This window comes from Eucyclogobius newberryi, unplaced genomic scaffold, assembly GCF_026437365.1.
Source record: "Eucyclogobius newberryi isolate DKJ021-1_F unplaced genomic scaffold, fEucNew1.0.hap1 SCAF_5, whole genome shotgun sequence".
Lineage (NCBI taxonomy): Eukaryota > Metazoa > Chordata > Actinopteri > Gobiiformes > Gobiidae > Eucyclogobius > Eucyclogobius newberryi.
This window is the reverse complement of record NW_027316167.1, coordinates 42,390,747-42,457,655: the sequence shown is the minus strand read 5'-3', so window position 1 is coordinate 42,457,655 and position 66,909 is coordinate 42,390,747. Positions and strand designations below refer to the sequence as shown.

At 45.6% G+C, this 66,909-nt stretch overlaps 1 protein-coding gene across 1 annotated transcript; it reads right to left on the bottom strand.

Annotated features, from left to right (window-relative positions):
* Nucleotides 1–15,373: 15,373 nt before the first annotated feature.
* LOC140380757 (uncharacterized) lies at nucleotides 15,374–65,899 on the bottom strand. Its single transcript, XM_072464657.1, has 10 exons — nucleotides 65,676–65,899; nucleotides 62,366–62,470; nucleotides 58,916–59,054; nucleotides 55,694–55,844; nucleotides 49,369–49,501; nucleotides 23,464–23,616; nucleotides 23,346–23,383; nucleotides 20,061–20,090; nucleotides 19,817–19,983; nucleotides 15,374–15,892 (listed from the first exon to the last, which is right to left on the bottom strand). Exons 1-10 carry the CDS (start codon nucleotides 65,897–65,899, stop codon nucleotides 15,374–15,376), a joined length of 1,659 nt encoding a protein of 552 aa, XP_072320758.1.
* Between the last annotated feature and the right edge of the window lie 1,010 nt (nucleotides 65,900–66,909).

The window sequence follows — 66,909 nt, the reverse complement described above, 5'->3', positions numbered from 1 at the left end:
GAAAGAGCAGAGGAGGTAGAGTATGCAAAGTGTACTTATGATAGGCCTACAACACTCACAAGTGAAAGAGCACCAGAGGTAGAGTATGCAAAGTGTACTTATGATAGGCCTACAACACTCACAAGTGAAAGACCAGCAGAGGTAGAGTATGCAAAGTGTACTTATGATAGGCCTACAACACTCACAAGTGAAAGAGCAGCAGAGGTAGAGTATGCAAAGTGTACTTATGATAGGCCTACAACACTCACAAGTGAAAGAGCACCAGAGGTAGAGTATGCAAAGTGTACTTATGATAGGCCTACAACACTCACAAGTGAAAGACCAGCAGAGGTAGAGTATGCAAAGAGTACTTATGATAGGCCTACAACACTCACAAGTGAAAGAGCAGCAGAGGTAGAGTATGCAAAGTGTACTTATGATAGGCCTACAACACTCACAAGTGAAAGAGCAGCAGAGGTAGAGTATGCAAAGTGTACTTATGATAGGCCTACAACACTCACAAGTGAAAGACCAGCAGAGGTAGAGTATGCAAAGTGTACTTATGATAGGCCTACAACACTCACAAGTGAAAGACCAGCAGAGGTAGAGTATGCAAAGTGTACTTATGATAGGCCTACAACACTCACAAGTGAAAGAGCACCAGAGGTAGAGTATGCAAAGTGTACTTATGATAGGCCTACAACACTCACAAGTGAAAGAGCACCAGAGGTAGAGTATGCAAAGTGTACTTATGATAGGCCTACAACACTCACAAGTGAAAGAGCACAGAGGTAGAGTATGCAAAGTGTACTTATGATAGGCCTACAACACTCACAAGTGAAAGAGCACCAGAGGTAGAGTATGCAAAGTGTACTTATGATAGGCCTACAACACTCACAAGTGAAAGAGCAGCAGAGGTAGAGTATGCAAAGTGTACTTATGATAGGCCTACAACACTCACAAGTGAAAGAGCACCAGAGGTAGAGTATGCAAAGTGTACTTATGATAGGCCTACAACACTCACAAGTGAAAGAGCCAGCAGAGGTAGAGTATGCAAAGTGTACTTATGATAGGCCTACAACACTCACAAGTGAAAGAGCAGCAGAGGTAGAGTATGCAAAGTGTACTTATGATAGGCCTACAACACTCACAAGTGAAAGAGCACCAGAGGTAGAGTATGCAAAGTGTACTTATGATAGGCCTACAACACTCACAAGTGAAAGAGCCAGCAGAGGTAGAGTATGCAAAGTGTACTTATGATAGGCCTACAACACTCACAAGTGAAAGAGCAGCAGAGGTAGAGTATGCAAAGTGTACTTATGATAGGCCTACAACACTCACAAGTGAAAGAGCAGCGGAGGTAGAGTATGCAAAGTGTACTTATGATAGGCCTACAAAACACTCACAAGTGAAAGAGCAGCGGAGGTAGAGTATGCAAAGTGTACTTATGATAGGCCTACAACACTCACAAGTGAAAGACCAGCGGAGGTAGAGTATGCAAAGTGTACTTATGATAGGCCTACAAACACTCACAAGTGAAAGAGCAGCAGAGGTAGAGTATGCAAAGTGTACTTATGATAGGCCTACAACACTCACAAGTGAAAGAGCAGCGGAGGTAGAGTATGCAAAGTGTACTTATGATAGGCCTACAACACTCACAAGTGAAAGAGCAGCGGAGGTAGAGTATGCAAAGTGTACTTATGATAGGCCTACAACACTCACAAGTGAAAGACCAGCGGAGGTAGAGTATGCAAAGTGTACTTATGATAGGCCTACAACACTCACAAGTGAAAGAGCACCAGAGGTAGAGTATGCAAAGTGCATATGAGGGGTTCTCATGTTTAAGATAAGATAATATTTTGCTTTATTGTCCCACATGGGGAAATTACATTGTTGCAACGCAGTAGATACAGAGGAAAAGGACGGATCACTTAAGGAAGTTTGAAAAACACTTTCAGTAGAAGATCTCCTATAAACAAAACCTCCCATTTCCCAACAAAGGGTGGAGGGGAAAATAATAAAGATTAAATAAATAAATAAATGAAAACTTAGTTTGGTGGGGATACGTCTTGTAGTAAATATATATAAACGTTTTAAATCAGTCGAGTGGCAGTTTGACAAGTAAATGAAAAATACAAGTTGAAAAAGACAGGAAGTACTTATGTCAACAATAAGAGACATTTGGTCCAAAATGGACAGATTACATGCAACTGATGCTTTATTCTGAAGTTCAAACATGAATTAAGTTTATCAAGTATTTTTATGAGTCTAATCATAACTATTGTGTTAGTTGAAATGGAATCATAACTATTGTGTTAGTTGAAATGGAATCATAACTATTGTGTTAGTTGAAATGGAATCATAACTATTGTGTTAGTTGAAATGGAATCATAACTATTGTGTTAGTTGAAATGGAATCATAACTATTGTGTTAGTTGAAATGGAATCATAACTATTGTGTTAGTTAAAATGGAATCATAACTATTGTGTTAGTTGAAATGGAATCATAACTATTGTGTTAGTTAAAATGGAATCATAACTATTGTGTTAGTTGAAATGGAATCATAACTATTGTGTTAGTTGAAATGGAATCATAACTATTGTGTTAGTTGAAATGGAATCATAACTATTGTGTTAGTTAAAATGGAATCATAACTATTGTGTTAGTTAAAATGGAATCATAACTATTATGTTAGTTGAAATGGAATCATAACTATTGTGTTAGTTAAAATGAATCATAACTATTATGTTAGTTGAAATGGAATCATAACTATTGTGTTAGTGAAAGTGAATCATAACTATTGTGTTAGTTAAACATGGAATCATAACTATTGTGTTAGTTGGAAATGGAATCATAACTATTGTGTTAGTTGAAATGGAATCATAACTATTGTGTTAGTTGAAATGGAATCATAACTATTGTGTTAGTTAAAATGAATCATAACTATTGTGTTAGTTGAAATGGAATCATAACTATTGTGTTAGTTGAAATGGAATCATAACTATTGTGTTAGTTGAAATGGAATCATAACTATTGTGTTAGTTGAAATGGAATCATAACTATTGTGTTAGTTAAAATGGAATCATAACTATTGTGTTAGTTGAAATGGAATCATAACTATTGTGTTAGTTAAAATGGAATCATAACTATTGTGTTAGTTGAAATGGAATCATAACTATTGTGTTAGTTGAAATGGAATCATAACTATTGTGTTAGTTGAAATGGAATCATAACTATTGTGTTAGTTGAAATGGAATCATAACTATTGTGTTAGTTGAAATGGAATCATAACTATTGTGTTAGTTGAAATGGAATCATAACTATTGTGTTAGTTAAAATGGAATCATAACTATTGTGTTAGTTGAAATGGAATCATAACTATTGTGTTAGTTGAAATGGAATCATAACTATTGTGTTAGTTGAAATGGAATCATAACTATTGTGTTAGTTAAATGGAATCATAACTATTGTGTTAGTTGAAATGGAATCATAACTATTGTGTTAGTTGAAATGGAATCATAACTATTGTGTTAGTTGAAATGGAATCATAACTATTGTGTTAGTTGAAATGGAATCATAACTATTGTGTTAGTTGAAATGGAATCATAACTATTGTGTTAGTTGAAATGGAATCATAACTATTGTGTTAGTTGAAATGGAATCATAACTATTGTGTTAGTTGAAATGGAATCATAACTATTGTGTTAGTTGAAATGGAATCATAACTATTGTGTTAGTTAAAAATGAATCATAACTATATGTTAGTTGAAATGGAATCATAACTATTGTGTTAGTTGAAATGGAATCATAACTATTGTGTTAGTTGAAATGGAATCATAACTATTGTGTTAGTTGAAATGGAATCATAACTATTGTGTTAGTTGAAATGGAATCATAACTATTGTGTTAGTTGAAATGGAATCATAACTATTGTGTTAGTTAAAATGGAATCATAACTATTGTGTTAGTTAAAATGGAATCATAACTATTATGTTAGTTGAAATGGAATCATAACTATTGTGTTAGTTAAAATGGAATCATAACTATTATGTTAGTTGAAATGGAATCATAACTATTGTGTTAGTTGAAATGGAATCATAACTATTGTGTTAGTTAAAATGGAATCATAACTATTGTGTTAGTTGAAATGGAATCATAACTATTGTGTTAGTTGAAATGGAATCATAACTATTGTGTTAGTTGAAATGGAATCATAACTATTGTGTTAGTTAAAATGGAATCATAACTATTGTGTTAGTTGAAATGGAATCATAACTATTGTGTTAGTTGAAATGGAATCATAACTATTGTGTTAGTTGAAATGGAATCATAACTATTGTGTTAGTTGAAATGGAATCATAACTATTGTGTTAGTTAAAATGGAATCATAACTATTGTGTTAGTTGAAATGGAATCATAACTATTGTGTTAGTTGAAATGGAATCATAACTATTGTGTTAGTTGAAATGGAATCATAAATATTGTGTTAGTTAAAATGGAATCATAACTATTGTGTTAGTTGAAATGGAATCATAACTATTGTGTTAGTTGAAATGGAATCATAACTATTGTGTTAGTTGAAATGGAATCATAACTATTGTGTTAGTTGAAATGGAATCATAACTATTGTGTTAGTTGAAATGGAATCATAACTATTGTGTTAGTTAAAATGGAATCATAACTATTGTGTTAGTTGAAATGGAATCATAACTATTGTGTTAGTTGAAATGGAATCATAACTATTGTGTTAGTTGAAATGGAATCATAACTATTGTGTTAGTTGAAATGGAATCATAACTATTGTGTTAGTTGAAATGGAATCATAACTATTGTGTTAGTTGAAATGGACTTTGACCCTTGTTTACAATGGTTGCTAGGTAACAGTTGTGGAAATACCTTTATGTTTGTCCATTCTGCTGTCCATGTCCAACATTATAAACTTCACCAAAATTGTCAAATTGGAAAAATAGACAAAACTTTGAAGTAAAATATTATACATATGTCACATGATGTCTCAGTGTAGTCCAAACTGTCAAATGTACTTCTAAGAGCTAAGTATTATTACTCAAGTCGAAGTAAAAGTAGTGGCCTCGAGTAAAAAAGCATTTGGAGAAACGAGTAACAGTTTGGACGTTTGGATGTAAAATGTGATTTATAATTAGAGTTCATGTTTTCAGAATATAAATGTATACAATGCACATATTCTGGTATTTACTAAGAAAAGACACATCTTACTTTCAGATACCATTGTTTGGTCCCAACAAGTACTCACAGAATGACCAGAACTCAAGTAAGAGTACTGAGAACCAGTTACTCCAGTAAAAGTAACTGAGAACATGTAATTCATCTCTGTAAAAGACTTTATGATACAAGAGTAAAAAGTAAGAGTTCTCTTTTCAAATATTTGTCTCTTTTTCTAAAATGTGGACATCATTTACAAAAACTAAAATAAATAAAAGGAGTAATTCAAACTACTTAACTCAAGAGAGGGATACTTAAATAAAAAGTACTACTCCAACGGCTTGTGCGACGATGACTTATGTACATATACTTTATAAAGAGTAACAGAGGTTAATAGTTTACTTTGCTCCTTTTATTTATCTAGTTCTAAAAGAACATGTGTGATAAACGTAATGTTATCACACAAGGCCATTAGTACTGAGGTACTATTACTCAAGTACATTTGGGTATTTTCTTACTTTACTGCAGTCGTACTTTTTAGCCTCTCTCTTGAGTTAAAGTGTTGCTTCCTCTTCCTGTGAGTTTAACTCTCAGCTTCACATATGATTTAGTTCTTTTTTGTGGAGTGAAATAGCAGATGTTAGGTCCAGACTTATACTCCAGAGCGACTATGTGATATTATGAACTCGTTAGTTTCACAGACAGCCACAAGAGGGCGCTCTAGGCTCTAAGTGACGCAGAAGAAGAATCTGCACTTCCTCTTCCTCTGGAGTTTGTGGAGTTGTTTAGAAGTGACACAGAGGAAGAAGAATTCAATGGATTTAGTGATTTGGGGTAAAACTGATGCTTTGCTAAACTTGTTAGCATGTTCTCTATGCTATAGTTATCTGAATAACTGTTCATATGTTACGTTAACATACCAGACACTTACCACAGTTCTGTCTGTGCGTCATGTAGCTGAAGGTGTTAGCGTTAGCATACGTCATGTAGCTGAAGGTGTTAGCGTTAGCATACGTCATGTAGCTGAAGGTGTTAGCGTTAGCATACGTCATGTAGCTGAAGGTGTTAGCGTTAGCATACGTCATGTAGCTGAAGGTGTTAGCGTTAGCATACGTCATGTAGCTGAAGGTGTTAGCGTTAGCATACGTCATGTAGCTGAAGGTGTTAGCGTTAGCATACGTCATGTAGCTGAAGGTGTTAGCGTTAGCATACGTCATGTAGCTGAAGGTGTTAGCGTTAGCATACGTCATGTAGCTGAAGGTGTTAGCGTTAGCATACGTACACCTATTCACCATGTTCTAGTCATTATTTTAAACTGCATTTCTCGGATTTTATCAAATAAATTTCCCCAAAATGCGACTTATACTCCAGTAAATGCGGTACATGTGCAAAGCACTAGGCCTCTGAACCTTCATTATTGAGCAAGAAATGTCCAAGACATGTTTAATGTACTTTATTTTCCCAAACATATAAAGCCTTTGAAGTAAAGTTATATTTGCCTTCATGTGACCAACATGTCATCTGAAAGGAGTTTGCCCAGAAAAAAAGTTCTACACATTTATTTGTCATTAACATTTAAAATGTGTATTTTGAAGAAAATATATTTAAATGATTTTATATTAGTCATTAGGCAATTCATACAGTAGTATTCAAAGGGTGAAGACAGTTCCTTATATTCAGATGAAGCGCTGCACAATGACACACACAAGAGCCACGACTTCTCCCACTGCCACGCCCGAGTCTGGAGCTGAGGGACAAACAGCAGGTGTCAGGGACAACAAGACAACAACAACAGCAGCAAGGGTTATAAGAGCCTGTGGATGAACACACACGACACGACCACGGCAGACAGAGACACACACACACACACACACACACACACACACAGCAGTAGCGCCCCCTGTGGGCCCCCGCTCGGGCCTCAGCTCTGATGAGTCTGACACGCTGGTGTGACATACTTGGACATACCAGCGGGGGGCAGTAGTAGCTTTCAAACACACTGGTCTATACTTCTCTATCCAGAAGTCTTCAGTCAACAAATTTCAAGCTGTATTTGGATAAAAATGTACTTAAAAGTTGTTTTGACTAGTCAACAAAACAAAATATGAATAGTTCTTTGCATTGTTGGTTTTTGAAGTCTTAAAGTAAAATATGGGGCGTGACATGTTCAGGACCCTTTTAGAACACACGATGAAGAATCCCTCTTACCGTGTGAGGCTGTGGTGGGTGGAGCGCTGGTAGTGGTGGGGGCGGTGGTGGTGGGGGCGGTGGTGGTGGTGGTGGTGGTGGTGGGGGGGGCGGTGGTGGTGGTAATGGTTGTGGGCGCGGCAGTAGTAGTGAAGATGAGGCTGACCGCAGGAGAAGTGATGGTGTAGGAGCTGCTGAACACGCTGTTGACCATGTTGGAGCGGGTGAGCTTGGTCGTGCACAGGTCAGGACACTTTGAGGAGGGCAGCGTGGTGATGCACAGGTTCACAGTGCACCTCACGTACATCTGCACAGGAAACAACACCCTTTAAACACTGTCACCCTAACACACACACCGTCCAACAACACCCTTTCAACACTGTCACCCTAACACACACACCGTCCAACAACACCCTTTCAACACTGTCACCTTAACACACACACCGTCCAACAACACCCTTTCAACACTGTCACCCTAATACACACACCGTCCAACAACACCCTTTCAACACTGTCACCCTAACACACACACCGTCCAACAACACCCTTTCAACACTGTCACCCTAACACACACACCGTCCAACAACACCCTTTCAACACTGTCACCCTAATACACACACCGTCCAACAACACCCTTTCAACACTGTCACCCTAACACACACACCGTCCAACAACACCCTTTCAACACTGTCACCCTAACACACACACCGTCCAACAACACCCTTTCAACACTGTCACCCTAATACACACACCGTCCAACAACACCCTTTCAACACTGTCACCTTAACACACACACCGTCCAACAACACCCTTTCAACACTGTCACCCTAATACACACACCGTCCAACAACACCCTTTCAACACTGTCACCCTAACACACACACCGTCCAACAACACCCTTTCAACACTGTCACCCTAACACACACACCGTCCAACAACACCCTTTCAACACTGTCACCCTAATACACACACCGTCCAACAACACCCTTTCAACACTGTCACCTTAACACACACACCGTCCAACAACACCCTTTCAACACTGTCACCCTAATACACACACCGTCCAACAACACCCTTTCAACACTGTCACCCTAACACACACACCGTCCAACAACACCCTTTCAACACTGTCACCTTAACACACACACCGTCCAACAACACCCTTTCAACACTGTCACCCTAACACACACACCGTCCAACAACACCCTTTCAACACTGTCACCCTAACACACACACCGTCCAACAACACCCTTTCAACACTGTCACCCTAACACACACACCGTCCAACAACACCCTTTCAACACTGTCACCCTAATACACACACCGTCCAACAACACCCTTTCAACACTGTCACCTTAACACACACACCGTCCAACAACACCCTTTCAACACTGTCACCCTAACACACACACCGTCCAACAACACCCTTTCAACACTGTCACCTTAACACACACACCGTCCAACAACACCCTTTCAACACTGTCACCCTAACACACACACCGTCCAACAACACCCTTTCAACACTGTCACCTTAACACACACACCGTCCAACAACACCCTTTCAACACTGTCACCCTAACACACACACCGTCCAACAACACCCTTTCAACACTGTCACCCTAATACACACACCGTCCAACAACACCCTTTCAACACTGTCACCCTAACACACACACCGTCCAACAACACCCTTTCAACACTGTCACCCTAACACACACACCGTCCAACAACACCCTTTCAACACTGTCACCCTAACACACACACCGTCCAACAACACCCTTTCAACACTGTCACCCTAATACACACACCGTCCAACAACACCCTTTCAACACTGTCACCTTAACACACACACCGTCCAACAACACCCTTTCAACACTGTCACCCTAATACACACACCGTCCAACAACACCCTTTCAACACTGTCACCCTAACACACACACCGTCCAACAACACCCTTTCAACACTGTCACCTTAACACACACACCGTCCAACAACACCCTTTCAACACTGTCACCCTAACACACACACCGTCCAACAACACCCTTTCAACACTGTCACCTTAACACACACACCGTCCAACAACACCCTTTCAACACTGTCACCCTAACACACACACCGTCCAACAACACCCTTTCAACACTGTCACCTTAACACACACACCGTCCAACAACACCCTTTAAACACTGTCACCTTAACACACACCGTCCAACAACACCCTTTCAACACTGTCACCCTAACACACACACCGTCCAACAACACCCTTTCAACACTGTCACCCTAACACACACACCGTCCAACAACACCCTTTCAACACTGTCACCTTAACACACACACCGTCCAACAACACCCTTTCAACACTGTCACCCTAACACACACACCGTCCAACAACACCCTTTCAACACTGTCACCCTAACACACACACCGTCCAACAACACCCTTTCAACACTGTCACCCTAATACACACACCGTCCAACAACACCCTTTCAACACTGTCACCCTAACACACACACCGTCCAACAACACCCTTTCAACACTGTCACCCTAACACACACACCGTCCAACAACACCCTTTCAACACTGTCACCCTAATACACACACCGTCCAACAACACCCTTTCAACACTGTCACCTTAACACACACACCGTCCAACAACACCCTTTCAACACTGTCACCCTAATACACACACCGTCCAACAACACCCTTTCAACACTGTCACCCTAACACACACACCGTCCAACAACACCCTTTCAACACTGTCACCCTAACACACACACCGTCCAACAACACCCTTTCAACACTGTCACCTTAACACACACACCGTCCAACAACACCCTTTCAACACTGTCACCCTAATACACACACCGTCCAACAACACCCTTTCAACACTGTCACCCTAATACACACACCGTCCAACAACACCCTTTCAACACTGTCACCCTAACACACACACCGTCCAACAACACCCTTTCAACACTGTCACCTTAACACACACACCGTCCAACAACACCCTTTCAACACTGTCACCCTAATACACACACCGTCCAACAACACCCTTTCAACACTGTCACCCTAACACACACACCGTCCAACAACACCCTTTCAACACTGTCACCTTAACACACACACCGTCCAACAACACCCTTTCAACACTGTCACCCTAACACACACACCGTCCAACAACACCCTTTCAACACTGTCACCCTAACACACACACCGTCCAACAACACCCTTTCAACACTGTCACCCTAACACACACACCGTCCAACAACACCCTTTCAACACTGTCACCCTAACACACACACCGTCCAACAACACCCTTTCAACACTGTCACCCTAATACACACACCGTCCAACAACACCCTTTCAACACTGTCACCTTAACACACACACCGTCCAACAACACCCTTTCAACACTGTCACCCTAATACACACACCGTCCAACAACACCCTTTCAACACTGTCACCCTAACACACACACCGTCCAACAACACCCTTTCAACACTGTCACCTTAACACACACACCGTCCAACAACACCCTTTCAACACTGTCACCCTAACACACACACCGTCCAACAACACCCTTTCAACACTGTCACCCTAACACACACACCGTCCAACAACACCCTTTCAACACTGTCACCCTAACACACACACCGTCCAACAACACCCTTTCAACACTGTCACCCTAATACACACACCGTCCAACAACACCCTTTAAACACTGTCACCTTAACACACACACCGTCCAACAACACCCTTTAAACACTGTCACCTTAACACACACACCGTCCAACAACACCCTTTCAACACTGTCACCTTAACACACACCGTCCAATAAATCCGAGGGTCTTTTGATGGTCTGTAGTTTACTCAAATGTATTTGAAGTGTAGATAAGAAGTCCTCTCGGACTCTTTTATGGTCGTCAAAGTATCACAATCAGATGAACTTGATACAAATGAGCTTTATTTGGCTATTTTTTAATCGCAGCTGATTTTAACAATATTGTTGTATATTATATAAGACTTTAGTTGTATCCTGCTGTAATATATGACAGTAATATATAACAGTAATATATAACAGTAATATATAACAGTAATATATGACAGTAATATATAACAGTAATATATGACAGTAATATATGACAGTAATATATAACAGTAATATATAACAGTAATATATGACAGTAATATATGACAGTAATATATAACAGTAATATATAACAGTAATATATAACAGTAATATATAACAGTAATATATAACAGTAATATATGACAGTAATATATAACAGTAATATATAACAGTAATATATGACAGTAATATATAACAGTAATATATAACAGTAATATATAACAGTAATATATAACAGTAATATATAACAGTAATATATAACAGTAATATATGACAGTAATATATGACAGTAATATATAACAGTAATATATAACAGTAATATATAACAGTAATATATAACAGTAATATATAACAGTAATATATAACAGTAATATATAACAGTAATATATAACAGTAATATATAACAGTAATATATAACAGTAATATATGACAGTAATATATGACAGTAATATATAACAGTAATATATAACAGTAATATATAACAGTAATATATAACAGTAATATATAACAGTAATATATAACAGTAATATATGACAGTAATATATAACAGTAATATATAACAGTAATATATAACAGTAATATATAACAGTAATATATAACAGTAATATATAACAGTAATATATGACAGTAATATATGACAGTAATATATAACAGTAATATATAACAGTAATATATAACAGTAATATATAACAGTAATATATAACAGTAATATATGACAGTAATATATAACAGTAATATATAACAGTAATATATGACAGTAATATATAACAGTAATATATAACAGTAATATATGACAGTAATATATGACAGTAATATATAACAGTAATATATAACAGTAATATATAACAGTAATATATAACAGTAATATATAACAGTAATATATAACAGTAATATATAACAGTAATATATGACAGTAATATATAACAGTAATATATAACAGTAATATATAACAGTAATATATAACAGTAATATATAACAGTAATATATAACAGTAATATATGACAGTAATATATAACAGTAATATATGACAGTAATATATGACAGTAATATATAACAGTAATATATAACAGTAATATATAACAGTAATATATGACAGTAATATATAACAGTAATATATGACAGTAATATATAACAGTAATATATGACAGTAATATATGACAGTAATATATAACAGTAATATATAACAGTAATATATAACAGTAATATATAACAGTAATATATGACAGTAATATATAACAGTAATATATAACAGTAATATATAACAGTAATATATAACAGTAATATATAACAGTAATATATAACAGTAATATATAACAGTAATATATGACAGTAATATATGACAGTAATATATAACAGTAATATATAACAGTAATATATAACAGTAATATATAACAGTAATATATAACAGTAATATATAACAGTAATATATGACAGTAATATATAACAGTAATATATAACAACAGATGACAGGCCTGTTTCAGTCACAAAACGTCTTGTAGACGAAGTCAAAGTCTAAGGTTTTCAAAATATCCTATATATATATATATATATAATATATAAATATACTAAATGAAATGACGCAATGGAATGTCACACAGGGAATGTACAATTTAGAATCAAACCTAGACTATCCTGAGTCAGTTACTTTTACTTCTACAGTTCTATACATTGGATAGTACTGTACAAAAAACACTTAGTAACTGTAACTGTCCAGCTGAAAAACACTGAGCTACTCTTCCATCAACACTGAGCCATCAAATGAGTGGTAACTATGTGGTAACTATGTGGTAACTCTGTGTGGTAACTGTGTGCTAACTATGGTAACTGCGTGGTAACTGTGGTGAGGCCGTGTCAGCAGCAGCGGTCACTGGGACTGACCGTGGAGCCCTTGTCGTTCAGGCTGCTCAGGTCCAGACGATACACTCTGGTTCCAGTGGACGTAGTGATCATCTCGATGGCACTTTTGGAGCTCGCGCACCTGGAAAACAAAGTGGAATTGTCTTCGTCTTGAACTGGGACATAAACACATCATTTCACACGCAACTCCAACATTGATCTAAAACAACTGAAAAAACATCAGAACTGATAGGCCCCTCCTCTTCACAGAGATAAGCTCCGCCTCTTCCTGGGGACTTTTCACTGCAGCAGATTGTCATTTACATTTTGGAAAAGTGGCTCTGACATTTTAGAAAGAATCCAGACTAAGGACAGGGAAGTGGGCGGGGACAGGGGGTAGGTGAACAGTCTCAGCTGCAAGACGACACATATAGACACAACTGTGAGAAGTCTAATGATACGGAAACACTCTTGTAAAGGGGATAAGCTTGATTGTGTAAGATAGTTTCCTTTTACAACGTCTTTAGAACTTAAAGACAAACAATGTGATGTATTAACAGACACTGGTTCTCAAACTATTGTAAAGGATGTTTAGCTCTGTATTTTCTTCTCCCATTTTTGAACAAAGGTTGGGACCATGAGTGAAGAAGCAACAGGAAGTGAAGAAGCAACAGGAAGTGAAGAAGCAACAGGAAGTGAAGAAGCAACAGGAAATGGAGGAGAAAAGTGCATTTACCGCCACCTACTGGAGTCTTCAAACTGTGTGTCTATGCCCACATGCCCGCACGCCCGCAAGCCCACACACCCACGCCCACATGCCCACACGCCCACAGGCCCACACGCCCACACGCCCGCAAGCCCACACACCCACGCCCACGCCCGCACGCCCACATGCCCACACGCCCGCATGCCCGCACGCCCACACGCCCACACGCCCACATGCCCGCACGCCCACATGCCCGCACGCCCGCACGCCCACACGCCCACACACCCACGCCCACATGCCCGCACGCCCACACACCCACGCCCACATGCCCACACGCCCACACGCCCATATGCCCGCACGCCCACACACCCACGCCCACATGCCCACACGCCCACACGCCCATATGCCCGCACGCCCGCCCGCAAGCCCACACACCCACGCCCGCACGCCAACATGCCCACACGCCCACATGCCCACGCCTGCACGCCCACACGCCCACATGCCCACGCCTGCACGCCTGCACGCCCACACGCCCACACGCCCACACGCCCACGCCCACATGCCCGCACGCCCACACGCCCACACGTCAACACGCCCACATGCCCACACGCCCGCATGCCCGCACGCCCGCACGCCCACACGCCCACACGCCCACACGCCCGCACGCCCACATGCCCGCACGCCCACACGCCCACACGCCCACACACCCACGCCCACATGCCCGCACGCCCACACACCCACGCCCACATGCCCACACGCCCACACGCCCATATGCCCGCACGCCCGCCCGCAAGCCCACACACCCACGCCCGCACGCCAACATGCCCACACGCCCACATGCCCACGCCTGCACGCCCACACGCCCACATGCCCACGCCTGCACGCCTGCACGCCCACACGCCCACACGCCCGCACGCCCACACGCCCACATGTCAACACGCCCACATGCCCACACGCCCGCATGCCCGCACGCCCGCACGCCCACACGCCCACACGCCCACATGCCCGCACGCCCACATGCCCGCACGCCCACACGCCCACACGCCCACACACCCACGCCCACATGCCCGCACGCCCACACACCCACGCCCACATGCCCACACGCCCATATGCCCGCACGGCCGCCCGCAAGCCCACACACCCACGCCCGCACGCCAACATGCCCACACGCCCACATGCCCACGCCTGCACGCCTGCACGCCCACACGCCCACATGCCCACGCCTGCACGCCCACACGCCCACACGCCCACGCCCACATGCCCGCACGCCCACACGCCCACATGTCAACACGCCCACATGCCCACATGCCAACACGCCCACACGCCCCAGCGCAGCATTAACGTTGACTCGGACTCACCCTTGGTCCAGGAGGGTGGAGCTGTTGGTGAAGTCCTCAGTCTCAGACTGGATGCAGCTGCTCACGAGCATCTCGGCCCGGGACACGGTGCAGTTGGACGTCACGTACAGGTCCAGGGTGTCGATCTTTGATCCGAGTTGTGGGATGTAGGACGTGGTCGCCGAGGCGTTGTTTGAGGCACTCGGGGTCGTGGAAGCGCTGGAGGAAGTACCGTCTGAGGCGGCGGCAGAGAGATCGTCCTCTTGGAGCTCTCGCCGCACTCTTCGGAACACGGGGCGGCGGGTGAATTTGCCCAACGGTCCCTGTCCTGGGAAGTGGAATTCCAGCTTGAACTCGACTTCACCAAACACTTCTTTCTCTTTCGGGATTCCAACTTCGTATTTGGGGCCTTTGGCCTGGATGCCCGGGATGCGGCAGGCCAAGGGTAGGACGAGGACGGGCTGCCGACGGATGACCTTCGAGTAGGTGCGCACGGTCTGCAACGTGTTGGTGTAGATCAGCTCGTCACCGGAGTGCTACGGAAAGGAGTGAGAGCCTACATGAGGGTGGATGAATGAGTGAGCTTTACCACAGCCTACATGAGGGTGGATGAATGAGTGAGCTTTACCACAGCCTACATGAGGGTGTGGATGAATGAGTGAGCTTTACTACAGCCTACATGAGGGTGGATGAATGAGTGAGCTTTACCACAGCCTACATGAGTATGTGGATGAATGAGTGAGCTTTACCACAGCCTACATGAGTATGTGGATGAATGAGTGAGCTTTACCACAGCCTACATGAGGGTGGATGAATGAGTGAGCTTTACCACAGCCTACATGAGGGTGGCTGAATGAGTGAGCTTTACCACAGCCTACATGAGTATGTGGATGAATGAGTGAGCTTTACCACAGCCTACATGAGTGTGGATGAATGAGTGAGCTTTACCACAGCCTACATGAGTATGTGGATGAATGAGTGAGCTTTACCACAGCCTACATGAGGGTGTGGATGAATGAGTGAGCTTTACCACAGCCTACATGAGGGTGGATGAATGAGTGAGCTTTACCACAGCCTACATGAGTATGTGGATGAATGAGTGAGCTTTACCACAGCCTACATGAGTATGTGGATGAATGAGTGAGCTTTACCACAGCCTACATGAGGGTGGATGAATGAGTGAGCTTTACCACAGCCTACATGAGGGTGGCTGAATGAGTGAGCTTTACCACAGCCTACATGAGTGTGTGGATGAATGAGTGAGCTTTACCACAGCCTACATGAGTGTGTGGATGAATGAGTGAGCTTTACCACAGCCTACATGAGTATGTGGATGAATGAGTGAGCTTTACCACAGCCTACATGAGTATGTGGATGAATGAGTGAGCTTTACCACAGCCTACATGAGTATGTGGATGAATGAGTGAGCTTTACCACAGCCTACATGAGGGTGGATGAATGAGTGAGCTTTACCACAGCCTACATGAGTGTGTGGATGAATGAGTGAGCTTTACCACAGCCTACATGAGTGTGTGGATGAATGAGTGAGCTTTACCACAGCCTACATGAGTGTGTGGATGAATGAGTGAGCTTTACTACAGCCTACATGAGGGTGGATGAATGAGTGAGCTTTACCACAGCCTACATGAGTGTGTGGATGAATGAGTGAGCTTTACTACAGCCTACATGAGGGTGGATAATTGAGTGAGCTTTACCACAGCCTACATGAGTGTGTGGATGAATGAGTGAGCTTTACCACAGCCTAAATGAGTGTGTGGATGAATGAGTGAGCTTTACCACAGCCTACATGAGGGAGGATGAATGAGTGAGCTTTACCACAGCCTACATGAGGGTGGATGAATGAGTGAGCTTTACCACAGCCTACATGAGGGTGGATGAATGAGTGAGCTTTACCACAGCCTACATGAGGGTGGATGAATGAGTGAGCTTTACCACAGCCTACATGAGGGTGGATGAATGAGTGAGCTTTACCACAGCCTACATGAGTGTGTGGATGAATGAGTGAGCTTTACCACAGCCTACATGAGGGTGGATGAATGAGTGAGCTTTACCACAGCCTACATGAGGGTGGATGAATGAGTGAGCTTTACCACAGCCTACATGAGGGTGGATGAATGAGTGAGCTTTACCACAGCCTACATGAGGGTGGATGAATGAGTGAGCTTTACCACAGCCTACATGAGGGTGGATGAATGAGTGAGCTTTACCACAGCCTACATGAGGGAGGATGAATGAGTGAGCTTTACCACAGCCTACAAGATCGTGTGGATGAATGAGTGAGATTTACCACAGCCTACATGAGTGTGTGGATGAATGAGTGAGCTTTACCACAGCCTACATGAGTGTGTGGATGAATGAGTGAGCTTTACCACAGCCTACATGAGTGTGTGGATGAATGAGTGAGCTTTACCACAGCCTACATGAGGGTGGATGAATGAGTGAGCTTTACCACAGCCTACATGAGGGTGGATGAATGAGTGAGCTTTACCACAGCCTACATGAGTGTGTGGATGAATGAGTGAGCTTTACCACAGCCTACATGAGGGTGGATGAATGAGTGAGCTTTACCACAGCCTACATGAGTGTGTGGATGAATGAGTGAGCTTTACCACAGCCTACATGAGTGTGTGGATGAATGAGTGAGCTTTACCACAGCCTACATGAGGGTGGATGAATGAGTGAGCTTTACCACAGCCCACATGAGGGTGGATGAATGAGTGAGCTTTACCACAGCCCACATGAGGGTGGATGAATGAGTGAGCTTTACCACAGCCTACAAGATCGTGTGGATGAATGAGTGAGCTTTACCACAGCCTACATGAGGGAGGATGAATGAGTGAGCTTTACCACAGCCTACATGAGGGTGGATGAATGAGTGAGCTTTACCACAGCCTACATGAGGGTGGATGAATGAGTGAGCTTTACCACAGCCTACATGAGGGTGGATGAATGAGTGAGCTTTACCACAGCCTACATGAGGGTGGATGAATGAGTGAGCTTTACCACAGCCTACATGAGTGTGTGGATGAATGAGTGAGCTTTACCACAGCCTACATGAGGGTGGATGAATGAGTGAGCTTTACCACAGCCTACATGAGGGTGGATGAATGAGTGAGCTTTACCACAGCCTACAAGATCGTGTGGATGAATGAGTGAGATTTACCACAGCCTACATGAGTGTGTGGATGAATGAGTGAGCTTTACCACAGCCTACATGAGTGTGTGGATGAATGAGTGAGCTTTACCACAGCCTACATGAGTGTGTGGATGAATGAGTGAGCTTTACCACAGCCTACATGAGGGTGGATGAATGAGTGAGCTTTACCACAGCCTACATGAGGGTGGATGAATGAGTGAGCTTTACCACAGCCTACATGAGTGTGTGGATGAATGAGTGAGCTTTACCACAGCCTACATGAGGGTGGATGAATGAGTGAGCTTTACCACAGCCTACATGAGTGTGTGGATGAATGAGTGAGCTTTACCACAGCCTACATGAGTGTGTGGATGAATGAGTGAGCTTTACCACAGCCTACATGAGGGTGGATGAATGAGTGAGCTTTACCACAGCCCACATGAGGGTGGATGAATGAGTGAGCTTTACCACAGCCCACATGAGGGTGGATGAATGAGTGAGCTTTACCACAGCCTACAAGATCGTGTGGATGAATGAGTGAGCTTTACCACAGCCTACATGAGGGAGGATGAATGAGTGAGCTTTACCACAGCCTACATGAGGGTGGATGAATGAGTGAGCTTTACCACAGCCTACATGAGGGTGGATGAATGAGTGAGCTTTACCACAGCCTACATGAGGGTGGATGAATGAGTGAGCTTTACCACAGCCTACATGAGGGTGGATGAATGAGTGAGCTTTACCACAGCCTACATGAGTGTGTGGATGAATGAGTGAGCTTTACCACAGCCTACATGAGGGTGGATGAATGAGTGAGCTTTACCACAGCCTACATGAGGGTGGATGAATGAGTGAGCTTTACCACAGCCTACATGAGGGTGGATGAATGAGTGAGCTTTACCACAGCCTACATGAGGGTGGATGAATGAGTGAGCTTTACCACAGCCTACAAGATCGTGTGGATGAATGAGTGAGATTTACCACAGCCTACATGAGTGTGTGGATGAATGAGTGAGCTTTACCACAGCCTACATGAGTGTGTGGATGAATGAGTGAGCTTTACCACAGCCTACATGAGTGTGTGGATGAATGAGTGAGCTTTACCACAGCCTACATGAGGGTGGATGAATGAGTGAGCTTTACCACAGCCTACATGAGGGTGGATGAATGAGTGAGCTTTACCACAGCCTACATGAGTGTGTGGATGAATGAGTGAGCTTTACCACAGCCTACATGAGGGTGGATGAATGAGTGAGCTTTACCACAGCCTACATGAGTGTGTGGATGAATGAGTGAGCTTTACCACAGTCTTGGTGCCACAGCCCTCCAGGGGGATCCTTGCCGTCAGGTAGGTGGCGTTGTAGGTGATGGGGCAGGTCGGGCTGTTGAGTTGCAGCTCGGAGATGTCAATGTTGGAGAAGGAGCTGATGGGCAGTGCCAGGGACATCTCGGCCTTCCCACAATTCAGCTCTTCCGGCACAAGAGAGGACAATTTCATCAAAGAACAATATTCCCTTTGTCAATTTGACTTTGTTTCATGATCTTACCTGTTCCAGTAGGAAGGGCCATCATTTCACCTGGAAATAAGAAGAAGTCAAACATCTCTGTTGTTTTCGTGTTCAGTATTTCTGACCTACTAACATTGCTTGCCATAAACAATATCCTTACAATAGGGCGGAGTCCAGGGTCTTATAGCTGGGATGAGTAAGTATCAATAATTTCCGCAGACGCCACCCCACTGCCCCCCCTCACCAGTGAACATCCAGGGACGGGACAGGCCACGCCCCCCTCACCAGTGAACATCCAGGGACGGGACAGGCCACGCCCCCCTCACCAGTGAACATCCAGGGACGGGACAGACCTTCTCCTCCTCTGTGGTGCATCAGCTCCTGTAGGTGTGGTCATCACAGAGGGAGAGGAAGAAGCTGGACAAAGCTCCGTCCTGGACTGTCCTCTGGACTCGGTGCAGGAGGTGGGGGACAGAAGGGTCCTGGCTAAACTCACATCTATGCTGGACCATGAGTGTCGCCCCCTGCAGGACACTCTGTCCCCTGCAGGACACTCTGTCCCCTGCAGGACACTCTGTCCCCTGCAGGACACTCTCTCCGCTCTGGAGAGCAACTTCAGTGAGAGACTGATCCACCCTCGCTGTGTGAAGGAAAGGTTCCGTAGGTCTTTCCTTCTGCTGCTGTCAGACTTTATAACAAAAACTGTTAGTCCTGAACACTCACAATACTGACCTAACCATGTGCAATTCTGTCATATGTGCAATTACTGTGCAATTCATGTGCAATCCATGTGCTGTCGTGACACATATTCATGTGCAATTACTGTCGTGATCACATGCAATGGTATTTATGTATTTATTTATTTTTATCTTTATTATTTTCCCCTCCATCTCTTGTTGGGAAATGGGAGGTTTTGTTTATAGGAGATCTTCTACTGAGAGTGTTTTTCAAACTTTCTATAAGTGATCTGTTCTTTTCTTCCCCATGTGGGACAATAAAGGAATATCTTATCTTATCTTATAATATTGTGTAGGGTCATTCTATTTACATTTATACATTAATAATGTAAAATAACGTATGCTTGATTTGAATTGCCTTCAGCCCTATAGTTAGATCAGTGTAAGTATCAGTATAAAGTATGAATTACTTAACTTATTGATTTAAACAATGTATTGTCCCATCACTACTTAAGCTGCCCTCAGGTGCTGCAGGTGGTGGAGTGGTTAAGGTGGCAGCACATATGCCAGGCTTCATGTTTAACCACAGCCCACAGTGATGTGGGTTTGACATCATCATCATGTGACGTGGAGCACACTTCTATCACTTATACAGATATTACATAATACTGTCCCCACATTTGTACAAATTGACGATTTCAACAGAAAATAAAAGGAGAATTTGTGGGTATCATTTTCTAATTTGTGGAAACAAATCCTGAGCGAAAAGTGGCTTTTTTGTGGAAAGAATTGGGTAAATAGTGATACAATTTGTCTCATTTGTGGGAAAAAAGTGTAACTTGAGGCGAGCCACGTCATCAGGGGTCAGTGCATAATAATGCATATTCCTTATGAATGTAATCGGATCCTGTACATGTTCTCTCAAATGTATATCATATCTTTGGTAGCTAAAGAAAGACTGTTGTGGTGCATATATTTTTACAATGAAAGTGAAGCCAGTTTTGGACTGGTTCAGTCCAGGAATAATCAAATCTTGGGTTTGAGTTCAAACCTGGTGAAGACCTAACTCGCCATCTACGTCCACCGCCACGCCAGGGCCACCTCTCCCCAGCCTCTGTCAACGCTCCCAAGCCGGGCGTCCTCCTGTGAGGGTCAGGTCCTCCTTCACTCTGGAACTCCTCCAGGTTTTTACTTTTCCCGAGGAGGTTTTAGTCCTTTTTCCTGCCCGAGAAGGAGGAGCCAGGACAGAGGACGCCCGGGACATCGCCTCCCGCACCTGTTCCCCATCCTCAATCCACGCACCCAAGTCACTCCCTATGGCACGGCGCACCTCCTCTGCACCTCTCTCATCCACCACCTCCCCTCCTCCTCTGTATCCCTCTCATCACCGCCTCCCCTCCTCCTCCTCTGCATCCCACTCATCCACCACCTCCCCCCCTCCTCCTCTGCATCCCTCTCATCCACCACCTATCCTCCTCCTCCTCTGCATCTACCGTCTCCCCTCCTCCTCCTCTGCATCCCTCTCATCCACCACCTATCCTCCTCCTCCTCTGCATCTACCGTCTCCCCTCCCCCTCCTCTGCATCCCTCTCATCCACCACCTCCCCTCCTCCTCCTCTGCACCCCTCTCATCCACCGCCTCCCCTCCTCCTCCTCTGCATCCCTCTCATCACCGCCTCCCCTCCTCCTCCTCCTCCTCCTCTGCATCCCTCTCATCACCGCCTCCCCTCCTCCTCCTCTGCATCCTTCTCATCACCGCCTCCCCTCCTCCTCCTCTGCATCCCTCTCATCACCACCTCCCCTCCTCCTCCTCTGCATCCCTCTCTCATCACTGCCTCCCCTCCTCCTCCTCTGCATCCCTCTCTCATCACCGCCTCCCCTCCTCCTCCTCTGCATCCCTCTCATCACCGCCTCCCCTCCTCCTCCTCCTCTGCATCCCTCTCATCACCGCCTCCCCTCCTCCTCCTCTGCATCCCTCTCATCACCGCTTCCCCTCCTCCTCCTCTGCATCCCTCTCATCACCGCCTCCCCTCCTCCTCCTCTGCATCCCTCTCATCACCGCTTCCCCTCCTCCTCCTCTGCATCCCTCTCATCACCGCCTCCCCTCCTCCTCCTCTGCATCCCTCTCATCACCGCTTCCCCTCCTCCTCCTCTGCATCCCTTTCATCACCGCCTCCCCTCCTCCTCCTCTTCCTCTGCATCCCTCTCATCACCGCCTCCCCTCCTCCTCCTCTGCATCCCTCTCTCATCACCGCCTCCCCTCCTCCTCCTCCTCCTCTGCATCCCTTTCATCACCGCCTCCCCTCCTCCTCCTCTGCATCCCTTTCATCACCGCTTCCCCTCCTCCTCTGCATCCCTCTCATCACCGCCTCCCCTCCTCCTCCTCCTCCTCCTCCGCATCCCTTTCATCACCGCCTCCCCTCCTCCTCCTCTGCATCCCTCTCATCACCGCCTCCCCTCCTCCTCCTCCTCCTCTGCATCCCTCTCATCACCGCCTCCCCTCCTCCTCCTCCTCCTCTGCATCCCTTTCATCACCGCCTCCCCTCCTCCTCCTCTGCATCCCTTTCATCACCGCCTCCCCTCCTCCTCCTCTGCATCCCTCTCTCAGCTCTGAGTCATTGTAATGTGCGGTGTGTTCAGTACATACGTTGGTACAGCCACACACATCTGGGATCGGACTGTAAGCTGGAAAGACAGGAAGTTACAGTTCTCAGTTCTCATGATTGTAATGATGATGGAGATAAAGCGTGTGTGAAAGGACTGACTTGGCCGTGTTGGCCACAAAGCAGACGGGCAGCAGACGAGCCAGCTGGTTCACAGAGCGCACCCAGGCAATGTTCAGAGAGGAGACGGGCCCCAGGGAGAGGAACCCAGTCCTGTAGAGCTCTGGAGGGCCGATGACTGCGATCTCTGTCACACTGAAACACAAAGACACAGTTTCATGTCAAACCTGCTGCGTGGAACCGTCTGCAACCAGCTCGTCTCCATGGAGATAATGCCTTACCGGCTATTGCACAATATGGCATTAAACATTTCTACCTCCATGGGTCAGGTCTGTGGAGAGGCGAGTCACTGCATGTTGTTCTCAGGGACCGATGTATTGGTTCCAAATAGATGAGCAATTAGGCTCAAATGTGACCGTACGTCTACACAATCATGCAAATCATGATTTTACATTACAGATAAATACATTTGGTTATTATTATTTGTTATCATTTATTCGCTTTACTTTATCAGGCCAGCCCTAGCCCACCACCAGGCCGAGGTGGTGGTGTGGCAGTGATCTCACACTCAAGCCGACTCATGAGCCCTAAAACTAACAATGCATTTCACTCATTTAAAGCCTCATGTGTCAATCACATGTCCAAATATGAAAAACCAAAAAGGAGTTTTGTTCATAGTTATCTACCGACCCCCTGGTCCCTATTCAGAGATTTTAACAGAGTTTTCTGACTTTATATCAAACTTAGTGTTAGCCTGGGATAAAATAGTTATAGTTGGAGACTTTAATATCCACGTGAACATGAGTGATGACTCTCTCAGTAATGCCTTCAGCGCCTTGTTAGACAGCATTGGTTTCACTCAGAATGTAAATAAAGCGACTCACACTCACAAGAACACTCTGGATCTTGTCCTAACGTATGGAACAGAGATTAGTGACCTCATTGTCCTCCCTCAAAACCCTATATAGTCAGATAATTTCATAATTACATTTCAGTTTATTCTTAGAGATCATCCAGTCCCACAAAATAAAGTTATAATGAAAAGGACAATATCTGAAAAATCTATCTCAAAATTCAAGGAAATAATAGAGCCAATATTCAGTGACATGTCATGTGATCATGTCATGTGATCATGTCATGTGATCACGTAATGTGATCACGTCATGTGATCACGTCATGTGACCATGTCATGTCATGTGATCATGTCATGTGATCACGTCATGTGATCACATCATGTGATCACGTCATGTGATCAGGTCATTTGATCATGTCATGTGGTCATGTCATGTGATCATGTCATGTGATCACGTCATGTCATGTGATCATGTCATGTGATCATGTCATTTGATTATGTCATGTGATCATGTCATGTGATCAGGTCATGTGATCATATCATGTCATGTGATCACGTTATGTGGTCACATCATGTAATCACGTCATTTGATCACGTCATGTGATCACGTCATTTGATCACGTCATGTGATCACGTCATGTGATCACGTCATGTGATCACGTCATGTGACCATGTCATGTCATGTGATCATGTCATGTGATCATGTCATGTGATCATGGCATGTGATCACGGCATGTGATCACGTCATGTGATCACATCATGTGATCACGTCATGTGATCACATCATGTGATCACGTCATGTGATCACATCATGTGATCACGTCATGTGATCATGTCATGTCATGTGATCATGTCATGTGATCATGTCATGTGATCATGTCATGTAATCATGTGATGTCATGTGATCATGTCATGTGATCATGTCATGTGATTATGTCATGTCATGTGATTATGTCATGTGATCATGTCATGTGATCATGTCATGTAATCATGTCATGTCATGTGATCATGTCATGTCATGTGATCATGTCATGTGATCATGTCATGTGATCATGTCATGTGATTATGTCATGTGATTATGTCATGTGATTATGTCATGTGATTATGTCATGTGATCATGTCATGTGATCATGTCATGTGATTATGTCATGTCATGTGATCATGTCATGTGATCATGCATGTGATCATGTCATGTGATCACGTCATGTGGTCACGTCATGTGATCACGTCATGTGATCACGTCATTTGATCACGTCATGTGATCACGTCATGTGATCACGTCATGTGATCACGTCATGTGATCACGTCATTAATCACGTCATGTGGTCATGTCATGTGATCATGTCATGTGAACACGTCATGTGATCAAGTCATGCGATCATGTAATGTGACCATGTCATGTGATCACGTCATGTGATCATGTCATGTAATCATGTCATGTGACCTTGTCATGTCATGTGCTCATGTCATGTGATCATGTCATTTGATCACGTCATGTGATCACATCATGTGATCACGTCATGTGATCATGTCATTTGATCATGTCATGTGGTCATGTCATGTGATCATGTCATGTGATCACGTCATGTGATCAAGTCATGTCATGTGATCATGTCATGTGATCATGTCATGTGATCATGTCATGTGATCATGTCATGTGATCACGTCATATGATCACGTCATGTCATGTGATCATGTCATGTGATCATGTCATTTGATTATGTCATGTGATCATGTCATGTGATCATGTCATGTGATCAGGTCATTTGATCATGTCATGTGATCAGGTCATGTGATCACGTCATTAATCACGTCATGTGGTCATGTCATGTGATCATGTCATGTGAACACGTCATGTGATCAAGTCATGCGATCATGTAATGTGACCATGAGATGGGATCACGTCATGTGATCATGTCATGTAATCATGTCATGTGACCATGTCATGTCATGTGCTCATGTCATGTGATCATGTCATTTGATCACGTCATGTGATCACATCATGTGATCACGTCATGTGATCATGTCATTTGATCATGTCATGTGGTCATGTCATGTGATCATGTCATGTGATCACGTCATGTGATCAAGTCATGTCATGTGATCATGTCATGTGATCATGTCATGTGATCATGTCATGTCATCATGTCATGTCATCATGTCATGTGATCACGTCATATGATCACGTCATGTCATGTGATCATGTCATGTGATCATGTCATTTGATTATGTCATGTGATCATGTCATGTGATCAGGTCATTTGATCATGTCATGTGATCATGTCATTTGATCATGTCATGTGATCACGTCATGTCATGTGATCATGTCATGTGATCATGTCATTTGATCATGTCATGTGATCACGTCATGTCATGTGATCATGTCATGTGATCATGTCATGTGATCATGTCATATGATCACGTCATGTCATGTGATCATGTCATGTGATCATGTCATTTGATTATGTCATGTGATCATGTCATGTGATCAGGTCATGTGATCATATCATGTCATGTGATCACGTCATGTGGTCACATCATGTAATCACGTCATTTGATCACGTCATGTGATCACGTCATTTGATCACATCATGTGATCACGTCATGTGATCACGTCATGTGATCACGTCATGTGATCACGTCATGTGATCACGTCATGTGATCACGTCATGTGACCATGTCATGTCATGTGATCATGTCATGTGATCATGTCATGTGATCATGGCATGTGATCACGGCATGTGATCACGTCATGTGATCACATCATGTGATCACGTCATGTGATCATGTCATGTCATGTGATCATGTCATGTGATCATGTCATGTAATCATGTCATGTCATGTGATCATGTCATGTGATTATGTCATGTGATCATGTCATGTGATCATGTCATGTAATCATGTCATGTCATGTAATCATGTCATGTCATGTCATGTGATCATGTCATGTGATCATGTCATGTGATCATGTCATGTGATTATGTCATGTGATTATGTCATGTGATCATGTCATGTGATCATGTCATGTGATCATGTCATGTGATTATGTCATGTCATGTGATCATGTCATGTGATCATGTCATGTGATCATGTCATGTGATCACGTCATGTGGTCACGTCATGTGATCACGTCATATGATCACGTCATTTGATCATGTCATGTGATCACGTCATTTGATCATGTCATGTGATCACGTCATGTGATCACGTCATTAATCACGTCATGTGGTCATATCATGTGATCATGTCATGTGAACATGTCATGTGATCAAGTCATGCGATCATGTAATGTGACCATGTCATGTGATCACGTCATGTGATCATGTCATGTAATCATGTCATGTGACCATGTCATGTCATGTGCTCATGTCATGTGATCATGTCATTTGATCACGTCATGTGATCACATCATGTGATCACATCATGTGATCACGTCATGTGATCATGTCATTTGATCATGTCATGTGGTCATGTCATGTGATCACGTCATGTGATCAAGTCATGTCATGTGATCATGTCATGTGATCATGTCATGTGATCATGTCATGTGATCATGTCATGTGATCACGTCATATGATCACGTCATGTCATGTGATCATGTCATGTGATCATGTCATTTGATTATGTCATGTGATCATGTCATGTGATAAGGTCATTTGATCACGTCATGTGATCACATCATGTGATCACGTCATGTGATCATGTCATTTGATCATGTCATGTGGTCATGTCATGTGATCATGTCATGTGATCACGTCATGTGATCAAGTCATGTCATGTGATCATGTCATGTGATCATGTCATGTGATCATGTCATGTGATCATGTCATGTGATCATGTCATGTGATCACGTCATATGATCACGTCATGTCATGTGATCATGTCATGTGATCATGTCATTTGATTATGTCATGTGATCATGTCATGTGATCAGGTCATTTGATCATGTCATGTGATCATGTCATTTGATCATGTCATGTGATCACGTCATTTGATCATGTCATGTGATCACGTCATTTGATCACGTCATGTGATCACGTCATTTGATCATGTCATGTGATCACGTCATTTGATCACGTCATGTGATCACGTCATGTGATCACGTCATGTGATCACGTCATGTGGTCACGTCATGTGATCACGTCATTTGATCATGTCATGTGATCACGTCATTTGATCACGTCATGTGATCACGTCATGTGATCACGTCATGTGATCACGTCATGTGACCATGTCATGTCATGTGATCATGTCATGTGATCATGTCATGTGATCATGTCATGTGATCATGTCATGTGATCATGTCATGTAATAATGTCATGTCATGTGATCATGTCATTTGATCACGTCATGTGGAGTGATCAAATGACATGATCACAGAAGAGTGGGTCCAGCTCGCCTCAGACGGTCCCTCATCTGCCTGAAGAGTGGGTCCAGTTCCAGTCTCCCTCGTGTCCGTCTGTCCGTCTGTGAGAGTCGGATCTCTCCTTCACTGGAACTCCTCCAGGTTTCTACGCTTTTTTCCCAAAGAGGTCTTTTTGTAGTTTTTCCTGGCCGAGAAGGAGAGTCTAAAGACAGAGGACCCTGGGACATTGTCCCTCGCCACCACAGACATTGTCTGACTCCATCGCAACCACAGACATTGTTGATTCATTTCTCCCTGTGGCCCTCAGAGGCAACTGTTGTTGTGATTTTGGGCCTTACAAAAATAAATTGATTTGATTTGATTTGATGATTTGATTTGATGTGGTCACGTCATGTGATCACGTCATGTGATCACGTCATGTGATCACATCATTTGATCACGTCATGTGATCACGTCATGTGATCACGTCATGTGATCACGTCATGTGATCACGTCATGTGATCACGTCATGTGATCACATCATTTGATCACGTCATGTGATCACGTCATGTGATCACGTCATGTGATCACGTCATGTGATCACGTCATGTGATCACGTCATGTGATCACGGCATTAATCACGTCATGTCATGTGATGTGATCACGTCATGTCATGTGATGTGATCACTTCATGTGATCACGTCATGTGATCATGTCATTTGATCATGTCATGTGGTCATGTCATGTGATCATGTCATGTGGTCATGTCATGTGATCAAGTCATGCGATCATGTCATGTGATCAAGTCATGCGATCATGTCATGTGATCACGTCATGTAATCATGTCATGTTATCATGTCATGTCATGTGATCATGTCATGTCATGTGATCATGTCATGTGATCATGTCATGTCATGTGATCACGTCATGTGATCACGTCATTTGATTATGTCATGTGATCACGTCATGTGATCACGTCATGTGATCACGTCATTTGATCACGTCATGTGGTCACGTCATGTGATCACGTCATGTAATCACGTCATGTGGTCACGTCATGTGATCACGTCATGTGATCACGTCATGTGATCACGTCATGTGACCATGTCATGTAATCATGTCATGTGACCATGTCATGTCATGTGCTCATGTCATGTGATCATGTAATGTGACCATGTCATGTGATCACGTCATGTGATCATATCATGTAATCATGTCATGTGACCATGTCATGTCATGTGCTCATGTCATGTGATCATGTCATGTGATCACGTCATGTGATCACGTCATGTGATCAAGTCATGTCATGTGATCCTGTCATGTGATCATCTCATGTGATCATGTCATGTGATCATGTCATATCATCACGTCATGTCATGTGATCATGTCATGTGATCATGTCATTTGATTATGTCATGTGATCATGTCATGTGATCAGGTCATTTGATCATGTCATGTGATCATGTCATGTGATCACGTCATGTGATAACGTCATGTGATCACGTCATGTGATCACGTCATGTGGTCACGTCATGTGATCACGTCATTTGATCATGTCATGTGATCACGTCATGTGATCACGTCATGTGATCACGTCATGTGATCACGTCATGTGACCATGTCATGTCATGTGATCATGTCATGTCATGTGATCATGTCATGTGATCATGTCATGTGATCATGTCATGTGATCATGTCATGTAATCATGTCATGTGATGTGATTATGTCATGTGATCATGTCATGTCATGTGATCACGTCATGTGATCATGTCATTTGATCACGTCATGTGGTCACGTCATGTGATCACGTCATGTGATCACGGCATGTAATCACGTCATGTGATCACGTCATGTGATCACGGCATGTAATCACGTCATGTCATGTGATGTGATCACGTCATGTGATGTGATCACTTCATGTGATCACGTCATGCGATCACGTCATGTGATCATGTCATTTGATCATGTCATGTGGTCATGTCATGTGATCATGTCATGTGATCACGTCATGTTATCAAGTCATGTGATCATGTCATGTGATCAAGTCATGCGATCATGTCATGTGATCACGTCATGTGATCATGTCATGTAATCATGTCATGTTATCATGTCATGTCCTGTGATCATGTCATGTGATCATGGCATGTGATCATGTCATGTGATCATGTCATGTGATCACGTCATTTGATTATGTCATGTGATCATGTCAATTGATCACGTCATGTGATCACGTCATGTGATCACGTCATTTGATCACGTCATTTGATCACGTCATGTGGTCACGTCATGTGATCACGTCATGTGGTCACGTCATGTGATCACGTCATGTGATCATGTCATGTGATCACGTCATGTGACCATGTCATGTCATGTGACCATGTCATGTGATCATGTCATGTTATCATGTCATGTCATGTGATGACATCATGTGACCATGTCATGTCATGTGATCATGTCATGTGACCATGTCATGTCATGTGATCACGTCATGTGATCACGTCATGTGATCACGTCATGTGATCAGGTCATTTGATCATGTCATGTGGTCATGTCATGTGATCATGTCATGTGATCACGTCATGTGATCAAGTCATGTCATGTGATCATGTCATGTGATCATGTCATATGATCACGTCATGTCATGTGATCATGCCATGTGATCATGTCATTTGATTATGTCATGTGATCATGTCATGTGATCAGGTCATTTGATCATGTCATGTGATCATGTCATGTGATCACGTCATGTGATCATGTCATGTCATGTGATCACGTCATGTGGTCACATCACGTGATCACGTCATGTGGTCACATCATGTGATCACGTCATTTGATCACGTCATGTGATCACGTCATTTGATCACGTCATGTGATCACGGCATGTGATCACGTCATTTTACCATGTCATGTCATGTGATCATGTCATGTGATCATGTCATGTGATCATGTCATGTGATCATGGCATGTGATCACGGCATATGATCACGTCATGTGATCACGTCATGTGATCACGTCATGTGATCACGTCATGTGATCATGTTATGTCATGTAATCATGTCATGTCATGTCATGTGATCATGTCATGTGATCATGTCATGTGATCATGTCATGTGATCATGTCATGTGATCATGTCATGTAATCATGTCATGTCATGTGATCACGTCATGTGATCACGTCATATGATCACGTCATATGATCACGTCATTTGATCACGTCATGTGATCATGTCATGTGATCACGTCATGTGATCACGTCATGTGATCACGTCATGTGATCACGTCATGTGATCACGTCATTAATCACGTCATGTGATGTGATCACGTCATGTGATCACGTCATGTGATCACGTCATGTGATCATGTCATTTGATCATATCATGTGGTCATGTCATGTGATCATGTCATGTGAACACGTCCTGTGATCAAGTCATGTGATCATGTCATGTCATGTGATCATGTCATGTGATCATGTTATCATGTCATGTCATGTGATCATGTCATGTGATCATGTCATGTGGTCATATCATGTGATCATCTCATGTGATCATATCATGTGATCATGTCATGTGATCATGTCATGTGATTATGTCATGTCATGTGATCATGTCATGTGATCATGTCATGTGATTATGTCATGTCATGTGATCACGTCATGTGATCACGTCATGTGATCACGTCATGTGATCACGTCATGTGATCACGTCATGTGATCACGTCATGTGATCACGTCATGTGATCACGGCATGTGATCACATCATTTGATCACGTCATGTGATCACGTCATGTGATCACGTCATGTGATCACGTCATGTGATCACGTCATGTGATCACGTCATGTGATCACGGCATGTAATCACGTCATGTCATGTGATCATGTCATGTGATCATGTCATTTGATTATGTCATGTGATCATGTCATGTGATCTGGTCATTTGATCATGTCATGTGAACATGTCATGTGATCACGTCATGTGATAACGTCATGTGATCACGTCATGTGGTCACGTCATGTGATCACGTCATTTGATCATGTCATGTGATCACGTCATGTGATCACGTCATGTGATCACGTCATGTGATCACGTCATGTGACCATGTCATGTCATGTGATCATGTCATGTCATGTGATCATGTCATGTGATCATGTCATGTGATCATGTCATGTGATCATGTCATGTAATCATGTCATGTGATGTGATTATGTCATGTGATCATGTCATGTCATGTGATCACGTCATGTGATCATGTCATGTGATGTGATTATGTCATGTGATCATGTCATGTCATGTGATCACGTCATGTGATCATGTCATTTGATCACGTCATGTGGTCACGTCATGTGATCACGTCATGTGATCACGGCATGTAATCACGTCATGTGATCACGTCATGTGATCACGGCATGTAATCACGTCATGTCATGTGATGTGATCACGTCATGTGATGTGATCACTTCATGTGATCACGTCATGCGATCACGTCATGTGATCATGTCATTTGATCATGTCATGTGGTCATGTCATGTGATCATGTCATGTGATCACGTCATGTTATCAAGTCATGTGATCATGTCATGTGATCAAGTCATGCGATCATGTCATGTGATCACGTCATGTGATCATGTCATGTTATCATGTCATGTCATGTGATCATGTCATGTGATCATGTCATGTGATCATGTCATGTGATCATGTCATGTGATCACGTCATTTGATTATGTCATGTGATCATGTCAATTGATCACGTCATGTGATCACGTCATGTGATCACGTCATTTGATCACGTCATTTGATCACGTCATGTGGTCACGTCATGTGATCACGTCATGTGATCATGTCATGTGATCACGTCATGTGACCATGTCATGTCATGTGACCATGTCATGTGATCATGTCATGTTATCATGTCATGTCATGTGATCACATCATGTGACCATGTCATGTCATGTGATCATGTCATGTGACCATGTCATGTCATGTGATCATGTCATGTGCTCACGTCATGTGATCACATCACGTCATGTGATCACGTCATGTGATAACGTCATGTGATAACGTCATGTGATCAGGTCATTTGATCATGTCATGTGGTCATGTCATGTGATCATGTCATGTGATCACGTCATGTGATCAAGTCATGTCATGTGATCATGTCATGTGATCATGTCATATGATCACGTCATGTCATGTGATCATGCCATGTGATCATGTCATTTGATTATGTCATGTGATCATGTCATGTGATCAGGTCATTTGATCATGTCATGTGATCATGTCATGTGATCACGTCATGTGATCATGTCATGTCATGTGATCACGTCATGTGGTCACATCACGTGATCACGTCATGTGGTCACATCATGTGATCACGTCATTTGATCACGTCATGTGATCACGTCATTTGATCACGTCATGTGATCACGTCATGTGATCACGTCATGTGATCACGTCATGTGATCACGTCATTTTACCATGTCATGTCATGTGATCATGTCATGTGATCATGTCATGTGATCATGTCATGTGATCATGGCATGTGATCACGGCATATGATCACGTCATGTGATCACGTCATGTGATCACGTCATGTGATCACGTCATGTGATCATGTTATGTCATGTAATCATGTCATGTCATGTCATGTGATCATGTCATGTGATCATGTCATGTGATCATGTCATGTGATCATGTCATGTAATCATGTCATGTCATGTGATCACGTCATGTGATCACGTCATATGATCACGTCATATGATCACGTCATTTGATCACGTCATGTGATCATGTCATGTGATCACGTCATGTGATCACGTCATGTGATCACGTCATGTGATCACGTCATGTGATCACGTCATTAATCACGTCATGTGATGTGATCACGTCATGTGATCACGTCATGTGATCACGTCATGTGATCATGTCATTTGATCATGTCATGTGGTCATGTCATGTGATCATGTCATGTGAACACGTCCTGTGATCAAGTCATGTGATCATGTCATGTCATGTGATCATGTCATGTGATCATGTTATCATGTCATGTCATGTGATCATATCATGTGATCATCTCATGTGATCATATCATGTGATCATGTCATGTGATCATGTCATGTGATTATGTCATGTCATGTGATCATGTCATGTGATCATGTCATGTGATTATGTCATGTCATGTGATCACGTCATGTGATCACGTAATGTGATCACGTCATTTGATTATGTCATGTGATCACGTCATGTGATCACGTCATGTGATCACGTCATTTGATCACGTCATGTGGTCACGTCATGTGATCACGTCATGTAATCACGTCATGTGGTCACGTCATGTGATCACGTCATGTGATCACGTCATGTGATCACGTCATGTGACCATGTCATGTAATCATGTCATGTGACCATGTCATGTCATGTGCTCATGTCATGTGATCATGTAATGTGACCATGTCATGTGATCACGTCATGTGATCATATCATGTAATCATGTCATGTGACCATGTCATGTCATGTGCTCATGTCATGTGATCATGTCATGTGATCACGTCATGTGATCACGTCATGTGATCACGTCATGTGATCAAGTCATGTCATGTGATCCTGTCATGTGATCATCTCATGTGATCATGTCATGTGATCATGTCATATCATCACGTCATGTCATGTGATCATGTCATGTGATCATGTCATTTGATTATGTCATGTGATCATGTCATGTGATCAGGTCATTTGATCATGTCATGTGATCATGTCATGTGATCACGTCATGTGATAACGTCATGTGATCACGTCATGTGATCACGTCATGTGGTCACGTCATGTGATCACGTCATTTGATCATGTCATGTGATCACGTCATGTGATCACGTCATGTGATCACGTCATGTGATCACGTCATGTGACCATGTCATGTCATGTGATCATGTCATGTCATGTGATCATGTCATGTGATCATGTCATGTGATCATGTCATGTGATCATGTCATGTAATCATGTCATGTGATGTGATTATGTCATGTGATCATGTCATGTCATGTGATCACGTCATGTGATCATGTCATTTGATCACGTCATGTGGTCACGTCATGTGATCACGTCATGTGATCACGGCATGTAATCACGTCATGTGATCACGTCATGTGATCACGGCATGTAATCACGTCATGTCATGTGATGTGATCACGTCATGTGATGTGATCACTTCATGTGATCACGTCATGCGATCACGTCATGTGATCATGTCATTTGATCATGTCATGTGGTCATGTCATGTGATCATGTCATGTGATCACGTCATGTTATCAAGTCATGTGATCATGTCATGTGATCAAGTCATGCGATCATGTCATGTGATCACGTCATGTGATCATGTCATGTAATCATGTCATGTTATCATGTCATGTCCTGTGATCATGTCATGTGATCATGGCATGTGATCATGTCATGTGATCATGTCATGTGATCACGTCATTTGATTATGTCATGTGATCATGTCAATTGATCACGTCATGTGATCACGTCATGTGATCACGTCATTTGATCACGTCATTTGATCACGTCATGTGGTCACGTCATGTGATCACGTCATGTGGTCACGTCATGTGATCACGTCATGTGATCATGTCATGTGATCACGTCATGTGACCATGTCATGTCATGTGACCATGTCATGTGATCATGTCATGTTATCATGTCATGTCATGTGATGACATCATGTGACCATGTCATGTCATGTGATCATGTCATGTGACCATGTCATGTCATGTGATCACGTCATGTGATCACGTCATGTGATCACGTCATGTGATCAGGTCATTTGATCATGTCATGTGGTCATGTCATGTGATCATGTCATGTGATCACGTCATGTGATCAAGTCATGTCATGTGATCATGTCATGTGATCATGTCATATGATCACGTCATGTCATGTGATCATGCCATGTGATCATGTCATTTGATTATGTCATGTGATCATGTCATGTGATCAGGTCATTTGATCATGTCATGTGATCATGTCATGTGATCACGTCATGTGATCATGTCATGTCATGTGATCACGTCATGTGGTCACATCACGTGATCACGTCATGTGGTCACATCATGTGATCACGTCATTTGATCACGTCATGTGATCACGTCATTTGATCACGTCATGTGATCACGGCATGTGATCACGTCATTTTACCATGTCATGTCATGTGATCATGTCATGTGATCATGTCATGTGATCATGTCATGTGATCATGGCATGTGATCACGGCATATGATCACGTCATGTGATCACGTCATGTGATCACGTCATGTGATCACGTCATGTGATCATGTTATGTCATGTAATCATGTCATGTCATGTCATGTGATCATGTCATGTGATCATGTCATGTGATCATGTCATGTGATCATGTCATGTGATCATGTCATGTAATCATGTCATGTCATGTGATCACGTCATGTGATCACGTCATATGATCACGTCATATGATCACGTCATTTGATCACGTCATGTGATCATGTCATGTGATCACGTCATGTGATCACGTCATGTGATCACGTCATGTGATCACGTCATGTGATCACGTCATTAATCACGTCATGTGATGTGATCACGTCATGTGATCACGTCATGTGATCACGTCATGTGATCATGTCATTTGATCAAATCATGTGGTCATGTCATGTGATCATGTCATGTGAACACGTCCTGTGATCAAGTCATGTGATCATGTCATGTCATGTGATCATGTCATGTGATCATGTTATCATGTCATGTCATGTGATCATGTCATGTGATCATGTCATGTGGTCATATCATGTGATCATCTCATGTGATCATATCATGTGATCATGTCATGTGATCATGTCATGTGATTATGTCATGTCATGTGATCATGTCATGTGATCATGTCATGTGATTATGTCATGTCATGTGATCACGTCATGTGATCACGTCATGTGATCACGTCATGTGATCACGTCATGTGATCACGTCATGTGATCACGTCATGTGATCACGTCATGTGATCACGGCATGTGATCACATCATTTGATCACGTCATGTGATCACGTCATGTGATCACGTCATGTGATCACGTCATGTGATCACGTCATGTGATCACGTCATGTGATCACGGCATGTAATCACGTCATGTCATGTGATCATGTCATGTGATCATGTCATTTGATTATGTCATGTGATCATGTCATGTGATCTGGTCATTTGATCATGTCATGTGAACATGTCATGTGATCACGTCATGTGATAACGTCATGTGATCACGTCATGTGGTCACGTCATGTGATCACGTCATTTGATCATGTCATGTGATCACGTCATGTGATCACGTCATGTGATCACGTCATGTGATCACGTCATGTGACCATGTCATGTCATGTGATCATGTCATGTCATGTGATCATGTCATGTGATCATGTCATGTGATCATGTCATGTGATCATGTCATGTAATCATGTCATGTGATGTGATTATGTCATGTGATCATGTCATGTCATGTGATCACGTCATGTGATCATGTCATGTGATGTGATTATGTCATGTGATCATGTCATGTCATGTGATCACGTCATGTGATCATGTCATTTGATCACGTCATGTGGTCACGTCATGTGATCACGTCATGTGATCACGGCATGTAATCACGTCATGTGATCACGTCATGTGATCACGGCATGTAATCACGTCATGTCATGTGATGTGATCACGTCATGTGATGTGATCACTTCATGTGATCACGTCATGCGATCACGTCATGTGATCATGTCATTTGATCATGTCATGTGGTCATGTCATGTGATCATGTCATGTGATCACGTCATGTTATCAAGTCATGTGATCATGTCATGTGATCAAGTCATGCGATCATGTCATGTGATCACGTCATGTGATCATGTCATGTTATCATGTCATGTCATGTGATCATGTCATGTGATCATGTCATGTGATCATGTCATGTGATCATGTCATGTGATCACGTCATTTGATTATGTCATGTGATCATGTCAATTGATCACGTCATGTGATCACGTCATGTGATCACGTCATTTGATCACGTCATTTGATCACGTCATGTGGTCACGTCATGTGATCACGTCATGTGATCATGTCATGTGATCACGTCATGTGACCATGTCATGTCATGTGACCATGTCATGTGATCATGTCATGTTATCATGTCATGTCATGTGATCACATCATGTGACCATGTCATGTCATGTGATCATGTCATGTGACCATGTCATGTCATGTGATCATGTCATGTGCTCACGTCATGTGATCACATCACGTCATGTGATCACGTCATGTGATAACGTCATGTGATAACGTCATGTGATCAGGTCATTTGATCATGTCATGTGGTCATGTCATGTGATCATGTCATGTGATCACGTCATGTGATCAAGTCATGTCATGTGATCATGTCATGTGATCATGTCATATGATCACGTCATGTCATGTGATCATGCCATGTGATCATGTCATTTGATTATGTCATGTGATCATGTCATGTGATCAGGTCATTTGATCATGTCATGTGATCATGTCATGTGATCACGTCATGTGATCATGTCATGTCATGTGATCACGTCATGTGGTCACATCACGTGATCACGTCATGTGGTCACATCATGTGATCACGTCATTTGATCACGTCATGTGATCACGTCATTTGATCACGTCATGTGATCACGTCATGTGATCACGTCATGTGATCACGTCATGTGATCACGTCATTTTACCATGTCATGTCATGTGATCATGTCATGTGATCATGTCATGTGATCATGTCATGTGATCATGGCATGTGATCACGGCATATGATCACGTCATGTGATCACGTCATGTGATCACGTCATGTGATCACGTCATGTGATCATGTTATGTCATGTAATCATGTCATGTCATGTCATGTGATCATGTCATGTGATCATGTCATGTGATCATGTCATGTGATCATGTCATGTAATCATGTCATGTCATGTGATCACGTCATGTGATCACGTCATATGATCACGTCATATGATCACGTCATTTGATCACGTCATGTGATCATGTCATGTGATCACGTCATGTGATCACGTCATGTGATCACGTCATGTGATCACGTCATGTGATCACGTCATTAATCACGTCATGTGATGTGATCACGTCATGTGATCACGTCATGTGATCACGTCATGTGATCATGTCATTTGATCATGTCATGTGGTCATGTCATGTGATCATGTCATGTGAACACGTCCTGTGATCAAGTCATGTGATCATGTCATGTCATGTGATCATGTCATGTGATCATGTTATCATGTCATGTCATGTGATCATATCATGTGATCATCTCATGTGATCATATCATGTGATCATGTCATGTGATCATGTCATGTGATTATGTCATGTCATGTGATCATGTCATGTGATCATGTCATGTGATTATGTCATGTCATGTGATCACGTCATGTGATCACGTAATGTGATCACGGCATGTAATCACGTCATGTCATGTGATGTGATCACGTCATGTCATGTGATGTGATCACTTCATGTGATCACGTCATGCGATCACGTCATGTGATCATGTCATTTGATCATGTCATGTGGTCATGTCATGTGATCATGTCATGTGGTCATGTCATGTGATCAAGTCATGCGATCATGTCATGTGATCAAGTCATGCGATCATGTCATGTGATCACGTCATGTAATCATGTCATGTTATCATGTCATGTGATCATGTCATGTCATGTGATCATGTCATGTGATCATGTCATGTCATGTGATCACGTCATGTGATCACGTCATTTGATTATGTCATGTGATCACGTCATGTGATCACGTCATGTGATCACGTCATTTGATCACGTCATGTGGTCACGTCATGTGATCACGTCATGTGATCACGTCATGTGGTCACGTCATGTGATCACGTCATGTGATCACGTCATGTGATCACGTCATGTGACCATGTCATGTAATCATGTCATGTGACCATGTCATGTCATGTGCTCATGTCATGTGATCATGTAATGTGACCATGTCATGTGATCACGTCATGTGATCATATCATGTAATCATGTCATGTGACCATGTCATGTCATGTGCTCATGTCATGTGATCATGTCATGTGATCACGTCATGTGATCACGTCATGTGATCACGTCATGTGATCAAGTCATGTCATGTGATCCTGTCATGTGATCCTGTCATGTGATCATCTCATGTGATCATGTCATGTGATCACGTCATATCATCACGTCATGTCATGTGATCATGTCATGTGATCATGTCATTTGATTATGTCATGTGATCATGTCATGTGATCAGGTCATTTGATCATGTCATGTGATCATGTCATGTGATCACGTCATGTGATAACGTCATGTGATCACGTCATGTGGTCACGTCATGTGATCACGTCATTTGATCATGTCATGTGATCACGTCATGTGATCACGTCATGTGATCACGTCATGTGATCACGTCATGTGACCATGTCATGTCATGTGATCATGTCATGTCATGTGATCATGTCATGTGATCATGTCATGTGATCATGTCATGTGATCATGTCATGTGATCATGTCATGTAATCATGTCATGTGATGTGATTATGTCATGTGATCATGTCATGTCATGTGATCACGTCATGTGATCATGTCATTTGATCACGTCATGTGGTCACGTCATGTGATCACGTCATGTGATCACGGCATGTAATCACGTCATGTGATCACGTCATGTGATCACGGCATGTAATCACGTCATGTCATGTGATGTGATCACGTCATGTGATGTGATCACTTCATGTGATCACGTCATGCGATCACGTCATGTGATCATGTCATTTGATCATGTCATGTGGTCATGTCATGTGATCATGTCATGTGATCACGTCATGTTATCAAGTCATGTGATCATGTCATGTGATCAAGTCATGCGATCATGTCATGTGATCACGTCATGTGATCATGTCATGTAATCATGTCATGTTATCATGTCATGTCATGTGATCATGTCATGTGATCATGTCATGTCATGTGATCATGTCATGTGATCACGTCATTTGATTATGTCATGTGATCATGTCAATTGATCATGTCATGTGATCACGTCATTTGATCACGTCATGTGGTCACGTCATGTGATCACGTCATGTGATCACGTCATGTGGTCACGTCATGTGATCACGTCATGTGATCACGTCATGTGATCACGTCATGTGACCATGTCATGTAATCATGTCATGTGACCATGTCATGTCATGTGCTCATGTCATGTGATCATGTAATGTGACCATGTCATGTGATCACGTCATGTGATCATATCATGTAATCATGTCATGTGACCATGTCATGTCATGTGCTCATGTCATGTGATCATGTCATGTGATCACGTCATGTGATCACGTCATGTGATCACGTCATGTGATCAAGTCTTGTCATGTGATCCTGTCATGTGATCATCTCATGTGATCATGTCATGTGATCACGTCATATCATCACGTCATGTCATGTGATCATGTCATGTGATCATGTCATTTGATTATGTCATGTGATCATGTCATGTGATCAGGTCATTTGATCATGTCATGTGATCATGTCATGTGATCACGTCATGTGATAACGTCATGTGATCACGTCATGTGGTCACGTCATGTGATCACGTCATTTGATCATGTCATGTGATCACGTCATGTGATCACGTCATGTGACCATGTCATGTCATGTGATCATGTCATGTCATGTGATCATGTCATGTGATCATGTCATGTGATCATGTCATGTGATCATGTCATGTGATCATGTCATGTAATCATGTCATGTGATGTGATTATGTCATGTGATCATGTCATGTCATGTGATCACGTCATGTGATCATGTCATTTGATCACGTCATGTGGTCACGTCATGTGATCACGTCATGTGATCACGGCATGTAATCACGTCATGTGATCACGTCATGTGATCACGGCATGTAATCACGTCATGTCATGTGATGTGATCACGTCATGTGATGTGATCACTTCATGTGATCACGTCATGCGATCACGTCATGTGATCATGTCATTTGATCATGTCATGTGGTCATGTCATGTGATCATGTCATGTGATCACGTCATGTTATCAAGTCATGTGATCATGTCATGTGATCAAGTCATGCGATCATGTCATGTGATCACGTCATGTGATCATGTCATGTAATCATGTCATGTTATCATGTCATGTCATGTGATCATGTCATGTGATCATGTCATGTGATCATGTCATGTGATCACGTCATTTGATTATGTCATGTGATCATGTCAATTGATCACGTCATGTGATCACGTCATGTGATCACGTCATTTGATCACGTCATTTGATCACGTCATGTGGTCACGTCATGTGATCACGTCATGTGGTCACGTCATGTGATCACGTCATGTGATCATGTCATGTGATCACGTCATGTGACCATGTCATGTCATGTGACCATGTCATGTGATCATGTCATGTTATCATGTCATGTCATGTGATCACATCATGTGACCATGTCATGTCATGTGATCATGTCATGTGACCATGTCATGTCATGTGATCATGTCATGTGCTCACGTCATGTGATCACGTCATGTGATCACATCACGTCATGTGATCACGTCATGTGATAACGTCATGTGATCAGGTCATTTGATCATGTCATGTGGTCATGTCATGTGATCATGTCATGTGATCACGTCATGTGATCAAGTCATGTCATGTGATCATGTCATGTGATCATGTCATATGATCACGTCATGTCATGTGATCATGCCATGTGATCATGTCATTTGATTATGTCATGTGATCATGTCATGTGATCAGGTCATTTGATCATGTCATGTGATCATGTCATGTGATCACGTCATGTGATCATGTCATGTCATGTCATCACGTCATGTGGTCACATCACGTGATCACGTCATGTGGTCACATCATGTGATCACGTCATTTGATCACGTCATGTGATCACGTCATGTGATCACGTCATGTGATCACGTCATGTGATCACGTCATGTGATCACGTCATGTGATCACGTCATTTTACCATGTCATGTCATGTGATCATGTCATGTGATCATGTCATGTGATCATGTCATGTGATCATGGCATGTGATCACGGCATATGATCACGTCATGTGATCACGTCATGTGATCACGTCATGTGATCACGTCATGTGATCATGTTATGTCATGTAATCATGTCATGTCATGTCATGTGATCATGTCATGTGATCATGTCATGTGATCATGTCATGTGATCATGTCATGTAATCATGTCATGTCATGTGATCACGTCATGTGATCACGTCATATGATCACGTCATATGATCACGTCATTTGATCACGTCATGTGATCATGTCATGTGATCACGTCATGTGATCACGTCATGTGATCACGTCATGTGATCACGTCATGTGATCACGTCATTAATCACGTCATGTGATGTGATCACGTCATGTGATCACGTCATGTGATCACGTCATGTGATCATGTCATTTGATCATGTCATGTGGTCATGTCATGTGATCATGTCATGTGAACACGTCCTGTGATCAAGTCATGTGATCATGTCATGTCATGTGATCATGTCATGTGATCATGTTATCATGTCATGTCATGTGATCATGTCATGTGATCATGTCATGTGGTCATATCATGTGATCATGTGATCATCTCATGTGATCATATCATGTGATCATGTCATGTGATCATGTCATGTGATTATGTCATGTCATGTGATCATGTCATGTGATCATGTCATGTGATTATGTCATGTCATGTGATCACGTCATGTGATCACGTCATGTGATCACGTCATGTGATCACGTCATGTGATCACGTCATGTGATAACGTCATGTGATAACGTCATGTGATCACGTCATGTGATCACGTCATGTGATCGCGTCATGTGATCCTGCTGAGAACAGCTCTAGTCCAGTTTAAGTGATCAATTTGTCGACCATGATTTCTCTGAAGTCTGCTCTTGACGTTGCAGCTCCGTTAAAACTGAAGGTCATTAGGCCAAAGCGCCTCCCCATGGTACAACTAAGAACTGCGTTCACATAAACAAAGTTAGAAAGTTAGAGGGATTATTTCGTCGCTCTCACACAGAAGAATCCCTAAAAGCATGGAAAAGTTGCCTGCTGTCCTGTCAGCAGCTCTGTGTAAGGCCCAAACCAGATATTATTCAAATCTAATAGAAGTCAACAAAAGTAACACTAAATTCCTTTTCAGCACTGTAGCCATGGTAACACACTGTTACAGCAGTAGAGCCCTCACTCCCATCTTCTCTCAGCTCTGATGATTTCCTCCTATTTTTTAACAATAAAATAAAAACAATCAGAGATAAATTAGATGAAATTACCCCCGCTATTAGCCCTGAACGAGCCCAAACTGTAAATCTAACGTCTCATATAAATCCACCTGTAAACTTAGAAAGGTTCAGCTGTTGATCAAGAGAGAGAACTTCAGCCCTTATGTCCTCTAAAAGCTCAACTTGTGTCCTAGACCCCATTCCAAGCTCTCAAAGACATTCTCCCCCTAATTATAGACCCTATTCTTAATATAATAAATACTTCAGTAGAAAGTGTTTATGTTCCACATCCTTCAAACATGACGTCATTAAACCTCTTCTGAAAAAGCCTAATCTAGATCCCGACCTATTGGTAAACTACAGACCTATTTATAATCTTCCCTTTGTCTCTAAAATCCTTGAAAAAGTTGTAGTAAAACAGCTTTGTCGCCACCTGCAGGACAATCACTTATTTGAAGTTTTCCAGTCAGGGTTCAGAGCCCACCACAGCAGGGTTCAGAGCCCTCCACAGCAGGGTTCAGAGCCCACCGCAGCAGGGTTCAGAGCCCACCGCAGCAGGGTTCAGAGCCCACCACAGCACTGAAACTGCACTAGTTAAAGTCACAAATGATTTGTTATTAGCCGCTGACGATGGACTGGTCTCAATCCTGGTTCTGACCTCAGCGTTTGACCATCGACCACAACATTCTACTGCAGAGGTTAGAATGTGATGTAGGTGTCAGAGGCCCCGCCCTCAGAGGCCCCGCCCTCAGAGGCCCCGCCCTCATCTGGTTTAAATCCTATTTATCTGATTGGTACCAATTTGTTAATGTAAACCAGAGCTCCTCCCCTGCTCTAAAGTAATTTACGGTGTGCCACAGGGATCAGTACTCGGTCCAATTCTGTTTACTCTTTACATGCTGCCGTTAGGTCACATGATCAGGTCACATGGCATTAACTTCCACTGCTCTGCAGACGACACTCAGCTGTATTTATCAATGAAACCTGATCAGAGCGATCAAGTAGACTGACTTAGTGCTTGTGTGAAGGAGATAAAAACCTGGATGACACTAAACTACCTGCTTCTTAACCCTGAAAAAACCGAGGTCATTGTGCTGGCCCTAAGCATCTACGAGACGCTCTATCTGAGCAGATAGTCACACTGGACAATGTCAGTGTAGCCTCCAGTTCTACTGTAAAAAACCTTGGAGTCTTATTTGACCAGGAGCTCTCATTTAAAGCTCATATAAATCAAGCTTGTAAAACAGCCTATTTCCATTTGCGCAACAAGAGCCAAAATCAGAAGAATCCTGCCTAAAAGTGATGCCGAAAAACTTATCCATGCATTTGTAACGACTAGATTAGACTACTGTAACTCCTGCTCACAGCAGGTCCTAAAAGCTCCATAAAAAACTTTCAACTGGTTCAAAATGCAGCAGCAAGATTACTAACAGGAACAAAAAGAAGAGAGCACATTACGCCGGTGCTGGAGTCTCTTCACTGGCTCCCCGTCGAGTCTAGAATCAAATTCAAAATTCTACTCTTGACCTACAAAGACATAAATGACATGGCCCCTCCCACCTCAAAGATGCTATAGAACCATATCATCCAAACAGAGCTCTTCACTCTCAGAATGCCGGCCTTCTGGTGGTGCCAAGAGTCTCTAAAAGTATTGTAGGAGGTAGAGCGTTTAGCTCCCAAGCTCCTGTGTTATGGAATCAGCTCCCGACCCATGTTAAATATGCTGACACAGTCTCTTCATTTAAGTCCAGGCTTAAAACGTTCCTCTTCAAAATGACTTATGGTCAGAGTAGTTATGAACAGAAATACAAACCCACAGCTTCAGCTCCGCTGCCCTAGCAGCAACTGTGCTGGGGGAAGTATGACACCTTGAGCTCTGTCCTCTTCTTTTGACTTATTCTATCAAACAATATTTATTTTTTAATTCCACTTGCAAACTGTTCACCGCCTTCTTTTTCTTTCTCTCACTCCTGAGGACCTGTGGACCCAGATGTCCCTCTCCTGGTGAAGTGTCCCTGCCCCGTGTGGACGGCCCCTCATCTGCCTGAAGAGTGGGTCCAGCTCCAGTCTCCCTCACGTCTGTGAGAGTCGGATCTCTCCTTCACTGGAACTCCTCCAGGTTTCTACGCTTTTTTCCCAAAGAGGTTTCTTTGTAGTTTTTCCTGGCCGAGAAGGAGAGTCTAAGGACAGAGGACCCTGGGACATCGTCCCTCGCCACCACAGACATTGTTGATTCGGCCTCAGAGGCGACTGTTGTTGTGATTTTGGGCCTTACAAAAATAAATTTAATTGATTTGATGTATTACAATCAAATACGTGTGATTAAATATAGTGTGTAACCTTCCAGGCGCCTTCAAAACACACGACAAAATACACATTTGTAAATCCATAATTCAAGGATTTCACTTTGATTTGTTCCATAATTAAGAATCTTTTTCATGATTGAGAAAAACTGGTGATTAGCTCCTAATCCTTACTTAAAATACATTTAAATCAAAAAGCTAAATACATTACATACATACACAAAAATTATGATAGCTGTGTTTTTTGGATGACTTTTTATGAGTTTATGTTACACAAAAAAACGGTTGTGAAATACTAATGAAATAATAAATACAACAAAAGCCGGTGTAGTTAGGCTCAGGTCTGTGAATGCATTTTCAGGGCTAATCATCTTTTTGAGCACGAGAAACATGCACTGTAAAACCCGCACTGTAAAACCAACACTGTAAAACCCGCACTGTAAAACCAACACTGTAAAACCCGCACTGTAAAACCAACACTGTAAAACCCACACTGTCAAACCAGCACTGTAAAACCAGCACTGTAAAACCCACACTGTAAAACCAGCACTGTAAAACCAGCACTGTAAAACTCGCATTGTAAAACCAACACTGTAAAACCCACACTGTAAAACCAGCACTGTAAAACCCACACTGTAAAACCCACACTGTAAAACCAGCACTGTAAAACACGCACTGTAAAACCCACACTGTAAAACCAACACTGTAAAACCAGCACTGTAAAACACGCACTGTAAAACCAGCACTGTAAAACTGTAAACCCGCACTGTAAACCCCGCACTGTAAACCCCGCACTGTAAAACCAACACTGTAAAACCAGCACTGTAAAACCCGCACTGTAAAACCAGCACTGTAAAACTGTAAACCCGCACTGTAACCCCTGCGCTGTAAAACCCGCACTGTAAAACCAGCACTGTAAAACCAGCACTGTAAAACCAACACTGTAAAACCAACACTGTAAAACCCGCACTGTAAAACCCGCACTGTAAAACCCGCACTGTAAAACCAGCACTGTAAAACCCGCACTGTAAAACCAGCACTGTTAAACCCGCACTGTAAAACCAGCACAACCCACACTGTAAAACCCGCACTGTAAATCCCACACTGTAAAACCAACACTGTAAAACCAGCACTGTAAAACCGACACTGTAAAACCAGCACTGTAAAACCAGCACTGTAAAACCCACACTGTAAAACCAGCACTGTAAAACCAACACTGTAAAACCAGCACTGTAAAACCCACACTGTAAAACCAGCACTGTAAAACTGTAAACCCGCACTGAAATACCCGCACTGTAAAACCAGCACTGTAAAACCCACACTGTAAAACCAGCACTGTAAAACTGTAAACCCGCACTGAAATACCCGCATTGTAAACCCCGCACTGTAAAACCCGCACTGTAAAACCAGCACTGTAAAACCCGCACTGTAAAACCCGCACTGTAAAACCCACACTGTAAAACCAGCACTGTAAAACCGGCATTGTAAAACCAGCACTGTAAAACCCACACTGTAAAACCAACACTGTAAAACCCACACTGTAAAACCAACACTGTAAAACCAGCACTGTAAAACCCACACTGTAAAACCAGCACTGTAAAACCCACACTGTAAAACCAGCACTGTAAAACCCGCACTGTAAAACCAGCACTGTAAAACCCACACTGAAAAACCAGCACTGTAAAACTGTAAACCCGCACTGTAAAACCAACACTGTAAAACCAGCACTGTAAAACCCACACTGTAAAACCCGCACTGTAAAACCCGCACTGTAAAACCCACACTGTAAACCCCGCACTGTAAACCCCGCACTGTAAAACCAGCACTGTAAAACCAGCACTGTAAAACCCACACTGTAAAACCCGCACTGTAAAACCCGCACTGTAAAACCCACACTGTAAACCCCGCACTGTAAACCCCGCACTGTAAAACCAGCACTGTAAAACCAGCACTGTAAAACCAGCACTGTAAAACCCGCACTGTAAAACCCGCACTGTAAAACCAACACTGTAAAACCCGCACTGTAAAACCCGCACTGTAAAACCAGCACCACATCACTGCAGCCGTGAGTGAACTGAAGGAGGGGAGGGAGAGCAGCACCTCTCTTGGTTGGAGTCGTAGTTGACGGTGAAGGACTTCTGGTGGAACGGGAGCATGTAGAGGACAGAGTTGTGGTCCAGAGTGTCCCCTGAGGTCATTGGCTCCGCACTGCATCTGTGCTGCGCCTTCTCCACTGTCCCGACACAAACAGGACCAAGTCAAACACACTGGACATAGACAGAGCTGAACGGCTCATTCCAGTCTAAATATATCAATTCATATTCTAAGTCATATTTCTGATCATGTCTCTTGTTACACACAGACTCTAAAACACAAAGACTTTTAGAACTAAAACATCAGCAATATGAAATCAAAATGTCACAAAAAAAATCAGATTTTCATCAATCATTCACTTATTATTCACATATTGTCTTCTAGAATCCTCCTTACACCATATTTCCACTGCTCTCTGTTTTTTAAAGTCTGACGGTCCAATTAAAAGACCTTTTTTATTGTTGTTTTTTACAGTACTAAAGTTCTCTTCATAAAGCTGAGAAAAGTCTGAAATATGTTCAGGTGTGTTCAGGTGTGTTCAGGTGTGTTCAAGTGTGTTCAGGTGTGTTCAGGTGTGTTCAAGTGTGTTCAAGTGTGTTCAGGTGTGTTCAGGTGTGTTCAAGTGTGTTCAAGTGTGTTCAGGAGTGTTCAGGAGTGTTCAGGAGTGTTCAAGTGTGTTCAAGTGTGTTCAGGTGTGTTCAGGAGTGTTCAGGTGTGTTCAGGAGTGTTCAGGTGTGTTCAGGTGTGTTCAAGTGTGTTCAAGTGTGTTCAAGTGTGTTCAAGTGTGTTCAGGAGTGTTCAGAAGTGTTCAGGTGTGTTCAGGAGTGTTCAGGAGTGTTCAAGTGTGTTCAAGTGTGTTCAGGTGTGTTCAGGTGTGTTCAAGTGTGTTCAGGTGTGTTCAGGTGTGTTCAAGTGTGTTCAAGTGTGTTCAAGTGTGTTCAGGAGTGTTCAGGAGTGTTCAGGTGTGTTCAGGAGTGTTCAAGTGTGTTCAAGTGTGTTCAAGTGTGTTCAGGTGTGTTCAGGTGTGTTCAGGTGTGTTCAGGAGTGTTCAAGTGTGTTCAGGTGTGTTCAAGTGTGTTCAGGTGTGTTCAGGAGTGTTCAGGTGTGTTCAGGTGTGTTCATGTGTGTTCAGGTGTGTTCAGGAGTGTTCAGGAGTGTTCAAGTGTATTCAAGTGTGTTCAAGTGTGTTCAAGTGTGTTCAGGAGTGTTCAGGAGTGTTCAGGTGTGTTCAGGAGTGTTCAAGTGTGTTCAAGTGTGTTCAGGAGTGTTCAGGTGTGTTCAAGTGTGTTCAGGTGTGTTCAAGTGTGTTCAGGTGTGTTCAAGTGTGTTCAAGTGTGTTCAAGTGTGTTCAGGAGTGTTCAGGAGTGTTCAGGTGTGTTCAGGAGTGTTCAGGTGCGTTCAGGAGTGTTAAGGAGTGTTCAGGTGTGTTCAGGAGTGTTCAGATGTGTTCAGGAGTGTTCAGGTGTGTTCAGGAGTGTTCATGTGTGTTCAGGAGTGTTCAAGTGTGTTCAAGTGTGTTCAGGAGTGTTCAGGAGCGTTCAGGTGCGTTCAGGAGCGTTCAGGAGCGTTCAGGTGCGTTCAGGTGTGTTCAGGAGTGTTCAGGTGCGTTCAAGAGCGTTCAGGTGCGTTCAGGTGCGTTCAAGTGCGTTCAAGTGCGTTCAAGTGCGTTCAGGTGTGTTCAAGTGCGTTCAGGTGCTTTCAAGTGTGTTCAAGTGTGTTCAGGAGTGTTCAGGAGTGTTCAGGTGTGTTCAAGTGTGTTCAAGTGCGTTCAGGTGTGTTCAGGTGTGTTCAGGTGTGTTCAAGTGTGTTCAAGTGTGTTCAGGAGTGTTCAGGAGTGTTCAGGTGTGTTCAGGAGTGTTCAAGTGTGTTCAAGTGTGTTCAGGTGTGTTCAGGTGTGTTCAGGAGTGTTCAGGTGTGTTCAGGAGTGTTCAAGTGTGTTCAGGTGTGTTCAGGTGTGTTCAAGTGTGTTCAAGTGTGTTCAAGTGTGTTCAGGAGTGTTCAGAAGTGTTCAGGTGTGTTCAGGAGTGTTCAGGAGTGTTCAAGTGTGTTCAAGTGTGTTCAGGTGTGTTCAGGTGTGTTCAAGTGTGTTCAGGTGTGTTCAGGTGTGTTCAAGTGTGTTCAAGTGTGTTCAAGTGTGTTCAAGTGTGTTCAGGAGTGTTCAGGAGTGTTCAGGTGTGTTCAGGAGTGTTCAAGAGTGTTCAAGTGTGTTCAAGTGTGTTCAAGTGTGTTCAGGTGTGTTCAGGTGTGTTCAGGAGTGTTCAGGAGTGTTCAAGTGTGTTCAGGTGTGTTCAAGTGTGTTCAAGTGTGTTCAGGAGTGTTCAGGTGTGTTCAGGTGTGTTCAGGTGTGTTCAGGTGTGTTCAGGAGTGTTCAGGAGTGTTCAAGTGTGTTCAAGTGTGTTCAAGTGTGTTCAAGTGTGTTCAGGAGTGTTCAGGAGTGTTCAGGTGTGTTCAGGAGAGTTCAAGTGTGTTCAAGTGTGTTCAGGAGTGTTCAGGTGTGTTCAAGTGTGTTCAGGTGTGTTCAAGTGTGTTCAGGTGTGTTCAAGTGTGTTCAAGTGTGTTCAAGTGTGTTCAGGAGTGTTCAGGTGTATTCAGGAGCGTTCAGGTGCGTTCAGGAGTGTTAAGGAGTGTTCAGGTGTGTTCAGGAGTGTTCAGATGTGTTCAGGAGTGTTCAGGTGTGTTCAGGAGTGTTCATGTGTGTTCAGGAGTGTTCAAGTGTGTTCAAGTGTGTTCAGGAGTGTTCAGGAGCGTTCAGGTGCGTTCAGGAGCGTTCAGGAGCATTCAGGTGCGTTCAGGTGCGTTCAGGAGTGTTCAGGAGTGTTCAGGTGCGTTCAAGAGCGTTCAGGTGCGTTCAGGTGCGTTCAAGTGCGTTCAAGTGCGTTCAGGTGTGTTCAAGTGCGTTCAGGTGCTTTCAAGTGTGTTCAAGTGTGTTCAGGAGTGTTCAGGAGTGTTCAGGTGTGTTCAAGTGTGTTCAAGTGTGTTCAGGAGTGTTCAGGTGTGTTCAAGTGTGTTCAGGAGTGTTCAGGTGTGTTCAAGTGTGTTCAAGTGTGTTCAGGAGTGTTCAGGAGTGTTCAGGTGTGTTCAAGTGTGTTCAAGTGTGTTCAGGAGTGTTCAGGTGTGTTCAAGTGTGTTCAGGAGTGTTCAGGTGTGTTCAAGTGTGTTCAGGAGTGTTCAGGAGTGTTCAAGTATGTTCAAGTGTGTTCAGGAGTGTTCAGGTGTGTTCAGGAGTGTTCAGGTGCGTTCAAGAGCGTTCAGGAGTGTTCAGGTGTGTTCAAGTGTGTTCAAGTGTGTTCAGGAGTGTTCAGGAGTGTTCAGGTATGTTCAAGTGTGTTCAGGAGTGTTCAGGTGTGTTCAGGAGTGTTCAGGTGCGTTCAAGAGCGTTCAGGTGTGTTCAGGAGTGTTCCGGTGCGTTCAGGAGTATTCAGGTGTGTTCAGGTGTGTTCAGGAGTGTTCAGGTGTGTTCAGGTGTGTTCAAGTGTGTTCAGGTGTGTTCAGGTGTGTTCAAGTGTGTTCAGGTGTGTTCAGGTGTGTTCAAGTGTGTTCAAGTGTGTTCAGGAGTGTTCAGGTGTGTTCAAGTGTGTTCAGGAGTGTTCAGGTGTGTTCAGGTGTGTTCAAGTGTGTTCAGGAGTGTTCAGGTGTGTTCAAGTGTGTTCAGGTGTGTTCAGGAGTGTTCAAGAGTGTTCAAGTGTGTTCAAGTGTGTTCAAGTGTGTTCAGGTGTGTTCAGGTGTGTTCAGGAGTGTTCAGGAGTGTTCAAGTGTGTTCAGGTGTGTTCAAGTGTGTTCAAGTGTGTTCAGGAGTGTTCAGGTGTGTTCAGGTGTGTTCAGGTGTGTTCAGGTGTGTTCAGGAGTGTTCAGGAGTGTTCAAGTGTGTTCAAGTGTGTTCAAGTGTGTTCAAGTGTGTTCAGGAGTGTTCAGGAGTGTTCAGGTGTGTTCAGGAGAGTTCAAGTGTGTTCAAGTGTGTTCAGGAGTGTTCAGGTGTGTTCAAGTGTGTTCAGGTGTGTTCAAGTGTGTTCAGGTGTGTTCAAGTGTGTTCAAGTGTGTTCAAGTGTGTTCAGGAGTGTTCAGGTGTATTCAGGAGCGTTCAGGTGCGTTCAGGAGTGTTAAGGAGTGTTCAGGTGTGTTCAGGAGTGTTCAGATGTGTTCAGGAGTGTTCAGGTGTGTTCAGGAGTGTTCATGTGTGTTCAGGAGTGTTCAAGTGTGTTCAAGTGTGTTCAGGAGTGTTCAGGAGCGTTCAGGTGCGTTCAGGAGCGTTCAGGAGCATTCAGGTGCGTTCAGGTGTGTTCAGGAGTGTTCAGGAGTGTTCAGGTGCGTTCAAGAGCGTTCAGGTGCGTTCAGGTGCGTTCAAGTGCGTTCAAGTGCGTTCAAGTGCGTTCAGGTGTGTTCAAGTGCGTTCAGGTGCTTTCAAGTGTGTTCAAGTGTGTTCAGGAGTGTTCAGGAGTGTTCAGGTGTGTTCAAGTGTGTTCAAGTGTGTTCAGGAGTGTTCAGGTGTGTTCAAGTGTGTTCAGGAGTGTTCAGGTGTGTTCAAGTGTGTTCAGGAGTGTTCAGGAGTGTTCAAGTATGTTCAAGTGTGTTCAGGAGTGTTCAGGTGTGTTCAGGAGTGTTCAGGTGCGTTCAAGAGCGTTCAGGAGTGTTCAGGTGTGTTCAAGTGTGTTCAAGTGTGTTCAGGAGTGTTCAGGAGTGTTCAGGTATGTTCAAGTGTGTTCAGGAGTGTTCAGGTGTGTTCAGGAGTGTTCAGGTGCGTTCAAGAGCGTTCAGGTGTGTTCAGGAGTGTTCCGGTGCGTTCAGGAGTATTCAGGTGTGTTCAGGTGTGTTCAGGAGTGTTCAGGTGTGTTCAGGTGTGTTCAAGTGTGTTCAGGTGTGTTCAGGTGTGTTCAGGTGTGTTCAAGTGTGTTCAGGTGTGTTCAGGTGTGTTCAAGTGTGTTCAAGTGTGTTCAGGAGTGTTCAGGTGTGTTCAAGTGTGTTCAGGAGTGTTCAGGTGTGTTCAGGTGTGTTCAAGTGTGTTCAGGAGTGTTCAGGTGTGTTCAAGTGTGTTCAGGTGTGTTCAGGTGTGTTCAAGTGTGTTCAGGTGTGTTCAAGTGTGTTCAAGTGTGTTCAGGAGTGTTCAGGTGTGTTCAAGTGTGTTCAGGAGTGTTCAGGTGTGTTCAGGTGTGTTCAAGTGTGTTCAGGAGATTTCAGGTGTGTTCAAGTGTGTTCAGGTGTGTTCAGGTGTGTTCAAGTATGTTCAGGAGTGTTCAGGAGTGTTCAGGAGTGTTCAGGTGTGTTCAGGTGTGTTCAAGTGTGTTCAGGTGTGTTCAGGAGTGTTCAGGAGTGTTCAGGTGTGTTCAGGTGAGTTCAAGCGTGTTCAGGTGTGTTCAGGTGTGTTCAAGTGTGTTCAGGAGTGTTCAGGTGTGTTCAGGTGTGTTCAAGTGTGTTCAGGTGTGTTCAGGTGTGTTCAGGAGTGTTCCGGAGTGTTCAGGAGTGTTCAGGTGTGTTCAGGAGTGTTCAGGTGTGTTCAAAAGTGTTCAGGTGTGTTCAGGAGTGTTCAGGAGGGTTAAGGTGTGTTCAGGAGCATTCAGGAGCGTTCAGGAGTGTTCAGGAGCGTTCAGGAGTGTTCAGGAGCGTTCAGGTGTGTTCAAGTGTGTTCAGGAGTGTTCAGTAGCGTTCAGGTGCGTTCAAGAGTGTTCAGGTGTGTTCAGAGGTGTTCAGGAGTGTTCAGGAGTGTTCAGGAGGTTTCAGGTGTGTTAAGGAGGGTTCAGGTGTGTTCAGGTGTGTTCAGGAGTGTTCAGGAGGTTTCAGGTGTGTTAAGGAGGGTTCAGGTGTGTTCAGGTGTGTTCAGGTGTGTTCAGGTGTGTTCAGGAGTGTTCAGGAGTGTTCAGGAGTGTTCAGCTGATGGACGTTGCCGTCTGAGATCATTTAAAGTTAGAAAAAATGTCAAATCAGTGCTGCCCCCGGTGGTGGAGTGGTTGAGGCGCAGCACATATGCGGCTGCAGCGTTGTGAGTTCAAATCCCGACTCTGAGTTTACTGAATGTCCTCCCCTCTCTCACCCCCGTTTCACACGGTCCTTTCTTGTCTAATAAAGTCTACGGGCAAAACAATCTTTATAAATGAAAATAAACATTTTAAATCAGGTTTAAATGTTGTTCATCTGTTTGAGTCAAATATAGTGTTTCCTATAAAAATGTTAATCAAATACAATGTCATCATTTGAAAATGATATCTTCAATATCATCTCTATGACGCCCAGAGGGGTCGTGACCCCAGAGGAGGGGTCGTGACCCCGGAGGGGTCGTGACCCCAGAGGAGGGGTCGTGACCCTTCCTCTGGGGTCCTTCATACAGTGTTGTGAGACTGACCGCTGAGCGACAGGATGAAGGGGACAGCGCTCATGGGCCGGCTCTGAGCGAGCTGGACGCTCTGTGGAGCAGGAACCAGGTCCTCTACCATCAGGAACACATGGTACAGTCCAACTGCAGCGTCACCAGTGAACGAGAGCGAGCACTTCTCCTGCACACAGTGGAGGAACATGGTGGAGGACCATGGTGGAGGAACATGGTGGAGGAACATGGTGGAGGAACATGGAGGAGGAACATGGTGGAGGACCATGGTGGAGGAACATGGTGGAGGACCATGGTGGGGAACATAGTGGAGGAACATGGTGGAGGAACATGGTGGAGGACCATGGTGGAGGAACATGGTGGAGGAACATGGAGGAGGAACATGGTGGAGGACCATGGTGGGGAACATAGTGGAGGAACATGGTGGAGGAACATGGTGGAGGACCATGGTGGAGGAACATGGAGGAGGACCATGGTGGAGGACCATGGTGGAGGAACATGGTGGAGGACCATGGTGGGGAACATAGTGGAGGAACATGGTGGAGGAACATGGAGGAGGACCATGGTGGAGGAACATGGAGGAGGACCATGGTGGAGGACCATGGAGGAGGACCATGGTGGAGGAACATGGTGGAGGAACATGGTGGAGGAACATGGAGGAGGACCATGGTGGAGGACCATGGTGGAGGAACATGGTGGAGGAACATGGTGGAGGAACATGGAGGAGGAACATGGTGGAGGACCATGGTGGGGAACATAGTGGAGGAACATGGTGGAGGAACATGGTGGAGGACCATGGTGGAGGAACACAGTGGAGGAACATGGTAGAGGAACATGGTGGAGGAACATGGTGGAGGAACATGGTGGAGGAACATGGAGGAGGACCATGGTGGAGGACCATGGTGGAGGAACATGGTGGAGGACCATGGTGGGGAACATAGTGGAGGAACATGGTGGAGGAACATGGTGGAGGACCATGGTGGAGGAACACAGTGGAGGAACACAGTGGAGGAACATGGTGGAGGACCATGGTGGAGGAACACAGTGGAGGAACACAGTGGAGGACCACGGTGGAGAAACATGGTGGAGGACCATGGTGGAGGAACATGGTGGAGGACCATGGTGGAGGACCATGGTGGAGGAACATGGTGGAGGACCATGGTGGAGGAACATGGTGGAGGACCATGGTGGAGGAACATGGTGGAGGACCATGGTGGGGAACATGGTGGAGGAACATGGTGGAGGACCATGGTGGAGGACCATGGTGGAGGGACCATGGTGGAGGAACATGGTAGAGGACCATGGTGGAGGAACACAGTGGAGGAACATGGTGGAGGACCATGGTGGGGAACATAGTGGAGGAACATGGTGGAGGAACATGGTGGAGGACCATGGTGGAGGAACACAGTGGAGGACCACGGTGGAGAAACATGGTGGAGGACCATGGTGGAGGAACATGGTGGAGGACCATGGTGGAGGACCATGGTGGAGGAACATGGTGGAGGACCATGGTGGAGGAACATGGTGGAGGACCATGGTGGAGGAACATGGTGGAGGACCATGGTGGGGAACATGGTGGAGGAACATGGTGGAGGGACCATGGTGGAGGAACATGGTAGAGGACCATGGTGGAGGAACACAGTGGAGGAACATGGTGGAGGACCATGGTGGAGGAACATGGTGGAGGACCATGGTGGAGGAACATGGTGGAGGAACATGGTGGAGGAACATGGTGGAGGACCATGGTGGAGGAACACAGTGGAGGAACATGGTGGAGGAACATGGTCGAGGACCATGGTGGAGGAACATGGTGGAGGACCATGGTGGAGGAACATGGTGGAGGACCATGGTGGAGGAACACAGTGGAGGACCACGGTGGAGAAACATGGTGGAGGAACATGGTGGAGGAACATGGTGGAGGACCATGGTGGAGGACCATGGTGGAGGAACATGGTGGAGGACCATGGTGGAGGACCATGGTGGGGAACATGGTGGAGGAACATGGTGGAGGACCATGGTGGAGGAACATGGTGGAGGAACATGGTGGAGGAACATGGTGGAGGAACATGGTGGAGGACCATGGTGGAGGAACATGGTGGAGGAACATGGTGGAGGAACATGGTGGAGGACCATGGTGGAGGACCATGGTGGAGGACCATGGTGGAGGAACATGGTGGAGGAACATGGTGGAGGACCATGGTGGAGGAACATGGTGGAGGACCATGGTGGAGGAACATGGTGGAGGAACATGGTGGAGGAACATGGTGGAGGACCATGGTGGGGAACATGGTGGAGGAACATGGTGGAGGACCATGGTGGAGGAACATGGTCGAGGACCATGGTGGAGGACCATGGTGGAGGACCATGGTGGAGGGACCATGGTGGAGGAACATGGTAGAGGACCATGGTGGAGGGACCATGGTGGAGGAACATGGTGGAGGGACCATGGTGGAGGAACACAGTGGAGGAACATGGTGGAGGACCATGGTGGAGGAACATGGTGGAGGACCATGGTGGAGGAACATGGTGGAGGAACATGGTGGAGGACCATGGTGGAGGAACATGGTGGAGGAACATGGTGGAGGAACATGGTGGAGGACCATGGTGGAGGAACACAGTGGAGGAACATGGTGGAGGAACATGGTCGAGGACCATGGTGGAGGAACATGGTGGAGGACCATGGTGGAGGAACATGGTGGAGGACCATGGTGGAGGAACACAGTGGAGGACCACGGTGGAGAAACATGGTGGAGGAACATGGTGGAGGAACATGGTGGAGGACCATGGTGGAGGACCATGGTGGAGGAACATGGTGGAGGACCATGGTGGAGGACCATGGTGGGGAACATGGTGGAGGAACATGGTGGAGGACCATGGTGGAGGAACATGGTCGAGGACCATGGTGGAGGACCATGGTGGAGGAACATGGTCGAGGACCATGGTGGAGGACCATGGTGGAGGACCATGGTGGAGGAACATGGTCGAGGACCATGGTGGAGGACCATGGTGGAGGAACATGGTCGAGGACCATGGTGGAGGACCATGGTGGAGGACCATGGTAGAGGACCATGGTGGAGGACCATGGTGGAGGACCATGGTGGAGGACCATGGTGGAGGAACATGGTGGAGGAACATGGTGGAGGAACATGGTGGAGGACCATGGTGGAGGACCATGGTGGAGGAACATGGTGGAGGAACATGGTGGAGGACCATGGTGGAGGACCATGGTGGAGGACTCACCTGATCCAGCTCCACAAAGGAATGGGCGGGGCACTTCACACACTCCCCCTGGTCTTCTTTGGCGAAGCGGCATCTGACCCTGTCCCCGTCCAGATCTCTGACCGACAGGGGGAAGTGGTGAGGGCACTTCTCACGGACCCTGCAGGAAACACAGGCAGGGGTCAGAGCACCTCAGCAGGGGTCAGAGCACCTCAGCAGGGGTCAGAGCACCTCAGCAGGGGTCAGAGCACCTCAGCAGGGGTCAGAGCACCTCAGCAGGGGTCAGAGCACCTCAGCAGGGGTCAGACCACCTCAGCAGGGGTCAGACCACCTAAGGAGCCTTTTCTGACCGTTTGTCCCTTTGTATGTGTGTTAAACCTGTATTAAGTGTGTGGCTGTGGAGCGGTTTCTACTGTAACAGCAGGGGGCGCTGAAGATCCCGAGGGCCCTCCTTATCCAGCCTCACCCCAGCCTCGCCCCAGCCTCGCCCCTGCCTCGCCCCTGCCACACCCCTGCCTCACCCCTGCCTCACCCCTGACTCACCCCTGCCTCGCCCCTGCCTCGCCCCTGCCTCGCCCCAGCCTCGCCCCTGTCTCGCCCCTGCCTCGCCCCAGCCTCGCCCCAGCCTCGCCCCTGCCTCGCCCCTGCCTTGCCCATGCCTCGCCCCTGCCTCGCCCGTCGCCTCACCCGTCGCCTCACCCGTCGTCTCACCCGTCGCCTCACCCGTCTCACCCGTCGCCTTACCCGTCGCCTCACCCGTCGCCTCACCCGTCGTCTCACCCGTCGTCTCACCCGTCGCCTCACCCGTCGTCTCACCCGTCGTCTCACCCGTCGCCTCACCCGTCGCCTCACCCGTCGCCTCATCCGTCGTCTCACCCGTCGCCTCACCCGTCGCCTCACCCGTCGCCTCACCCGTCGCCTCACCCGTCGCCTCACCCGTCGCCTCACCCGTCGCCTCAACCGTCGCCTCACCCGTCGTCTCACCCGTCGTCTCACCCGTCGCCTCACCCGTCGCCTCACCCGTCGCCTCACCCGTCGCCTCACCCGTCGCCTCACCCGTCGTCTCACCCGTCGCCTCACCCGTCGTCTCACCCGTCGTCTCACCCGTCGTCTCACCCGTCGCCTCACCCGTCGCCTCACCCGTCGTCTCACCCGTCGTCTCCTTCGTCTCACCCGTCGTCTCACCCGTCGTCTCACCCGTCGTCGACGTCGTCTCACCCGTCGTCTCACCCGTCGTCTCCTTCGTCTCACCCGTCGTCTCACCCGTCGTCTCACCCGTCGCCTCACCTGTCGCCTCACCCGTCGCCTCACCCGTCGTCTCACCCGTCGTCTCACCCGTCGCCTCACCCGTCGTCTCACCCGTCGTCTCACCCGTCGCCTCACCCGTCGCCTCACCCGTCGCCTCACCCGTCGCCTCACCCGTCTCACCCGTCGCCTCACCCGTCGCCTCACCCGTCGTCTCACCCGTCGTCTCACCCGTCGCCTCACCCGTCGCCTCGGGTGAGTCGTCTCCTTCGTCTCACCCGTCGTCTCACCCGTCGTCTCCTTCGTCTCACCCGTCGTCTCACCCGTCGCCTCACCCGTCGCCTCACCCGTCGCCTCACCCGTCGCCTCACCCGTCGCCTCACCCGTCGTCTCACCCGTCGTCTCACCCGTCGCCTCACCCGTCGTCTCACCCGTCGTCTCACCCGTCGTCTCACCCGTCGTCTCACCAGTCGCCTCACCCGTCGTCTCACCCGTCGTCTCACCCGTCGTCTCACCCGTCGTCTCACCCGTCGCCTCACCCGTCGTCTCACCCGTCGTCTCACCCGTCGTCTCCTTCGTCTCACCCGTCGTCTCACCCGTCGTCTCACCCGTCGTCTCACCCGTCGTCTCACCCGTCGTCTCACCCGTCGCCTCACCCGTCGTCTCACCCGTCGTCTCACCCGTCGTCTCACCCGTCGCCTCACCCGTCGTCTCACCCGTCGTCTCACCCGTCGCCTCACCCGTCGCCTCACCCGTCGTCTCACCCGTCGTCTCACCCGTCGTCTCACCCGTCGCCTCACCCGTCGCCTCACCCGTCGCCTCACCCGTCGCCTCACCCGTCGCCTCACCCGTCGCCTCACCCGTCTCACCCGTCGCCTCACCCGTCGCCTCACCCGTCGCCTCACCCGTCGTCTCACCCGTCGTCTCACCCGTCGCCTCACCCGTCGTCTCACCCGTCGTCTCACCCGTCGCCTCACCCGTCGCCTCACCCGTCGCCTCACCCGTCGTCTCACCCGTCGTCTCACCCGTCGCCTCACCCGTCGCCTCACCCGTCGTCTCACCCGTCGTCTCACCCGTCGTCTCACCCGTCGCCTCACCCGTCGCCTCACCCGTCGTCTCACCCGTCGTCTCACCCGTCGCCTCACCCGTCGTCTCACCCGTCGTCTCACCCGTCGTCTCACCCGTCGCCTCACCCGTCGCCTCACCCGTCGTCTCACCCGTCGCCTCACCCGTCGCCTCACCCGTCGCCTCACCCGTCGCCTCACCCGTCGCCTCACCCGTCGCCTCACCCGTCTCACCCGTCGCCTCACCCGTCGCCTCACCCGTCGCCTCACCCGTCGTCTCACCCGTCGTCTCACCCGTCGCCTCACCCGTCGTCTCACCCGTCGTCTCACCCGTCGCCTCACCCGTCGCCTCACCCGTCGCCTCACCCGTCGTCTCACCCGTCGTCTCACCCGTCGCCTCACCCGTCGCCTCACCCGTCGTCTCACCCGTCGTCTCACCCGTCGTCTCACCCGTCGCCTCACCCGTCGCCTCACCCGTCGTCTCACCCGTCGTCTCACCCGTCGTCTCACCCGTCGCCTCACCCGTCGCCTCACCCGTCGCCTCACCCGTCGTCTCACCCGTCGTCTCACCTGTCGTCTCACCCGTCGCCTCACCCGTCGCCTCACCCGTCGTCTCACCCGTCGTCTCACCCGTCGTCTCACCCGTCGTCTCACCCGTCGTCTCACCCGTCGTCTCACCCGTCGCCTCACCCGTCGTCTCACCCGTCGTCTCACCCGTCGTCTCACCCGTCGTCTCACCCGTCGCCTCACCCGTCGTCTCACCCGTCGTCTCACCCGTCGTCTCACCCGTCGTCTCACCCGTCGTCTCACCCGTCGCCTCACCCGTCGTCTCACCCGTCGTCTCACCCGTCGTCTCACCTGTCGTCTCGGTCCATTCCTCCACAACAACTTCCTCTTTATATTTACCAGGATTTAAAAGACACTCCAAATGTTCAGAAAATGAGCGTTTGAAATCGTTTAATAAATCTCATGTTTGCGTTGAGCACAGTAATAATATAAAGAGGCTGTTTCTCCAACGGGATTAAGATTAATCACACGTGTGAAATGAAATAAATGAGTAATTATCATGTAATTATGACATCTTGTTATAATCCTACTAGTGTGTGGCACCCCCGCTCAAATAGGTTCCTACATGAGAGGCCCCAGGTGGAGCAGTGCTTACCTGAGGGGAGGAGGGAGGGCCACAAAAGCCGGGTGGTTGAGTTTGCCGTTGTTGGCACGCACCACGGGCTCAGCTTTAAGTGCCACGTACATCTCTGTGGAAGACCTGAAGAAGAAGCAAACGGAAGATTTAGATGGTTCGTTTTTTTGCTGCTCTCAGATGTCTAAATGTCCAAACAGAAGAAATGCCACGGGTTTGGTGAGGGCCCAAAAGCAGCAGTCGGTAATGACCTTTATTATCACAGCAGTTTTAACAGTTTATATAGAGAGATCGGGTGAAAAGTCTTGGCTCACCTTCTGTAAGATCTACAACAGAGGACTTAGCAGACTTAGCAGACTTAGCAGGATTAGCAGACTTAGCAGACTTAGCAGGATTAGCAGACTCAGCAGACTTAGCAGACTTAGCAGACTTAGCAGGCTTAGCAGACTTAGCAGACTTAGCAGGATTAGCAGACTTAGCAGGCTTAGCAGACTTAGCAGATAGCAGGATTAGCAGACTCAGCAGACTTAGCAGGCTTAGCAGACTTAGCAGACTTAGCAGACTTAGCAGGCTTAGCAGGCTTAGCAGACTTAGCAGACTTAGCAGACTTAGCAGACTTAGCAGGATTAGCAGACTTAGCAGACTTAGCAGGCTTAGCAGACTTAGCAGACTTAGCAGACTTAGCAGGCTTAGCAGACTTAGCAGACTTAGCAGGCTTATCAGACTTAGCAGACTTAGCAGGCTTAGCAGGCTTAGCAGGCTTAGCAGACTTAGCAGACTTAGCAGACTTAGCAGACTTAGCAGACTTAGCAGACTTAGCAGACTTAGCAGGATTAGCAGACTTAGCAGACTTAGCAGACTTAGCAGGCTTAGCAGACTTAGCAGACTTAGCAGGATTAGCAGACTTAGCAGACTTAGCAGGCTTAGCAGACTTAGCAGACTTAGCAGACTTAGCAGACTTAGCAGACTTAGCAGACTTAGCAGGCTTAGCGACTTAGCAGACTTAGCAGGCTTAGCAGGCTTAGCAGACTTAGCAGACTTAGCAGGCTAAGCAGACTTAGCAGACTTAGCAGACTTAGCAGGATTAGCAGACTTAGCAGACTTAGCAGGCTTAGCAGACTTAGCAGACTTAGCAGGCTTAGCAGGCTTAGCAGACTTAGCAGACTTAGCAGGCTTATCAGACTTAGCAGACTTAGCAGGCTTAGCAGGCTTAGCAGGCTTAGCAGACTTAGCAGGCTTAGCAGGCTTAGCAGGATTAGCAGACTTAGCAGACTTAGCAGGCTTAGCAGACTTAGCAGACTTAGCAGACTTAGCAGACTTAGCAGACTTAGCAGGATTAGCAGACTTAGCAGACTTAGCAGGCTTAGCAGACTTAGCAGACTTAGCAGGCTTAGCAGGCTTAGCAGGCTTAGCAGACTTAGCAGGCTTAGCAGGCTTAGCAGGCTTAGCAGACTTAGCAGACTTAGCAGGCTTAGCAGACTTAGCAGACTTAGCAGACTTAGCAGACTTAGCAGGCTTAGCAGGCTTAGCAGACTTAGCAGACTTAGCAGGCTTAGCAGACTTAGCAGACTTAGCAGACTTAGCAGGCTTAGCAGGCTTAGCAGACTTAGCAGACTTAGCAGGCTTAGCAGACTTAGCAGACTTAGCAGACTTAGCAGACTTAGCAGGATTAGAAGACTTAGCAGACTTAGCAGGCTTAGCAGACTTAGCAGACTTAGCAGACTTAGCAGGCTTAGCAGGCTTAGCAGACTTAGCAGACTTAGCAGGCTTAGCAGACTTAGCAGACTTAGCAGACTTAGCAGACTTAGCAGGATTAGCAGACTTAGCAGACTTAGCAGGCTTAGCAGACTTAGCAGACTTAGCAGACTTAGCAGGCTTAGCAGACTTAGCAGACTTAGCAGGCTTATCAGACTTAGCAGACTTAGCAGGCTTAGCAGGCTTAGCAGACTTAGCAGACTTAGCAGGCTTAGCAGGCTTAGCAGGATTAGCAGACTTAGCAGATTTAGCAGACTTAGCAGGCTTAGCAGACTTAGCAGACTTAGCAGGCTTAGCAGGCTTAGCAGACTTAGCAGACTTAGCAGACTTAGCAGGCTTAGCAGGCTTAGCAGACTTAGCAGACTTAGCAGACTTAGCCGGCTTAGCAGGCTTAGCAGACTTAGCAGGTAGGTCCAGTTTGAGAGTTGGTGAGGAGGTGTAGCTGAGTGGCAGAGTGGAAAGATCCCTCGATGGTATCCCGAGTACAAGCTGACAGTGGCTCCCAGGAGGGAACTGGGGGCCCCAATCAGAGACCACATCCACTGGGATGCCGTAGAGATGGAAGACATGGAGGAGGAGGAGGAGTTTCGCCATCTCTTTGACGGATGTTTGGGCATGAAATGTGCCATCTTGACCTGATCTACCACCGTCAGGATAGTAGTGTTGCCGCTGGACGGTGAAAGACAGGGGACGAAGTCAGAGGAATGTGCGACAAGGGACGATGAGGCACAGGCAGAGGATGCAGAAGACCGGCAGGGTCGTGGTGCTGGGGCTGGTTGCAGGTGGGGCAGGCGTTGACGAAACCCTGAATGTCCTCATCCAGTGACGTCCACCAGAACCGGCGCTGTACCACGTTCTTGGTCCGTTGGATCCCAGGATGGCAGGTCCATTGTAGAACCTGGGACCGGAGTTCAGGCGGGACGAACAGACAGTTGGGAGGGCGAGCAGTGGGTCCGGGTTGGTCTGGGGCGGCGGCCCTGACCTTCTCCTCGATCTCCCAGGAGAGTGTGGCCACCAGACGGGAAGATGGCAGGATGGTATCTGGGTCGGCCCTGTCCCCCTCCTCCCCCAAGAAGTGACGGGACAGGGCGTCGGGCTTGATGTTGCGGGACCCCGGTCGATAGGAGAGGGGAAAACTGAAGCGGGTCAGGAAGAGTGCCCATCGAGCCTGGCGGGAGTTTAGTCTCTCTCATAATTCCTCTCTGCCGGGGTCAAACGTCGACAGGAGAAGAGCCGACTGTGACAAGAAGGGCGAGTAATGAGCCTGATCCAGTCGGTGTCGGAACCAATACAAATAATGAAGTTGTTTCTGCCGATATGAGACTTTCATGTTTCTGTTTCACGGGGATAGATATTACAGAGACAAACCTTTAGCCTTTTGTCAGGTAAAAACCCTTTTCTGTCCTAAACTTCTGTCCTGAACTCTATAGATCAGAGCTGAAGTTTGACCCGGAAGTGAAACATCGTTGTAATAACTTCATACAACAGAAACAAATGAAGAGAAAGTCTGAGGGAGGTTCACAGCTCGTGTTGGTGATAGAGTTCTATAAAGCCTGAAACAAGGTGCTGCTCTTACCCCAGAGAGATGGGGCCCCTGAAGTTGGCTGCCACGGTCTTCTGCCACTGATGGGAGCACCAGCCCGAGCCGGGTTTACTGCCCGTGAAGGGAACGGTGTTGGTCTCCACCAGACAGTCGTCTCCCGCCGCACACAGCCCAGTCACACTGGCACACGGGCCGGTCACCACCGCAGTGAAGTGGGCACGCACCTGACACACAGGACGCACACATGACACACGCATGACGCACACATGGCACACAGGACGCACACATGACACACACATGACGCACACATGGCACACAGGACGCACACATGACACACACATGACGCACACATGGCACACAGGACGCACACATGACACACACGACGCACACATGGCACACAGGACGCACACATGACACACACGACGCACACATGACGCAAACAGGACGCACACATGACACATGACGCACACAGGACGCACACATGACACACACATGACGCACACATGACACATGACGCACACAGGACGCACACATGACACATGACACACACAGGACGCACACATGACACACACATGACGCACACATGACACATGACACATGACACACACAGGACGCACACAAGACACACACATGACACACACAGGACGCACACATGACACACACATGACGCACACAGGACGCACACATGACACATGACGCACACAGAACGCACACATGACACACACAGGACGCACACATGACACATGACACACACAGGACGCACACAAGACACACACATGACACACACAGGACGCACACATGACACACACATGACGCACACATGACACACTATGACACACATATGACGCACACATGACACACACATGACACATACATGACACACTATGACACACATATGACGCACACATGACGCACACAGGACACATACATGACACACACAGGACACACACATGACGCACACATGACACACACATGACACACACATGACACACACAGGACACACACATGACGCACACATGACGCACACATGACACACACATGACACACACATGACACACACATGACACACACATGACACACACATGACGCACACATGACGCACACATGACGCACACAGGACACTTACATGACACACACATGACACACACATGACACACACAGGACACACACATGACACACACATGACACATGTGACACACACATGACACACACAGGACACATGTGACACACACATGACACACACAGGACACACACAGGACACATGTGA

What these genes read in the sequence shown, in the direction of transcription:
- LOC140380757 (XM_072464657.1), bottom strand. Translation starts at nt 65,899, where the DNA reads ATGCGTGTGTCATGTGTGCGTCCTGTGTGTCAGGTGCGTGCCCACTTC. An exon ending in ATGTGTGTGGCTGTACCAAC is followed by an intron (nt 20,091 to 23,345) that starts GTATGTACTGAA and finishes TCTTATTTCCAG; the next exon opens with GTGAAATGATGGCCCTTCCT. An exon ending in GGCCCTTCCTACTGGAACAG is followed by an intron (nt 19,984 to 20,060) that starts GTAAGATCATGA and finishes TTGTGCCGGAAG; the next exon opens with AGCTGAATTGTGGGAAGGCC.